Source organism: Linepithema humile, chromosome 5 (genome assembly GCF_040581485.1).
Source record: "Linepithema humile isolate Giens D197 chromosome 5, Lhum_UNIL_v1.0, whole genome shotgun sequence".
NCBI lineage: Eukaryota > Metazoa > Arthropoda > Insecta > Hymenoptera > Formicidae > Linepithema > Linepithema humile.
Window position 1 is genome coordinate 13,241,759 of NC_090132.1, and position 54,601 is coordinate 13,296,359.

Here is a 54,601-nt window from a genome sequence, read left to right on the forward strand (position 1 = left end):
ATTCCTAATATGATATATAATATTTTGCACATTACAAGATATTCTTTTTGCATTCAGAATTTTAATTTCGTTAAATAATTTACTATTTTATTTTTCGCCTTCTATCGTATTTCGTGTCGTATTTTTTAAATTTTGTTTGTAAATTTGTCAGCGTGATCTAATATAAAAATTAATTTTACTTGATAAAAATTCTGTGTTTTAAAGCTTTTTGAGCGCTTTTCAATTCCATATTGTAGTACAAATAAATAAATATACGAGTAAAAATTAAAGATAAATACTCACGTAAAATAAATAAATGTTACAAAATACAAAATATCGTTTTACGTGAACACTGCTGCTCGCGCAATGAATTTTGATCGAAATAAACCTTTCAAAATACGCGATGTAATCGATGTACATTCCCGATGCGTCCCGACTTACATAAGAACAAAGACTATATAGTTTTTGGTATCACACGAATACACTCGGCATTCTGTAGAAAACAACAAAGGGTAGTTGTAAGAAATAATTGTATCTCATCAAGATAGAAGGAGTAATTTCGGAGGTTAACTGTAATGAGAAAGATACAAGGATGACCAGAATTATTACTGTCGTCAGCATTATTGCCCGCCGGAAAACTACTCAATCTAAGAATAATTGTCGAGAGCTTCTTGATATGTGTGGCATAAGATTTAAGAAAAAATGAAATTGCAAACACGCATAAATCAATTTGAAATCATTTACAATTTGTTAAGCGTCAATCCTAGAGCCCGTTGAACAAGCGATGTTACGTTTTATTTTACGTAATAAATTTATTTTTTATTATAAAACACAAATTTATAAAAAAATACGTATCATTATCGACATAAAAAATAAATTCTATCAATTACATTATTATGATGGCAGAAGGAAAACAAATTAATAGTTATAAATTGACATATTTATAAAAAAGAATATAATTTTAAATAAGTGTTCCGAATTAATTCAGCATCTGTATCTATATTCGTCATTAGTACCTGTGTTTTATTCCTCATCAAGTGCGCCGTTACAGCTACGGTTAATGCAACCAAGCGCATTAGAAATTGTGCTACCGAAGTAATAAGTAAGTTCCTCTGTCATAAGAATATCGATTACTTAATGTTCAAACCTCATGAATTTTATAACAAACTATTAAAATATATATATATATATATTACTTATACAAAATATTGGTTTCTCTATATTTATAGATATTGTATTGAATTACGTATCACATGATTGGATATTTCTCAAATAATTTATTGCAAATAAAAATTATTGCTTTTATTGCACTTATGAGTGTGTCACATCGCCTGATTTGCATTACGTTAGAATGATGTTACAAGTGATTGATTTCGATATATTTGGAAACTCAATATTACTACTCAATAAATATTTTTTAACTCTTAATATTTTTTACCAACAAATTTTATTAGACAGAATAAATGTATAAAAATATTCATTTTTAATAATCTCTATCGCAATATATATAATTTTATTTAATTGTTTCGTTTCTTCGTTTAATTTCTGTTAATCCCAAATTTTAACGTCACTTACAAGACATTACGAATATGCATAAACGGCAATTTTATATACCAACAATAATTATCCACATTTTGAAATTAAATTATTGAAAATTAAACTTTTACGTTTCCGATCAATGTTACATATTATACATATTAGTGATAAATTACATTTTATAAACCTAGATCTTATACCGTTATCGTAAATACTACATCTAAACTTTTAAAACATAAATATGGATTTTAAAACATAAATATTTATACATATACATGTAGCAAAGAGAGAATGTGTTATAAATGTCACATGACACAAAGGATATTCCTCATATGCCAGTTCGTGTTTCATACGCGATCATATCAGATATAACGAACTCGACAGTGCAAATACGTGTGTGTAAATTATTTAATTAATTGCTTGAAACTGAAAAACTTATAAAATAACATGTTCTTTATATCGAAATTTGTGATAATAATCTTATTAAATAAAACTTACGCACATCTCACGCGAGATATGGAAACAATATTACTGCCAACATTAAGTCCGACAGGAGTAAAGGAGGTACGTACGTTTTGCAGTTATTATTCCATTTATTACTCGATCGTCGTTATTTAAGAATTTTAAAATTTTTTTCTTAATTGTTATCTATTTTACAGATATCTATAACACTAAAAGTTTTTGGACGATTGATTCAACTGAATCTGCATGGAAGTGATAGAGTTGTACCGCCTGCGTTCGAAGGATGGAAATATAATGTTAAAAACGTTACAGAAAAATTGTTGGAATTAAACGTATCAAGTCATTGCTATTATTATCATGAAGATCATATCAGCTCTGCGGCCATCGACTTTTGTCATGAACATGGATTGGTCAGTAATATTAAAAAAAAAAAAAAACTGTTTTAAAATTTTTATGTTTTTACTTGTATACTGCATTACTTTTCGTTTTAAATACAAATATAACATGTAAAAAAAATATATCTTCTTAAAATTAGGAAGGACTTGTTTTTTTATGGAAAACAACACAATAGAGATTCGGCCCTTGCGGAACGAGTTTACGCCTATGTGCTTAATCGACGATTTTAGAGGACAATCAAATCTTTCATTTGGCAAACCTTATGTTATCAAAAGATCACTGCAATATTTTGCTGATTCAAAACTTTACCACCGGGACATGTTTAAACTGAAGCGACGTCACGTACGCAATGCTTGACAAAATTTAACTATAGAACTGGCCGTTTTTTTCAACGAAGCAGCATATCATATGTACATGCCTATTCTGGACAATGATGAGGATAAGTTACGCAATATGATATTAGCATACGTGAACCAAATTCAAGCCTTGTTGCATCATTCAAGTTTCGGTGCTCCTGTTGATATTTCATTAGTAAAGTTGGTAATAATGGATAAACAGCTGTCAAATTTGTCTGCTTTCGACGGTGACCATAAAAAGATGATCAATTCATTTTGCGATTACGTGAATTTTTTGTATTCTGAATACGGGATTGATTCGCTTCAGTGGGACATTGGCCTTTACCTGACCGGAATAAATCTATATGAGTCAGAAAAGGAACAAAAGCATTATGGTGTTGTAGGAAGTTCTTTCTTTAATTCTTCGTGTACACAGAATTCATCGTGCGCCTTAGTAGAAATCGGTTCTACCGGTCCTTACGCAGTCTCGGGTTTTGCGACGTCTCGTATTGCTGCTCATGAGATCGGTCATCTGTAAGTGTATGTATACTTTTTTTATACAATTAGGTATATGATATTTATTAGAAGAATTTTTATATTTGTGCAATTGAAAAATAAAACTGCTCAGAGTTTTTAAGAGATTTAGTTTTTTAAAGTGTAAAACTTTTGAGTAACAACAAAGTATTAAAAATATTGCAGATAAGGCATATTTTCAAACGTAATAATTTAATTGTTCAAAAGATTAGGAATGGAACACGATAATGGCTCTATCGATTCGACGTGTCCGAATGGCAAATACATAATGTCAGATTGGCAATATCTACGGGGACAAGTAACATCACTGCAAATCCAAGTGTGTAATAAGTACACACATATATGTGTAAAATAACACATTTATGTGTGTAATTTAGTTTGGCGTGTAAAAATAACACACTATACTGTGTAAAAAAATAAATTTATACATTTAAACGTATAGTTTAACACGTTTTGCTGTGTATAATATGATATATAATATTAAATGTGGAAACGTGTACTTCTAAATAATTCAAATGTGTAAAAAGCACACACATAAAATAACTGTACACATTTAGATCTTCTTACACACGAGTTTCATGTGCAATTATGAGAAAATGTTTATTAGGTTAGGAAGAAAATTCTTAGCGTTTTTTAAATAGTTGAGCAAAAACACTACGGATTTTCTACTTAAATCTATAATATCTCGTTTATAATGTTCTCTATAATTAAAGAACACTGAATCTTCTAAATATTAATTACACAAATAACATGAATTTATAATACAATAAGTTTATTATTGCATACATTTATTATTACATTATTTGGATAATTACATTTAGAAAAAGATATTTTATCCATAAAATTCAATACGTTCATGATTTATCAACGGTACATATTTTCTATTTTTTGTTTGAAAAGATGAAAGTGGATAAGGAAACATTAAATCTTTGACATTTTTCACGAAATTTTGTACATTGCAAATTTGCGTAACTTTATATAAATTTATTGTAAAGTCAAAATATTCAGTTTGCAATGTTGAAATAACTAATAAGATTTCTTTGTTAAAAATAAATATTTCATCCACTTCTCCAAATACTGGTAAATCATCTTCATCACATTCAAGCAAAATTATACTTTTACAATGATATGTGCTGCCATGCACTATTACTTTTGGTGATCGCATTATTTGGCAAGTCAGCCATTCAGATTCATTAATAATTCTATGAAATATTTTTGCATAAGGCAAATTACACAGAAGGACAGATACTCCAAGTGCTATATAATCCCCTTCATAGAGAAATTTTTTTGAATCGGTACCAGGATATGAAGCTAACATGGAACATAGGCGTGACTGATGTCTGTATGACATTGTAAGAGCCATATTTTTGAAATTACGCACAATCGGCACAAGTGATTTAAAATATGCATGACATGCTTCAAATCTAAAGCACCACTGTTGTCTTGGTGGTCCAAACAATTTGATGTATCTTGAAACATGAATTAAAAAGTGAAACTTTGGTACAATGGAATCTGGATATAAATTAATAAATCGTGTAATGTATACTTCAATCATTCGACTCAATAATTCAATTGATTCTTCGTGTATCTCATAAGCAAGACAAACATTCATGATTTGCAATAGCATAATATAACAATTTATGTGCTCAATGAGATGTGGATTTTCACATTGTATCCAATTTGCAATTAACAAAGGCAACATGTGTGCTAGAGTGAATATTTGTGCTGCACTTTGTCGTAAGCTACCATCAACAAGATGATCACGAAGAATTAGAGCAGGTTTATTTTTCTTAAAATGACCATAATCAAAATGAATAATACGTTTATTGAATTGTTCAAGTGTAAACAACTGCAGTTCAAAAATGCAATACTTTAATAAACGACGAATGGCAATTTCTACAGGGTCTTCGATGAGAATATGCATACAATCTTGAGGCAGACATAGTGTCACATCTACATTAGGACTTTGCAACAGAGGATTCTTATTCATCACTCCATATGTTTTTTGCCAAAATTTTTTCGCTGCCTTTGTTAATGTACAGTCAGTTACAATTTCGATATGATTGTTGTGAATTGTCTTATTACGAATCATAAAACTATCATCACGAAAATGATTTTTATACTCTTCAGATGTCGTCAAACAGGAACGACAAAACCGATAAGCTGAAACCGATTCTTTAAAGCCACCTAGTAATGCAGCAGCAGGAGTATCTCCTGCGCAAAATAATAATGAGCCTTTAAAATTCTTTGTTTCTGTTCCAACGTTTATAGTAATACCCTCATTTTCTAATTTTACAATGTCTTTTATAAATGGCTCTAAAACCTTCTTCAAAGCTCCTGGTTTTTTCAAATATTCTGTTTTTAAAATCGCATATAATTGAATGGCATTCTTTGACGATCTAAATTCAGGATATATGTTCCCTAATGTCCAGTAAAATACTGACAATTTTTGACTCTTTGAGGCTGCACCCAAAGGATTGGCAATACCGAGATCATCATAATAAAGAATTACAGCTAACGCATTATTATGATTGCAAAAAAAGTCATTCTCTCGATAGTAACTTCCATCCAATACTGTCCGATAGATTCCCGATTTATGTGGCTTTGGATTCTCGATATTTGATCTGATTTCATCGTTTTCCAACAAATTTTTCAAATTTTTGAAAAAAGGCACGATGTAAGCATCACAAGTAGTTTCACAAATCTCTGTTACTTTTCCAATGGAACGTTTCTTCTTTTTCCAAACAAGCTTTGTATCAAGTATATATTTTTCTGCTGATACCATATTAAATTTTTGTATTAATATTTTATCTAGGGCTTTTTTCGCGATTGGACAGATGAAAATAGTGAGGATGGTGGATGTTTCTCAGTATATATCTTCTTAATATCTTGAAAATTCACTAAATTTGTATTAGAATCCATTGTGTTTTGAATTTCTTGCTGAAAAAATGATATAAATATTGAGTTTTATCTAGAAATATATAAAAGAAATAGATCATTCAAGATAATAATTATAACCAACTACTATAATCGCTGAATACATGTCCAATAAATGAGTTATTGTATCCATGATGTGCTCAATAGCCGTATGAGACATTTTACATTTTTCTCGAATGTTTACAAGAAAATGTGCGACGTGCCATTGTAAACGTTCTGTAGCTGTTTCTAATGTTGGTTCTTGACTTTCATCTAAGTGACAAAAATTAAAAACATATAGAATGATACTAAAATATTTAAATCTCTAATAATTCTCAAAGCTAAAGATATAATAATAGTAATCACAATAACAATCATTGAAATAAAAGTAAGCATTTTCAATATCTTGTATATAATTTATTAATTTAATGTGAAGAAGCTATTCTTGATATTATATTAATATAAAAACAATGATAAATAATAATTAATCAAATTATGGAGATTTCAAAGTTACACACATTTCTTACCTTCAAATGATTCATCATGTATTATACTGGCATGACTTCCCGTACGAAAAAAAACTACAGGAAACTATTTAAAAAAACTATTAAAAAACTATTGAGAAAACTATTAAAAAGTATTGAAAAACCATAGGAACACTATTGAAAAACTATTGGATCACTATTAAAAATCTATTGGAAAACTATATGAAAACTGCAGTTTTCAACTCAGCAGTATTTTTGTCTCTAATAGTGCTGAATATTATTAGCAAAACTATTAAGGATAATAATGAATAAACTTTTAGAAAATTCTAGTTTTAATACAAACAAAATGATATTGAGAATAACTAAAAAATAAATTATTGAATTATCAGTAGTTTTGCAGAAGATTCAATAGTTTTTTTACTTCTTTTAATTAACTATGAGTTTATAATAGATATTTAATAATAGGTAACTATATAAGTAAATTTCATAATAAATAATTATTTTTTGTAATAAGTTTATTTACTAAAAGAACAGATGCAATCGCTCATAATTAATATAGATACAACTACATTATTATTTGTGTCAAATGTGTATGTAATACACACATAATATGATTTATAAATATTTGTTAGTTAATAAATATTATTATAAGACATGTGTATTAATGAAATATTATTTATTCTCTATAACTTTATATAATTTACATTTATATATAAAATTTGTATAATATAAAATATTATAAACTTTTATTTTTTAATAATATTTTATTATAATATTTGGCAAAACTTATATAAAATAATTTATCCGCAGAAATTAAATTGGCACATAGTTAAAAGTTAAAATATTATATATTTTATTATAAAAAAAATGTCAAGGTGACACATCCGGAACTGATATACTTCCAGCTTTTATACTGGCAATTCCAAAAAACTAAAATAAAAATGTAGTTCAACGTTACATTAATGATTCTGATGAGTTTTTGATGCCCGAGGTACAGCATTATTGCACTTTTGCCGTATTGCAAGTTTGAACAGCTTTGTACTATCCTTCGTACACTCAAATTTTGAAAATACATGTGCTTTAACAAAATCAAGGCATGTTAGAAGCATGTCAAATCTTATTTTGATAATAATAAATAGTGAAGACTGGTTTTTACAAGAAATTTTTTTATTGAATTTTATGTCAAATTGCATTTATAAAAATCTTTCTGCTGAGAAAAAGTATGCAGTATTCGAAATAAAACACAAATTAACCAGACAGCAGTAAACTTTTAAAGTAAAAGATTATATAAGATGAAATTCAGACAGTACGAAAATGTTCCAGTCTTTATATTATTTAATAAACTGTTATATTTGTATCTTTACCTTCAATTGCTTCGATGCGATTTGGATCGAGACGCGGCTTAGCTTTAGTAGCTGTACCTTTCATAGTATTTGGGATTTTTCCCGTTAAGCTACAAGATGCTAATTCTTCTTTAGTAAACATAACTGATAGCAAATCGCACGTATATTGTGATACGCTACTTTTGTTGCAATTTCTTATTAAAGAGGCATTGAGAAAATATTTGCCTTTTCCGCCGAGATCAATCTATTTTTCGTGCAAATAAATAATACAAATTAAATAATACAAATAGTTTTTATAAACATACTTTTAATTGAAATAAATAATCATTAGATAACTCACATCATTAGATGACTTTTTACTGGGCATATTGAATCTTCTGTCGCTGCATTCATCTATAGTATTCTACAAATATATTAGAAGAAAACATTAGATTATACCAATTAGTAGCGTAAAGAAACATTAAAAATTATAGCTTGAAATATATATTATGATGTTTGGAACAAAATTTGATATTAAGAACGAACCTCATTAGTAAAATAGGGAATAGGCTCTTCATCAACTCGCGATTCAGAACTTCGTTTATCTGTAAACTATAATAATTTCATAATTAGCTTTCAAATGTATTTCATTTTTCTAAACTAAAGTTTCGTTTAAATATATTTAAGGTATTTATTAAATGTGACAATTTCAATTAATAGAGAAGCATATATTATTATTATACTTTGCATTCAGAATAACATTAAATTAAAGCGATACAGATAAATATTAAAAGTACTATTTATACATAATTATTATTTCAATATTTTTACTATTCTGTAATATTACTAAAATCATGTCATATATTCTTGAAACATTTATGAAAAATATGTTACTTTGTGAGAAGGGAAACTAACCTTATAATTAGTAGTAGGATTGAGTTTTGAAGTTGAAGGTGCAGTCTCCAGAAGATTTTTACCCAAAAACTATAATTAAATAAACGTTATTATTAACGTATATATTTAACGTATATATTTAAGTATTAACGTATATTATTAATTGATTAAACAGAAAGTTATTAAAAATTTTAATATACAATTTTATAAGTGTTACCAAATGAACATTTTCATTAATCTTCTCCAAATTGCTCAGAACAGTTTCCGTCATGTCTTTCATCTTTGGCAGATCTAAAAATCAAATATAAAAAAGTTATAAATAAAGAAAAAATGGTACAAATTTACGATATTTAAATACTTAATGACATAGGAAAATACTCTCTTAATGTACAAATGACAAAATACAAAATGTACTAAAATTTCTAAAATTAAAAAATTCAGTTTCTGATGGATTAATATAACAGTGTACGAGTTATAATATATAACGAATAACAAACTTTCTAAGGAATGTAGAGTAACCCGTAGTGCAGCGTTTTCTTTTTTTAACGATTCATTTTCGAACTTCAATAAGTCATTCTTTACACTCAAATCATTTTTTGACATTTTGGAATAATTTTCTTCATCTGAAGATGTTCCATAGTCAATCTATTTACAAAAGAGGAAGAAATCGTATCATTACTTTTGAAAACTTTAGATTATTGTTTTTCCTATTTCAAAACATAAAAATAAATATTTACTTCAATTGGAGCTCTTTTAAATGTTTTTAATTCTTTAAGTAATTGTAATGATTTTGATTCATTAATTTCATTTTTTGTTACACCAACTTTGTTCTATATTCAAAAAAAATTCAAAATTATTATACAATATAAACGTATTTATATTAGTATTTAAAGTTATATGTTATTTATAAAATTAACCATTTTTTTCTTTGAACGTATTTCACTATTTTCATCATCATCACTCCATTCTTTTCTTCGTATTATTTTTCGATTTTCTTTGGTTGGTTGTAATACGCCATATTCTGTTAAATTATCTCTATACTCGCACATTTTTACCCATTCTTAAAAATTAGAATCAGAAAAATTTTAATACAATTATTCAACAAATATTATCTTAAAGATACACATACAATCAGGGCTTAATTTTGACCGGAATGGCGTTTCAATTTTTTTTTAATCTGAAATTTAATATTTATTTAATAAATATCAGAAGAAGAAATATCTTTTTCATGCGTTCCGGTTCTTATTTTTTTAGAAATTAAGCCCTGCGTACAATTCAATTAAAATTATGGTTATAACTTTAACCAAAGTTAATTAAAAAAAAATGGTGATCATATATAATAAAATACAACTATCTATCGAAACTCTCTTTATATATCTATATGTACATATGCCAGTTTATTAATCAAAAGTATAGATATCTACAATAAATAATATTAAATTATTATACTTATTACTTACCTCCAAAAGCAAGTAACTTAACCACAACCACCTGCCATTGACACGTTTTCAATCGTTTTTTCATATTTGATGTCGGTGCAATGTCGCAATTAGGCCATTTTATTTCAACTTCAATATTGTTTTCGATTAATCTGGCAAATTCTTCTTTTTCTGTGACTTTTTGCAGAAGCCAATCTTGATAACCAATTGCTATCTTTTTATCCTCGTTAACAAATTCAAGCAGAATACAGTCGTTATCATTCATTTTTACTATTGTTTTGCAAACAGTTGCTATTATAATATTATAATAACTACTATAATCTGCTAAGATCTGTTGAGACAATTATACACATTTACCGCAATATTATAAATCTGACTTAGAGAATAAGAACACAACACACGAGTGACCAGAAACAATTGCAAGGTATAATCTTACTCAGTAGCGCTCGCGATTCTTGCCGCTGCGCTGATTGGTTGCTAGCGCTCTTTGATGACATAGCGTCCGCGTATTGGCTGTGCATGGTCACATGTCCTAAATAGAAATATAATTTTCAATGAGGACACTTATTCTCATTGGCCGCTCATAACCTGCTGACAACACCGCACATTGCTATCTGTTCTTTTGTCCATGTTGTTTACCGGCAATGGCGACAAATGTTGTAATTGTGAAATCTCGTGTCCACGTGCAGTGAATAAATAATAATATTGTTTGATATATTTTTTCAATTTATTATGTATATTAGTTAAGTTTTGAGATATAAAATAACATAAAAAATGACTAATACATCAAGAGGACCATATAAAAAGTATTTGGTCGACATTGTAGAAGAAATACCTGTGACAACCATTTGTTCTCGTCGAGCTCGCTTTTCAGCAGGAAGAGAAAAACAAAGAATAGTAGAAGTTGAGGTTAGATTATATATTTATATTATCTATTTAAATAAAAAAACATTGTATTGAAAATTTATTTGTATAAACTTGTATTCTCATGTTTTTGACATAAACTTAGTGACAACTTTCATTGAATGCAGTATACATTCAATGACTATTTATATAAATAATCTCTATTTAATTATTTAATTATTTTATAATAAAATAAAGCTTTATTGTTATTTTTTTCAATTATTTATTACAGGTTCCAATTTCTGATAAACTTTCTAACAATGAAAATACGAGGAATCATGATATCCAAGACAATGATGATTCTACTATTGATATTGAAGAATATAGTAATCAATTCCAAGATAATGCAATTAGAATTGACAGTGACAATGAGACAATTGTAAGCAGAAGAAGCTTAGGAGAATCAAACAGCAGTCAAGCTGATTCTGACTTCTCCAGTGAAAATGAAAATAATTTAGAAGAAAATTATCTTAATTATTCTGAAGATGAAAACAGTGATAATTATAATAATGATAATGTAGATATTCACAAAAATAAAAGCGATAGTGAAAGTAATGAAGACAACGAAGAATATGAGAATCAAATACAGGTAATTTCAAGAAATTCACTATTTAGAACTACTATTTTATTGAAATAAATGTTATATTGGCATTGAGAATATAACATTAAAGAAATAGAGAATTATAAAACTAAATAGTAATAAAAAAAATTTATCACAATTAATAAATTCAAGGCAACATACAATGTAAGAAGTATATATATATAATTCCTATTTCAGAAAATAAATAACCTACAATTATTTAAAATAATATAAATGCTTTGCTTTTACAAACTATTTTTTTGTTTTTCCAGAATATGCATTCAGTAAGAATAACGTTCATCATGACATGGATGTATATTTAATGTATATGTATAAAATTTTTTTTGCAGGATATAATACGGGTTCCCATATATGAAGGATGTAATTTGACCAAAGAAGAAAGCCAATTATTAATTATGGGAACAGCTATTCGAAACAAAATGACGGACGTAGGATTGGAAACTTTACTTAAAATTGTAGATTGCCATTTGCCACATACGCAATACAATTCGAAGTATCATTTTCTTAAAACGTTTCCAAAGGTACAAGCTAATATATATTACTTTTGTCCAAAATGTTTAATAATATTGAAGTTTGAAAACTGCAACAGAGTGGAATGCAAAAATTGCGAAAAAATTTACAATCGTCGTCGATTGCAAAGACAATTTAATTATTTTTATCATCTTCCATTGAAGGAACAATTAATAGAACTAGTAAACACAAAGTTATTTACATATTTTAGAAAAATGTCATATGAAAGCGATGTTATAAATGGAAACATATATTATCAGTTGAGAGAAAAAAATATTATTTCTGATCAAGACATTAGTATTCAATGGAATACAGATGGCGTAGAAATATTTAATTCGTCAAAATATTCTATATGGCCTATCCAAGTATCTATTAACGAATTACCTTATAGAATTAGACGTGATAATATTTTACTTTGTGTGTGGATTATGGTTCAATTCTGAGAAACCACCTATGGAACTTTTTCTTAGACCATTTATAGACGAACTTCTTGAGTTACATATTAATGGAATTGAATGTAATACATTCAACCATCAAGAACCTATATTGATTAAAGTTCATACGCTTTTCTCACCAGTTGATTCAGTTGCTCGACCTTTGATTCAAAATATTAAACAATTTAATGGAAAATATGGATGCTCTTATTGTCTTAATAAAGGAGAACACATTGCTATTGGAAGGGGGTACACACGAGTATATCCAGGTGGTAAGGGAGTAATGCGTACGATAACAAAACATAACATATATGTTGAAAGGGCAGTTGAAAAACGGAAAGCAGTAAAAGGTGTTAAGGGGCCTTCTATTACAATGCTTCTGCCTACTTTTGATGTGATTCATTCATTTCCACCAGAATACATGCATTCGTGTTTATTGGGTGTCACAAAATTGTTCAGTACGTCTTAGTTTGATTCCAAAAATAACAATAAAGATTGGTATTTAGGTTCTAAAATCACTGAATTCAACGAAAAATTACTTGCTATTCAACCTCCTTGTGAAATTACGAGAACTCCACAATCAATGAAAGATAGTAAATTTAAAGCAAATGATTGGAAATATTTTTTATTGTATTATTCGCTGATTTGTCTAAAAGATTTAATGCCACAGAAATATATTAAACATTGGTTGTTGTTTGTATACAGTATAAATATTTTTTCAAAAACAAAAATTGAAGAAGACGAGTTATTTAAAGCAAAAACGGCACTTCGCGAATTCGTTTTAAATGTGGAGTCGTTGTACGGAAAGGAGTATATGAAATACAATGTACACCTATTGCTTCACATACCAGAGTATGTAAGAAATTACGGTGCTATTTGGGCTTGGTCAGCGTTTCCTTTTGAACATTTTAATGGCATTATAGCAAGTTTATTTCATGGAACTCAATGTATACCTTTGCAAATCTGTAAATTATATTCCAGATTAAGATGTATTAAACAACAATGTGAAATTTTCAGTAGACCAAACTGTAGTGTTCAGGGAAAAGCTATATTCCGATATATAACGAAGAAAACTAAAATTATGAAATGTATTGAATTTGGAGATGAATTAAGAATATTTGGAAAATCGAGAGAAATGCAGCTATCCTTAAGACAAAAATTATTGATTGAACAGTTTTTAAAAGAAACAATTGAAAACAATGTTCAGTCATTTCAAAGGTTTACATATAATAATACTTTATATCACAGTTTTAAATATTCTCGCCTCATCAAAAGAAATAACAGTACAGTATTATTAGAAAATCGGTCATTGATGATTATTTCAGATTTAATTTTACTTAAGACGTCAGACTTGCAAACTAAGAAGTATATAGTTCTTGGTAAAGAGTTACAAATCATTGATGAAGAAGTTTGTAAATATAAAACTATATCTTCGAAAATGTTTTCATTTATTGCCCGACACACAAATAATGATGTTTGTAATTTTCTTTCTGCTATACGTAAAAAATGCGTTTATATTCCTTACAAAGATGATAAATTATGCATTATTCCTCTGGTCAATACTTTGGAAACGGATTAAGAATAAAATACTTGTAATAATATATATGGATAAGTATACATATATGTATACACACACATTTGACATAAATAATAATGTAGTTGTATCTATATTAATTACGATTGCATCTGTTTTTTTAATTAATAAATTATCACAAAGAAATAATTATTTATTATGAAATTCACTTATATCCGTAAATCTAAAAATATCTATAATAAACTCATTGTTAATTAAATAAAAGAAGTATGTACAAAAATTATTGGATCTTCTGCAAAACTACTGATAATTCAATAATTTATTTTTCAGTTATTCTCAATATCAATTTGTTTGTATTAAAACTAGAATTTTCTAAAAGTTTATTCAATATTATCCTTAATAGTTTTGCTAATAATATTCAGCACTATTAGAGACGAAAATACTGCTGAGTTGAAAACTGTAGTTTTCATATAGTTTTCCAACAGATTTTTAATAGTGATCCTATAGTTTTTTAATAGTGTTCCTATGGTTTTTCAATACTTTTTAATAGTTTTCTCAATAGTTTTTTAATAGTTTTTTTAAATAGTTTTCTGTAGTTTTTTTTCGTACGGGTTAACTGATTTTCATCTTCAATTTGCTGGGTTACCTCATTTAAAGTGGGAGATGCAGTAGGATGTTTTCTAAATAAATGCTGGCGAAAAGATTTCCATTTCTTAAATGTAGCACCGCAACCAGGTTGAACACATGTAATCCTGAAGTATGGGTCTTGTTTATGATTGCGAATGTAATGTTGCATTAATCGATAATACGAAATACATTTGAACAAACACATGTCACACTGAAATGTATTTCCATTCTCATAATTTTCCATCTTTATATAGAATTGGTATTGTATACGAAAATTTTCGCTAAATTTTAATAATTATGTACGATTTCCAAGCGCGTGCGCGAAAAAACCATTCCGTTTAGCAAGAGTTGATTGCGGCATCGGACTTCGATTGTTTCATCAATTGTTTCGACTGGGCGTAAATCGTGTGTGGATCGTACGTTGTACAAAATATCACAGATTTCAATATCACAGAAATATCACAGAGGAAATTCATTATTCGCAAATTTTAAGAAAAAATTGATTAGATTGACAATGGAAAAAAAGTATATTGTTTAATTGAAGGCCGTTGCAAATGCATTAAATTTATGCCTGAAGAAAACACATCAGAAATTGAGATTATCCGACGCAAACTGAAGGAAGCCAGTAAAACTGACAATGTCCTTAATATGATGCTGCAACAAAAAATGATAATTTTACAAAAACCTGATCCAGATCGAGATAACAAGTTGTGTGATTTGGAAGACAACAACGAAGTTGCTGACAAAAGTGAGATTACAGTGCTACTGATACCAGTGCGTGCAAACACTACAACAGAATTAATAGACTCTTTTTCTTCCGTTCATAAAGATAATGAGTCTATCGTAAAAATATTATATACAGAGCCTATTGATGATGGTAATAGTTCGTCTAATCTAGTAGATATTCAACAATCAGCCTGCTACTCGGTAAGTTGTAATAAAATCTTATCATAAAAATCAGATTATATATATTTACTTTTTGCTTATAAATTCAAATTTGGTATAAAATTTAATTAGGATATAAAAGAAGAAAATGAAAAGAAAAAAGTAGATAAGCTTCTAATCGATTGTCCAAGCAGTTCAAAACGATCTAAAACTGAAGACAACATGATACATTCAGTAAAGCCACAAGTGACAGGACCTGGTTCCATTCGTCATCCAATAATTTTACCATCTATTACATCAGATTTGCAAAAAAAATTGAACGATATTGGATTATTAAAGGCTCAGAAGAACTTTATAGCATTCTGGGCTGCACATTTGTCTTATGTGACAAATCAGTGGCCGACAAAGTCGGATTATCAAAATTTTGCTCAAAGTATTGTTGCAGCTTATCCTGCACTTGCAGATATCGGTGGTGGCTGTGTAATATATATACTTATTTTTTCCATCATGACTTTTGCAATCTTCTTTTTGTTATATTTTTAAAATATTTTGTTTCTGTATTTTAAATATATCCATCTTTTCTTTTATATAGACCCTAGTCAAAAGTCAATTAAGTGTTTGGATTAGGAATCATCGGGCGCTAGAAAAACGACAATCTCAAAAGAGAAAGAAAGATGAGGAGGGAGAAATTCCATTTGTAATTGTTCAAGCTAGTATTGCTAAAAATGTTGATCGGTTAGAAAATAATTACATCTTTTACATTAATAAATTTGAGACAAAAAATAATACATAATATAATTAAAAAAATTTTTTTTATAGAGCGACCGATTATGTTACCAACACAGATATACAAAATGCTTTAAAAGAACTAGAGAAAAAATGTGTTGGAAACAAAAACATTTCTCACATGAAGCATCTCCTCAAGATAACAATATCTCATCGAAGGCCATGGATTGATGAAGCGAAACGAATAGTTGACATTGTGCATAAGTATCCTCAATTAAACAATTATGAGCTGGTATGTTTTGTATAACATATATTTATTTATCAAATTCTTAATTGAATATTATTTATTTATATACTTTTTTCTATTATTGTGTACAGATACTTTCGGAATTTTTAGAGTTAAAAAATATTACAGAAAAAGCGCTGTTTGACGAAATTGAAAAAATGATTGAGAAATTGACGAAATATTACTTAATAAAAAAACCAAACCAAACTAATAATAATAAAGTCTTTATCATGCAAAATTTATGTGCTGATCTCACAAAGAGAAACAAAAACTTTCCTGCTTTATTTACTGTAAAAGACGTTAGTATTGATTATATATAGTATTGATTACTGTTATGCTTTTTTTATGAAAAATAATTATTTAATAAAATATTTAACTTTAAACAAATTTGTTCTCAGGTATTGGGAGATATAAATAATTTAACTACAAATGAAGGCGATGCACCTCGTGTAGTTATGTACACAGATGGTCAAGATATTATAATTGCCTACTTGATAGCAGATGCTGAAATAAAAACACAAATTCCTCAACCTACAATAGAAAAAATCATCGCTGGATTGTTTGCTTCTTACTATGTGTGGAACAGGAAATTTCCGGCAGCTTATGTAAATGTTTTAAATTTTATAAGTTATGAGCTTTTGAAGTCTCCGCTGCCAACTACTACTACTACTATTCAAAAGTTTATTCGTTCTCGCGATAATATTTTAAAAGATTTAGGCATTATAGATAACTCACAGAATACCTCTTAACTTATGAGTTACCATATTATATATATTATTACTTATTCTTCATTTACCATTAATTTTTTTACCAAAGACTACAATAAAAAATCTAAGTCATTCTTGTGTGTACGATAAGATCATAACAAACAGTATTGTTTTTTTTTGTTTTCTTTTTTTCTATATTATGTGAAAGAATTTGTTTTCAGATGTTCTTTATATATTGTAATTTCACATACATATAACATATAAAGGACATTATATATATATATAATCCAAAGATATTAAATAAATAATTTATAAAAATTAATAACTGTTATTAAAAAATTTACAAAATTAATAATAAATAATTAATCAATTAACACATTAAGTTATATATTTAAAATGTGTAATTTTTTGATATTAGGAATACACTTATTGTCGTTATAATTTATAAAAAATTATTATGTTTTTATAAATTATAACGACAATAAGTGACCTATTTCTAATATCAAAAAATTACACATTTTAAATATATAATTTAATGTGTAAGCGTGTGAAAAATACGCATTTAACTGTGTAAAATTACACAGATAAAACGTGTAAAAAAATAACACGCGTACAAATGCGTAATAAGTGACTACATGATTTTACACACTTTAAGTGTGTATTTTTTACACACTTGGATTTGCAGTGATGGTCCGCATGTAGTCGTAACATTACGAAAAATCTGTGGAAAGAAAAACCGTGTCTTTTTGATCACACGAGACGAGAAGAGACCGATGATCCATATGTACTGGGCCATTCACGTTATCACGATTTACCTGGAAGGGAATGGACTGCCAAAGCACAATGTGAATTATTTTTACGCGACAAAGATGCAAACGTAGTCACGTTGCATGATGTATGTCAAGTCTTACAATGCGAAACGCCTGACAGAAATAGGAATTTCTTCGCGGGACCTGCGTTGGATGGTATGTCTTTTTTGTAATTAGAAACTTTAATTAAAATTTTGAACTAAATTTTTTTCAGGAACTAATTGTGCACTCGGAAAGGAATGTCGCGGCGGAGAATGCATGGCCGTTATCACACCACCATACATTTTTTCGTATTGTGAAGACGATAATTGGAGTGAATGGAAAGAAGACTCTTGTAAAAGCAATTGCTTGACGAAATCCAAAGGCGTGGTAATCAAACGACGTTTTTGCAAACATGGTATTTACAAAACGGCTAGTTGTGATGGGCCATATTACGACGTGGTTCTGTGTAATGACTCCAGCCTTTGCACTGAAGAACGCTTTACGATTGCCGAATATACTGCTCTAAAATGTACTGAACTTAGCCTAAAAATAAAAAGACAGGGCAAAGAATATTTCAAGTACGAACCGTTAAATGAGCCAGGAAAGCAGGCCTCCCATGTCGTCGAGGAACCGTGGAGCAGTGCTCCCAGACTTGCCCGGATGGGCGCGCATGCGCGGCCTAACGAGCGTAAAAACAGTGACGTACGATGGATGCGCACTGGTGTACTTTTGGCGGGATCCACACAGGTAGAACCAGAGCTGTCAGATTGAAGATCCGGACAACGAGCTACTACACAGGACAGGACGAGACGGATATGAGTAAGTAAAAATTATATAACACCAAAATAGTAGTGCAATAGTAGTGCAATATTAGTATAGATAATAAAATGGATAGTAGTAGTATGGATAGTAGTATGCATGATATCAATAATAAAAAAAAAGGAGCTGTTAAAAAACGAACAATTAGAAATTTTAATTTATCGTGGTTAGATGAAGATTGTTTTAAAGGATGGTTGGCTCCTCATCCCGAGAAAAATAAAGCTCTTTGTGTCGTGTGTAACAAGACTATCAGATGTTGTAAAACGAATTTAACGCAACATTCACAAACGGAAACACATTTAACTAACATAAAGCCTCAAAATCAAAGCCTCAATCATAATTATAACGAGCGTGTATTACACAAAAATAAAGTAAAACGCGCGGAAATAAAGTTAGCTGCTTTTTTTGCTGAGCATAATATTGCTTTTTGCACCGCGGATCATTTAATTCCATTGTTAAAAGATATTTGTATAGAGCCTGAAGTTACACAAAATCTTTCACTGAAATATACTAAATGTACTAAAATTGTAGAAAATGTTATTGCAAAACGCGAAGTAGAAAAGTTAGTAGAAATTTTGCAAATACGGAAATTTTCGATTTTAATAGACGAAAGCACAGATATAACTGATACAAAGTTTATGTGCTTACTTGTTAAATTTATTTCACCAACAGATAAAAAAATTAAAACACAATTATTAGAATTATTAGCATTAGATGCTACAAATTGTACCGCTAGTAACATTTTTAAAACTTTTAAAATATTTTTAAATAAAAAAAATATTCCTATTAAAAATATTGTTGGGATGGCAAGCGATAATGCATCGGTAATGACGGGATGTAATAATTCTTTTTTTTCTCATTTAAAAACTGAAGTACCCGGTGTAGTGCTATTAAATTGTATTTGCCATTCATCCGCTATTGTAGCAAGTAAAGCGTGTGAAAAATTGCCTAAAAGATGTGAAAATTTAATTAGAAATGTTAGTACTTATATTTCAGGCAGTGCAAAAAGATGTGCAATTTTAGGCGAATTTCAGAAATTTTTTAATGTTGAGAAAAAGAAACTTCTTAAATTATCAAATACAAGATGGCTTGTATTACATAATTGCGTAATTAGACTCCTTGAGAACTGGGAAGTTTTGAAAAATTATTTTCTTGTTGCTGTTGTAGAAGATAAATCCCAGTCTGCAGAAGCCATCTTAGCTCAATTAAATGATGAATCTATAAAAGCTTATTTACTATTTTTAAAATATTCGTTACATTTTTTTAATAATTTTAATATTCTTTTCCAATGTAAAATTTTAATTCATAAATTATATAACAGTAGTCAACAAATTATTCATCAAAAGCTCAAAATTTTATGGTTCCGGAGGCTTTGAAAGATATTGTTACTTTAAATGTAGACGATGAGAGGAATATTAAACATCTGTTAGATATATATGTGGGACCAGATTGTGAAAGTTTTTTGGTAAATCAACCATTAGTATTCGTGCAAGATATTAAATTAACATGTTTAAATTTTTATATAACAGCACTTAAAGAAATGTTAAAACGTTTGCCTTATAAAAATTCATTTTTTAAACAATTAACTTTTTTAGATGCCAAAATTGCACTTTATGATGAAGGCAGAAATGAAATTAAAGACTTGTCAATTATTGCTTCACATTTTGAAAATATTGACATAACAAAATTAGGATTTGAATGGAGAATTTTGCCAACAGTTATTAATGATACAGAGAAAATAGAATTAGCTTTATTAGAAGTAGACGAAATGTGGCAAAAAATATTTCATTATAAAGATTTTAATGAGGAAAAAATGTTTCCAAATTTAGAATTATTAGTTGAGTCAGTGCTTACTTTTCCTCATTCAAATGCGGAAGCAGAAAGAATATTTTCCATTGTTACAGATGTCAAAAATAAAAAAAGAAATTCTTTATCCGATAGCATAACTTCCGCAATTTGTACAATTTGTTCGAGTTTTCAGGCCGATAATATTAATTGTATTAATTTTAAAGTTGATGATAGACATTTAGAGTTGCATAATGCACAAAATTTATATTCAAAACACAAATCTGATAGTGCTTGATATTTTTTTAAATTTTATTTTTATTTTTTATTTTTTTACACACGCACATTTAATAATTACTTTTCTTTTTTTATTAATTAGGATAAAGACCTATTAATTTGGGAATATTAATGTTTTATTTATTTTCAGAGTTTATATTAGTTATTTTTTTTTAATTTGTAATATTAATAAATAAATTTTTTATTTGTGATATTAATTCAATAAGATTTTATTTGTGATATTTATTAAACAATAATATAGTAATATATATATTCAATATAATTATAATATATATGTTATTTTATGTGTTCATTAGTATTATAATTAAACAGATTTTATTTAATTAAATGTTTATTTTTAATGTTTATTTTTATGATAAAATGTAAGTTTTGTTTTATGAATACTGGTGAGGTTTTTGGTAGTTTTCCTTACCCTTGCAACAAATGTTGGTATTTTTTACAAATTCTGCCAAATAAACTTTTATTTTAAATGATTTAAAAATGTGTTTTTTAACTATTATTTTATAACTTTTAATCACCTTCTCTCCTTAATTTATTATATGTATACATATATATACATATATATATATAAAGAAGTACTATATAATTGTCTGTAAAAGCATATTTACGACTTATATAAAAATTTTTGAAAAATTAATAAATACTTTTATTTACATAATATATATTTACGCTAATTATTTATGCTAAAAGTAATTTCACATTTTATATAATTATTTTTAGCATGTAGATGTTTGTTATGTAAATAGAAAACACCTATTCATTCTTTAAAACTTTTACATTTATTTTTGCAAGCAGCTTTTGAAGGGAGTCATATAGCACCTTCTTTTACTCGATACAATACTTCAGTGAGAGAGCATTAGGCCGCGCATGCGCGCCCATCCGGGCAAGTCTGGGAGCACTGCCGTGGAGAGCCTGTATCATACACTGCCTACGTGAAGAAGAAATATCTGCTAATTACAGTCTGTTTTTTTCCTATGCACCACGCCAGGAAATGCTCGACTTAAAAATCGAACCATACTTTCCAGATGGAACGTGGTGTCACGAGAAAGATGGGCAAAATTATTATTGCCGCCAGCATTATTGTCTGCCGGAAAACAATTCAATCGAAGAATAATTACCGAAAGCTTCTCGACATGTGTGGGCAAGGATCTAAGAAAAAATAAAATTGCAAAACAAAAGTAATTCAATTTAGAAATGTTTAGTATTTGTTCAGTATAAAATCTAGGATCCATTAAATTATCGTCGTTACTTTTTATTTTAAGCAATAAATCCATTTTTTGTTAGCATATAGTAAATTTATACGAGAAGAAATACGTCGAATTATCGACATGAAAAATTCCATCCAAAATCCAAATAACTTAATAGTTAGTAATTGCATAAAGAAAAAAATAAATATTTGTTAGTTGACAGGGATTTGAAAAAAATATAATGATAAATCAATGCTCAGAATTAATTAAGCATCTGAATCGATTTTCGTCATTGGTACCTGCTTTCCTTCTTCGTCGGACGCGCCGTTACAGCTACAGCCAATGCATTACATGTTGCTATCGAATTAATTAGTAGATTCTTCTTCCATAAGAAGATCGACTACGTAAACTTTAAATCTCGTGAAATTTAGAATATACTACTTAAATATATATGTATATTACTTAAACAAAGTGTTGCTTTCTCTATAGTTATACTTGTATATATATTTATAATTGTATTGTACAACGTATCACATGATTGGATATTTCTCAAATTATTTATTGCCAATAAAGAATCCCTTATTGCACTTATGAGCGTGTCACATTGTTAAATTTACATTACGTTAGAATGATGTTACAAATAATTGATTTCGATATATTTATTAACTGAATATTACTACTCAATATATATTTTTAACTTTTAATATTTTTTACCAACAAATTTTATTCGACAGAATAATTGTATAAAAATATTAATTCTTAACAATGTCTGTTGCAATATGTATATATTTATTTAATTGTTTCTTTTCTTTGATTTCTATTGATCCTGAATTTTAACGTAACTTACAAGATATTACGAATACGCATAAACGACAATTTTATATACCAACAATAATTATCAACATTTTGAAATCAAATTATTAAAAATTAAACTTTTACGTTTCCGATCAATGTTACATATTATACATATTAGTGATAAATTACATTTTATAAACCTACATTTTATACCGTCATCGTAAATACTACATTTAAACGTTTGGATTTAAAAACATAAATATTTATACATATACATGTAGCAAAGAGAGAATATACAATAGGTGTCACACTACACGAAAGATATTCCTCATACGCCAGTTCGGGTTTCATTTGTGATCATATCAGGTATAACGAACGCGACAGTGCTAGTGCGAGTATATAAATTATTTGATTAATAGTTTAATAGTTTGAAATTGAACGAGAACTTAAGAAAATAAAATGTTTTTTTTATTGAAATATATGATAATAATTTTACTAAATGAAACGTACGCGCAAATTACGCATGATATTGAAACAATATTACTGCCGGCATCGAATCCGACAGGCGCAATAAAGGTACGTGCGTTTTACAGTATAATTCTATTTGTTGCTCGTTATTCGAGAATTATCAAATTTCTTTTTTAATTGTCATTCAAATTACAGATTCCAATAACACTGAAAGTTTTCGGACGATTGATTCAACTGAATCTGCGTAGAAGTGATCGAATTGTATCGCCTGCGTTCAAAGAATGGAAATATAATGCGAAAGGCGTGACAGAGAAATTGTTTAAATTAAACGTATCAAGTCATTGCTTTTATTATCATGAAGATCATATCAGCTCTGCGGTTATTAACTTTTGTCATGAACATGGATTGGTCAGTAATATCACATGAAAAACAAACAGTTTTTAAATTTTTATGTAATTACTTGTAAGCTTTATTATTTTTCGTTTTATATACAATGACACATAAAGAATAAATATATCTTTTTAAAAGCAGGAAGGATTTGTTTTTGTGGAGAACAACACGTTAGAGATACAGCCTTTGCGGAACGATTTCATGCCTATGTGTTTAATCTACGATTTTAGAGGACAATCTAATCTTTCACTTGGCAAACCTTATGTTATTAAAAAATCAATGGAATATTTTGCTGATTCAAGTCTTTACCACTGGGACATGTTTAAACTAAAGCGACGTCACGTGCGCAATGCGCAACAAAATTTAACTGTGGAACTTGCCGTTCTCTATGACGAAGCAGCATATAATACGTCCATGTCAATTTTGAACAATGATAAGGATAAGTTACACAATATAATATTAGACTATGTAAATCGTATCCAAAATGCTTTCAGTCGTCCGAGTTTGGATACCTTTTTCAATATTACGTTAATAAGTTTAAAATATCTGAAAGAACAGCAGTTAAATTTGCCAATTTCTGATGGCGACGCTAAAGAATTGCTCAATTCTTTTTGCACATACGTGAATTTTCTTAATCCTTCGGACGATAATGATCCGCGTCACTGGGACATTGGCCTTTACTTAACCGGAATAAATCTTTATGAATATATTCACGTATTGCAACCGTATTACAGAACCGAAAAGAATTATGATATTAAGGGAAGAACCTACCAAGATGGCGCATGCAATCCGCTTTTATCTTGCGCAATAGTAGAATTCCGTGATTCATCTGAAATCACATCATCTCTTGAAGCTATTTATAAGATCGGAAATCTGTAAGTTTTTGTATATTAGTTTTACGTATAGAGAATAAATTACATTTTATAATAAAATTTATTTAATTGTACAATTGCACAATAAAATCAACAAGTAAACAGTCATTATTAAAAAAATTTATTCTTTAATTGTTTACCATGTTAACTATTACTAAATCATAAGATAAATACGAATATTTCAATCAAATAATGCAAAGTGAAACATATATTTAAAATTAATAATTTATCTGATCAACAGTTTAGGATTAACACAAGAGCAAAGTTCTAGCGATTCGCAAAAGTACGTAACATGGTCTAAGAATAGTAACAAAATTGAAAAACTCTGGGAAACAAAAACGTGTCTTAGAGATCAAGCAAAAACAATGATTTCCAAACCGGAAAACATCAATAATGACAATGCGGGACAGAACTTAACCATAGAAATAAATTATTAACAACAAGCTACAGAGTCCAAGCTGGATTTTCGTGCTTAATTTATTGATATATTATAACAAATGTTTAGGTCAATCTAGACGTTTCGACCATCTGGTTGTGGTCATCTTCAGTTAGTTAGTTTCAGGTAGTTAGTTATTATAAAATTTGGAACATATTAATAAACAATCGTTACTTATAAAACTAATTCGGATATTACAATCTTCTTATATTCGTTACATTTAAAAATTGTTTAGAAGGACAACACATCTTGAAAGTCATGCCTCTTCTAATAACACCAATCTTAAGATCATCAGGAAGGAAATCATGTTTTACATTAAACATACACGATGTCCTTTTTAAGACTTGAATTGTGGTTGATTGCAATTATTCTAAAACCAGCATGAACCAATGTCTACTTTTATCTTTATATTACTTGTTATTTATTAAAATTACTAAAAATATTCTTACCTCAATGCATAGCAGTACCGTCATGTTGTGTTTTCGTGTAAACTTTCTTATTTTAAAAAAACTAAGAACCAAAACTAAATTCGGTGTAACGAGTCAGTTTGCTAAAAATGATATTGGAGGTCCGTGTCGTTTGAGTGGACATGGCAAACTAGTTGAATATAATAGAGGATATATTAGAGAACTTGTATGTGAAGGAGATTCGTGGTGGGAGAGTGAGTGATCTTTAAGCAGTAAACAAATTGAGAACTGGCAAATACAAGTTTGGCAGTAACTCAGTATCGTTCTGCTTATTGAGACTCGTTTTTTGCCGTTTTATGTGCAACATCTCGGAAATAAGCCTTTTGCTATAAGACATTTCCTTGTCTAATATTTCTACATTCTCCCAATCCATTTCATGGTTTTTTTCTAATCTATGACAAGAAATGACAGAAGGGGATCCCGTTCTTTTATTTATATCCGACTTGTGTTCTTTAATTCTAGTTTTCAATTTTCTCTTTGTTTGTCCCACATAACTAGCCTCGCAATCATGACACGTTACCTTATATACTACATCACATTGGCTCATGGATTCAATGATGTCTTTCCCTGTTTTTATAAACCTATTAAGTTTATTGTTACACGAAAAGGCTAAATGATGATTGTATTTTTTCATGTTCCGTGTGAATTTATCAAAAGTTTCTTTTATATATGGTATCGTAAAATAACCCGTTCTATCATTGCTATTTTTGTTTTTATTACAACAATTATTGCTAAATTTTTTAAGTCTTTCGTTAATACTATTAAAAATTAATTCCAATGGATAGCCGTTAATTAAAAGTAGGGAAATCATTTCCTCGATGTTCTTGTGCCAATATTGTGGGTGTGTTAACTTTACAACTCTGTCAAATAAGCCAATGATAACACCTTTTTTGTGTGCCATGGGATGATGCGAATAAAAACTTAAATATCTGCCCGAAAAAGTAGGTTTGTGGAACAAATCAAATTTAATAAAATTGTTTTCCGATATTAGTTTAACGTTTAGGAAATTGATATGATTATTTATTCCCTTTTCCAATGTGAATTGTAATCTGCTATGCATTGAGTTGAATGTCTCCAAAACTTCGTCTAAATGATTTTCTGGAGCTGTAAATAGTATGTCGTCAACATACCTAAAATAAAACGGTAATTTGTAAGGTAGACGTTCGATTGCTGAATTTTCCAAATCTTGTAACACAAATTCTGCTATTATTGGAGAGAGAGGAGAACCCATTGAAGTGCCAAAAATTTGCTTGTAAATTACTTTATTAAAACTAAAATACGTTGAATTTAAAACTAAATTGATACCAATTAAAAATTCTTCTATTGGTATGGAATTGTACCTTCTAATCCATTCTCATCTGTTTTTTATGCTTTCTATTGCCTTTTCAACAGGAATGTTCGTAAAAAAAGAAACAACATCTAAAGAAGCAAGGCAATGATCCGATTCTAAAAAAACACCATTCAACTTTTCAACTAGATCAAAACTATTTTTTATGTTTCTTTTCGAATTAGGTACATTGTTTGCAAGGATTCCATGTAAAAAGTTAGCTATCTTATATAACGGGCTATTAATCGAAGATACTATTACTCTGAGAGGATATCCTTCTTTATGGATTTTTGGCAAACCGTAGGCTCTATTTGTGTTTCCGTTCGTTTCCAAAAGACACCTGTATTTTATGTCATCTATGTAACCTCTCTCTCTCCATCTGGCAAGTAGAGACCTCAGTTTATCAGTTAATATTTTAGTTGGGTCTTTTTTAACAATTTGGTAGGTGTTGGTGTCAGAAAGTATGTCGACCATTTTTTCCATATATTCTGATTTTTTCATGACTACTGTACTATTGCTTTTATCAGCCCTGGTGAATAATAGATCAGGGTTTTCATTTATAAATTTTTTTGTTTTGTACAACCAATTGAGTAACTTTCTGTCATCAACACTATTGCGGGAGTTTCCCTTACAGAACCCATTTATAATTGATATAGTATTATTTCTAACAGAACATTTGTAATCTTCACTCTTTCTTTCAATGTTTCTTTCAATGTTTTTTATGACTTCAATTGACATCGACATTTTTTCCGTGATAGGCATGTTAAAACGTTCTCCCAATTGTAACAAAAGCTCGACCTCTTTGGGAATTACAACATCTGATAAATTAACGAACCATTTTTTATGTTTGTCGTCTAAGGTCGACTGAGAGTTGAAATTGTCAGGCATTATTATTATATTCGAATTAATATCAGATCCAAAATTATTATGTGTTTTCACATTGTTAGTATTGAAAGCAATTGGTTTGATACTTGCTCTTCTATCAATGTTCTGTTTAGAAACTAACCATTCAATTTTTTTGTTTATCTTAACTAAGTTCTTAAACCACAATTTTTGGGAGCGTCTCTCTTGCCCATTAAAAAACGTATTGTATAAATTGAGTGGTAATCTTCTAGTTACAACCTCATATATTTTATGGCATTCTTTTCTGACGCATTGTAAAGTCGCGTAGGCATCATCTAATTCTAATCTTATTATTTTTCGAATAAGCTCTTTCCTGATATTATCAAAGATTGCTACTGATCTATGGTGGTATAGTTGTAGGCAATTTTTAAAAACAAATTTCAAATGTGAAGGAGTTAGATCTCTTTGTAGACAATTTTTAAGAAACCTGATTCGAATGCGTAATTTAATGCTTAAATTAACATTATTCATAAAATTCTTCAGTTGCAAAGTTACAAATTTGCCAAAATGAAATTGGACAAAATTAAAAAAGGATTCACGCATTTTGAAGCTTGCGTTTATAAAATAAATTAAAACTATAATATTGGCTCAAATTATTCAAATAAATTATTAACAACAAGCTACAGAGCCCAAGCTGGATTTTCGTGCTTAATTTATTGATATATTATAACAAATGTTTAGGTCAATCTAGACGTTTCGACCATCTGGTTGTGGTCATCTTCAGTAGTTAGTTATTATAAAATTCGGAACATATTAATAAACAATCGTTACTTGTAAAACATGATTTACTTCCTGATGATCTTAAGATTGGTGTTATTAGAAGAGGCATGACTTTCAAGATGTGTTGTCCTTTTAAACAATTTTTAAATGTAACGAATATAAGAAGATTGTAATATCCGAATTAGTTTTATAAGTAACGATTGTTTATTAATATGTTCCGAATTTTATAATAACTAACTACTGAAGATGACCACAACCAGATGGTCGAAACGTCTAGATTGACCTAAACATTTGTTATAATATATCAATAAATTAAGCACGAAAATCCAGCTTGGGCTCTGTAGCTTGTTGTTAATAGTTTATTTGAATAATTTGAGCCAATATTATAGTTTTAATTTAACCATAGAACTTGCCGTTTTTATCGACGAAGCAGCATATAATAAGTCCATGTCTATTTTGGACAATGATGAGGATAAGTTACACAATATTATATTAGCGTACGTGAATCGCATCCAGGCTGCCTTTAATCGTCCGAGTTTGGATGTTTTTATAAATATTACGTTAATACGTTTAATTATGCTGAGAGAACAGCCGTCAAATTTGCCAATTTCTGACGGCAATGCTGGCGAATTGCTCTTTTCGTTCTGCACATACGCGGATTCTCTAAATTTTCCGAACGATAATAATCCGCATCACTGGGATATTGCCCTTTACTTAACCGGAATAAAACTTTATGAAAATGTTATGGTAAAATTTAAAACGCATGACAGAGATGAGAAGAATTTTCAGATTACGGGATATACTTACTTCGATAGCGTATGTAAGCCGCTTCTCTCATGCGCGATAGCAGAATTCCGTGACAAATCTCAAGTCGAATACCCTCTTACTGCTATTAAGATGATCGGAGAGCTGTAAGTTTTTAAGAACTAGTTTTACGTATAAATTGAAAATAAATAACATTATATAATGGAATTTATTTAATTGTAGAATTGTATAATAAAATCAACAAGTAAACAATCATTTTAAAAAAATTTTATTCTTTAATTGTTTGTTATATAAACTATTAATAAACTAAAAGATATTTAAGAATATTTTAATTAAACAATGCAAAGTAAGGCATATACTTAAAATTAATGATTTATCTGTTTTACAGTTTAGGATTAATACCAGAGCAAAGTTCTAGCAATTTGGAAAGGAATATAACATGGCCCGAGTATAATCGTAATGAAATGGAAACACTATGGGAAAGAAAAACATGTCTTAGGGATCAAGCAAAAAGGATGAACTTTAAAAAGGAAAACATTGATAATACGCAAAAGAAATTGATCATAGAACTTGCCGTTTTTTTCGACGAAGCAGCATATCATATGTACATGCCTATTCTGGACAATGATGAGGATAAGTTACGCGATATGATACTAGCATACGTGAACCAAATTCAAGCTTTGTTGCATCATTCAAGTTTTGGTGTTCTTGTTGATATTTCATTGGTAAAGTTGGTAATAATGGATAAACAGCTATCAAATTTGTCTACTTTCAACGGTAACCATACAAAGATGATCAATTCATTCTGCGATTACTTGAATTTTTTGTATCCTAAAGACGGGATTGATTCGCTTCAGTGGGACATTGGTCTTTACCTGACCGGAATAAATCTATATGAGTCAGAAAAGGAACGAAAGCATTATAGTGTTGTAGGAAGTTCTTTCGTCAATTACTCGTGTACCGAGATTTTATCGTGCGCTTTAGTAGAAATCAGTTCTACCGGTCCTAACGCAGTCTCGGATTTTGCGACGTCTCGTGCTGCTGCTCATGAAATCGGCCATCTGTAAGTTTATGTATACTTTTTTATACAAATTAAGTATATAATATTTATTAGAAGAATTTTCATATTTGTTCAATTGTAAGATAAAACTACTCAGAGTTTTAAAGAGATATAGTTTTTTAAGGTGTAAAACTTCTTAGTAACTACAAAGTATTTAAAAATATTGCAGATAAGGCATATTTTCGAAAGTAATAATTTAATTGTTCAAAAGATTAGGAATGAAACACGATAATGACTTCATCAATTCGACGTGTGCGAAAAGCAGATACATAATGACAGATTTTCAATATTTGCAGGGACAAGTAACATGGTCCGAGTGTAGTCGTAACATTACAAAAAATCTCAGGAAAAGAAAACCGTGTCTTCTCGATCATACAAGACGAGAAGAGACCGAAAATCCATATGCACTGGGCCATTCGCGTTATCACGATTTGCCAGGAAGAGAATGGACCGCCAAAGAGCAATGTGAATTATTTTTACGCGACAAAGATGCAAACGTAGTCACGTTGCATGATATATGTCAAGTCTTACAATGCGAAACGCCTCGCAAAAATGAGTATTTCTTTGCCGGACCTGCGTTGGATGGTATGTCTTTTTTGTAATTAAGGAGTTCAATCTAAAGTTTTGAACTAAATTTTTTTAGGAACACGTTGTGCACTCGAGAAAGAATGTCGCGGCGGAGAATGCGTGGCCGTTATCGAACCACCATACATTTTTCCGTATTGTGAAGACAATAATTGGAGTGAATGGAAAGAAGACTCCTGTAAAAGCAGTTGCTTGACGCAATCCAAAGGCGTGGTAATCAAACGACGTTTTTGCACACATGGTACTTACAAAACGGCTAGTTGTAATGGGCCATATTACGACGTGGTTCTTTGCAATGACTCAAGACTTTGCACTGGAAAACGCAAAAGAATTACCGAATATGCTACCATAAAATGCACCGAATACAATTTAAAGGTGAAAAAGGGAGGCGGAAAATATTTCAACTATGATCCAGAAAATGGGCCGGGATGGAAGGTCATTCATGATAAGACGAAACCGTGGATAGCCTGTACCGCATATTGCCGACGAATTGTATCTGCTGCAAAAAAGCAATATGAATATGTGGCACGCCTGGAAATGCTCGACTTAGATATCGACCCATACTTTCCAGATGGGACACGGTGTCACTACGAAGATGGCCAGAATTATTACTGCCTCCAGCATTACTGTCTACCGGAAAACTACTCAATCTAAGAATAATTGTCGAGAGCTTCTTGATATGTGTAGAGTAGGATTTAAGAAAAAATAAAATTGCAAATACGCATAAATCAATTTGAAATCATTTACAATTTGTTAAGCATCAATTCTAGAGCCCGTTGAACAAGCGATGTTACTTTTTATTTTACGTAAGAAATCTATTTTTTGTTACAAAAATCAAATTTATAAAAAATACGTAACATTATCAACATAAAAAATAAATTCTATCAATTACATTGTTATGATTGCAGAAGGAAAACAAATTAATAGTTATAAATTGACATATTTATGAAAAAAGAATATAATTTTAAATAAGTGTTCCGAATTAATTTAGCATCTGTATCTATATTCGTCATTAGTACCTGTGTTTTATTCCTCATCAAGTGCGCCGTTACAGCTACGGCTAATGCAACCAAGCGCATTAGAAGTAGCGTTATCGAATTATAAGTTGGTTGTTCTTTCATAAAAACATCGATTACTTAATGTTCAAACTTCATGAATTTTATAACGAACTATTAAAATATATACAGGGTGTCTGGCAATAATCGCCCCACCGGTCATATACAGGTAGAGGAGGTCAAATCGAGTAGAAAAGTCCTTTACCATTTTTTAATTTTCATAATAAGTACTGAGTAATTAACGAAAAAAGATCGGCGAATCCGCGCGAGTAAAGCGCGCGCGGTGAGAAAAACGTCCCACTGCTACGCGATCACTAGGACACAAGGATCTAGCGTTACGCGCCGCTCGTATGTTGCCATTGTCATTTGTAGAGCGCTCCTCCCAACGCTTCATCGCGCGCCTAGTTATCGCATAGCAGTGGGATGTCCTTCTCACCGCGCGCGCTTTACTCGCGCGGATTCGCCGATCTTTTTTCGTTAATTACTCAGTACTTATTATGAAAATTAAAAAATGGTAAAGGACTTTTCTACTCGATTTGACCTCCTCTACCTGTATATGACCGGTGGGGCGATTATTGCCAGACACCCTGTATAATCCCAATCCACTCTGTCCTCGAACTCTCGGATGAAATCCTCAGATAGTTTTTGGTATTCTGATATTAATTCCCAATCAACTTCGTCCTCGAATTCTCTGATGAAATCCTCAGATAGTTTTTGGTATACAGATATATAATCAAGATTAATCTTGTTCTTAAAATTTACAACAAAATCTTCTGATAGTTTTTGATATCTAGATATTGATTTCCAGTCAACTTTGTCACAAAATTCTCTAATGAAATTCTCCGATAGTTTTTGATGTCTAGATGTACGTTCCCAATCGACTCTGTCGTTAAATTCTCTAATGAGATTCTCCGATAGTTTTTGATGCATAGATACGAGGTTCCAATCGACTCTGTTCTCGAACTCTCTGATGAAATCCTCCGATAATTCTTGGTATTCTGATATACATTTCCAATCTACAGTATCATTAAATTCTCTGATAAAATTTTCTGATAAATTTTGGTATTTAGATGTTAGTTCCCAATCGACTCTGTCGTTAAATTCTCTGATAAAATCTTCCGATAATTTTTGGCGTTTAGATATAAACGTTCAATATACTTTATGATTAAATATATTTTCAAATTCTCTGATAAAATTTTCTGATAATGTCTGATGTTTTACTATATATGTCCAATTTACTTTATTATTAAATTTTCTAATCATATTTTCTGTAAGATTTTGATATATAGATATAAGATCCCAATCTAACTGATCTTGAAATCCTTTGATAAATTGTTCTTGTAGTTTTATATATTTAGATATATATTTCCAGTCTATTATTGTAGATATAATGTATTTTTCTATATATTTTCTTAAGTAAGGTATATTGTAAAATTCAACTATTTCTTGCATTTTTAGTTTTTCGCACATTACAATAATATGTCAAGTTTACTATCAAAAAAGTTGATTATTAAATTTAATAATTTAATATTAAAGATTATGTTGTTTTATTTTAATATCATTAACATATATTTAAAAGAATTCTCAATATACAATGGAAAATTATAACTCGATATCACTCGATGTATGTATGTTGTCTGAATTTATGATTTTATCTATTTGTTTAATAAACTCGTCGTTTGTGTTTAGAGATCTAAATTTGAAATAAAATACTAACAATCCCAAAGTAAAACATATTAAAACTAAAACAAATAATATAATAGTCATTTAAATGGATAACGTTTATTATTATTTGTCAGGAAGTTTTATAAATTATAATCATATATTTTTAAACCAAGTTACAAATACTTTATCAGATAATTATTTGAAAATAACATCTATAGACGAGAATGTAGATATATTTAAGAATTTAATTTTTGAAAGTGTTATATATCCTAAAAGATTATATATATATAATTGTTTTGATGAAATATTTTATGAAATAAAGTTTAAGTTGGATATATGTAATTATATAATGATACAAAATAACTTACTTTTAAGTTTAAACAATGGTAAGAATATAATTAAGATTATATTAAAATTGAATAATGAAATTGTACAAATACTTGATGAAAAACTTAGTGATATTCCATATCTACTAGATATGGAAAATACTATATTACTATTGTACAATTCTACAAATATTAAAGAGTTGAAACATTTAGACGATATAGATTATGTAGTTAAAGATGATATATTTAAAGAAGATAATATCGTCATTAAAAAATTACTTAAATTCAAGAGTGAAAAATATTCAGGTATTATGTATGTAACTGATTTTAAAAATAAGTACTTGTTTGAAGTTTCTAAAAACGAGATAAAGGATGTATCGTTTGGAAATGTTTACATATTTAATAGCGACATAATTGATTGTTTTAATTTAAATGATACAAGTTTATTAATAATGTTATATAGAAGAAGCAAGAAAGGCTTAAAGTATTACCCGAGTCGAAATTTTTAGCCTAGATTAAACCTACAAGTTTTGTCGAATTTGGAGAACCAATGTAAGCTTTAATTCATATATATAGATATAACATTACATTGGCTATTGCCCTCCTTTGATACTAAAAATTGTTACTTATTGCCGTTTTTTCCATGTAGAAGCTCAAAAGAGTACCTACTGAGAACCTCTAAAAAGGCTCCATATTCTATAAATATGTATTTCTAGAAAATAAATATTCAAAATCACTTAATAATCTATTATCTCATATACTCTACTTGCATTTAATGTATGGATCTTGATTTCAATAAACAATATATTAATTATTATAATTTGCTTAACTGTAAATAGGCTACTATAAGCAAATATTATATAAATAATATTCACTTATCTTTTACATATCTATCTGCAGTTAAGTAAATTACATAATTAATGTATTGCGCTTATTGAAATTAAGATATGCATTAAATACAAATAAAGTAAATGTGGTAATAGAATATTAAATAATTTCAAATTATAGGTCAAATATGTACACTCAAAAAAATGATCTTGCAATAATAGCTAAAATTTTCTAGGTGTAAAAAATTAACTAAAACAGATAAATGATTAGCAACTGTTGTGATATTGCATATGTAATTACTTAATCAGTTTAGATGACAGAAACAGAATATATATCTGTATTGTTTGTGAACTTTAAAAAGAAAGTTTCTCTAAAGCGCCTATCTGTATAAGATCAATCACGTGTTAGATCATGCAATGAATAACATTTAGCAATGGTACCTAAATTTTTCAGAAGCTATTGCTAGAACATTACTGCTATAAATTCTATATGTGACAAACAATGTTTTCACAGATACGAAAAATAGCGATACATTCTTGTTGCGATATCTAGAAATCTAACTACATCAGCGAAATATTTTTTTGAGTGTAATAAAATATTAAATAAAATTTTGAATTTTAATTGTTTTTTGTTTATTCAAATAAATTTTTAGTTATTTATAATACTAAATATAATACTGAGTTGCACTTAATTTTTAAAAATATTTTTTGCCATTTATTTGTTATTATTTATTTTATATTATAACATTTATTATATTAATCTGAAATAATAAAAATTGAACTCAATTATAGATTAAATATTAATATTTTTATTGCTAGAAATTTTGATAAGATTTGGAGATTCAAAAGAGATAGGAGTTGTAAGAACGAAAGTAGGAATTGTATATTTAACATCAATAAAAATAAGGGTTTTCTAGGACAACAAGATTAAAGAAAGGCCAAAAGAAGACATAACACTTTCAAGATAGAACTTGTAGGTCAAGGAACATTATTAGAGGCACAAATAACCATGTATGAGGTTTATAGTACACTCAAAAAAATGATCTTGCAATAATAGCTAAAATTTTCTAGGTGTAAAAAATTAAGTAAAACAGATAAATGATTAGCAACTGTTGTGATATTGCATATGTAATTACTTAATTAGTTTAGATGACAGAAACAGAATATATATCTGTATTGTTTGTGAACTATAAAAAAAAAGTTTCTCTAAAGCACCTATCTATATAAGATCAATCACGTGTTAGATTATATATCAATCACGTGTTAGAAAGTTTGATTGAAATAAACAGAAAAAATCAACAGTGCAAACAAATGAATTTATGATCTGCACATATAACAGATTATATGACGCGCCCAATTTGTCTAGCTCTTTTAAAATAGATATTAGCTGCGATATCTAGAAATCTAACTACATCAGCGAAACATTTTTCTTAGTGTATCACGATCACGCCGCGTGTGGCGCATGCAACACGTACTGCGTAAAATTTCGTGCCAGCGCCCATCGTGTAGTACATGTTAATACTAGTTCAGACAAAGGGACAACGCATATTAAACACATAGGCGAATCGTGCTTCGAGTTTGTGTCTCATTTGGGTGTTTGTGAAAGTTTTACTGTGGAAGAAGTTTGACCGTGACGGTTGTGTGTGTAATAATGTCAGATGATAACATTTTCATCGAATTGACGACTAGAGATTTATTAAAAACATGGAATCTCGAGCAATATGCATCGGCGTTTGAAAGTAAGAATATAATTATTTACTTGATTAAATATTATAATTAGATTAGATATCAATTGCATTAATTTTTTGCACTATCGTTAAAATAAATTAGTTTCTTTCACATGCCATTATTTATTTTTTAAGCAAGTATGTTAATAAAAAAACCGTCAAAATTTTTCCTGCTTTATAATATATCAACAAATAGTTATAAATTTTTGTCATAAAGCCCTTTCTCGGATATAAATTTCAAGAATATTGCGTGCACGCGCGCAAACATACAATTATATACATATACCGTTCGCAGAATATTCTCGAATATTTTAGAATATTCTACGAATATTTTGTGCTACCTGAGTATATATGTATGTGTTTTTATTATTGATAAAACATTACATATATAGTAATTTAACTATATATGTATTTTATTCAAATTACATAGTTATGTGTGACTTCAAATAAGTATTTTATCACATATCTAATAAATATTCATAAATATTTATATTTATTTTGTATTAGGTAATTGTATAGAAACCGCAGAATTTGAAAGTCTATTAGAACCTGAGCGGAAGGAAACTTTAGAATCTTTGATCCCACTTTCTGGCCACAGAATGAGATTCGTGAAAAATTTGAAAACTTTTATCAAAGACAACACAAATGAAATGAAGGTACGATATAATTAGTTAATACATAGATATTAATATATGGATGCTTTACATTTAGCAAAAATATATGTCTTTAAATAGAAATACATATAATTGAATTTTTACATGTCTTGTTACATTTTCAAAGAAAATATTTCTTGTGACATTTGAGAAAGAGAGAAATTCAAGTATTTTATTAATATATAAATTAAATAAAAAATTTGCAGCATATTTAGTAATGTGACATATCAAATGTGTGAGTAAAAATGAATATAGCATGCAAAAAAGTTAATTAATTTTAATGCAAAGAAAAAAGATTTTAAAATATTTGAAAGAAATAATTTTAAATACATAATTTATAGTGTCTAAAATATATTTGTAAAAAGAGGTAGAAAAAGAGAGAGATAATAGAAAAATAAATTGTAATTTAGTATATTTTTAATAAACTTTATATTATAATATAACTTTATATCTTTAATCGAATTTTGAGAACTTTATCTCTAAAATATCATTACGTTTTCAATTCTGAATTTCTTTATTCCACTCTGTTGTAGATTGATGAAAATAATTTTACAAAGATACGTGAGAAAGATAAAAGTGAAAAGACTGTTATTCCTCTTTCACTTCAACTAGTAAGTATGCTTTAATATTGTATTTAATTTAAAAGCTTATTTCAAAAAACTTAAAAATGTTTATTTTTAAATATTAAATTATCAATTCCATACATAGAGTATTTCAAACGAATCAGAAGATATTCAAGAAATTGAAGAAATTCCAAAAAACAACAATCAAGAGAAAAACTTGGAGGAATCTATTCATCAAGAAGCTTCAAAAAATATTTTCAAAAAAAGAAAGAGAGAGAGTGACGAATGCAATGTCACACGAGGTGAAGTAAGTTATGAATAATCGATTTTGTAAAAATATATTACAAAGTATCTATTCAAATTTTGTAAAAAAATTCCTTGAAAATTCCCTGATTTTCCATTTTTGTTCAAAATTTAATAAAGAAAATATTTTTATGATTTTTTAATGCAATTTTCTAAAATGTTGTTTTTGCATGCGTTTTCTAATATTTTTTAAATAATTTTTTTAATAATTTTGTCCAGCAACTTCGTTTCCTTCTAAACAAGTCAGCTACAGGTAGATGTTTCTTACAACTAGCGAAGCAAGGCTCTTATTTGAAGGATAAAGATAGAAATAAGTTAACAGATATTATTATTGAGAATCAATTGAGCAAATGTGACAAGTAAGCTTATTTGTTATTTTATAATTTTAAATTGTGATCCTCATTATCATAATCATTTTTTCTCGTTTTTTATAAATTGTCTCTTTTTTTTTAAAATGTTATTTTTTCTGCTTAGAATTTCACCTACAGAGTTCACTGAACTGGTTGGTGCTATTCAATATTTATTTCCCCAAGAAGATAGCGTAAGATAATATAAATTTTAATAACGAGTTATTGAATATAAAATACTGCACATTTTTATGTAGATTTGCATTTATGCTAAATTTATTTTTGCAGGAGCTTTATTACATTCCATATAAATATATAAATGGAAATAAACTGTTGGTAAAAGGAAAATTAATCACAAAATACTATTCTATACGAAAAGAATTTAAAGCTCTTGGTATTATTGCATCTAAAAATAAGGATCAATCAGATTCTCAAGATGATTTAGTAGCAGGTTTGTTGTTTATTTATATTTGCAGTTTTTTCTGTAATTAGATAATAAATTTTAAATATTTTTTGTTATTTTTATTTTATTAAATAGATGATGATCTGCAAGGAAAACTTGCTTTTCTTAAGGAAAATGTAGAACCATGGCCTACAATAATAGATTATTGGACAGATACGTCAAAACAAAGAATTGCACAATTGCATGCTAAATCTCGACTTACAAATAAAGAAAATGACAAAAGAAATATTAATAAAAGTAAGACTAACAGAGTAATTCTACAAACTACTACACTAATTCAAGAAAAGAAAGAGCTGGAAAATATTTCAACTTATTTAAAAAAATACCCAGTTCTTCAAGAAAAACTTGGATACACTTTGGTTAATATTATTTTAATATTATGTACTGCTTTGCATTTTATCATGTACTATACTATAAATTGATTTTGTATTTTAACTTTCTATTTTTTATATTTTAGTTTGAAATAGATTTTGATTTTCTATATCCCGAACAAAAACTAAAGGCCTATAATTCTTATTCGGAGTTTTGCAATCGTATTATACAAGCGCTAAACAATGAAGACAATAAATGTGAGACCGTTAAAGATAATTGTCTACTTTTTGCAAATGATGAGATTTCAGAAGGTAAAAAAATGTTGGACACAATTTTATTTTTATTGCAAAGTATTCTTTTTTTACAATTTTAAATTGGCTTTTATATTGTCAATTTTTCCTTTTGTTAATAGATAGCAAAAATTTAGTGGCATTATTGTCACTTTGTTATTTAGATACTGTCGTAACAGTTGCGCGTAAATCCGGTCGTACATGGAGGCCACCATGATGTAAGAAGATAGGTGTACTATTGCCGTGAATGCGCAGTCGTCCAAAGTAATGATCGCTCTTCGACCAATCAGGAATTGGTCCAAAATGCTAAAAAGTAATATGGCTGCCAAAATATGTTGACACGGTTGACACCGAAGGTTATTAAATATAATAATATTAAAAGATATTTAAAAACTATGCCAACGTGTTGTGTAAAGAATTGTATAAGTCGTACTGATCATACGAGATATCATAAGAGATATTAAATATATGTATTCACACATTTGTGTTGGAAACACTTAATTTTCTATATAATATTTATTAATTGATATTATTTATTATTGTGGGTAATTGTCATTTATTGCTACTGTATTTTATATTGCAAATTTATTATTTTCATAAGATATTTTTATAAATTTTAATTACATTTTAATAATATGATAATTCTATATTAGAATTTCGCGGATGCATTTTGGACCACGTTTGATTGGCTGTCCTATCATGCTGACGTCATACGGCTGCCATTATGCGCAATGGTACACCTATCTTCTTACATCATGGAGGCCACCTCATAGAAAAATTCAAGAGGGCGTAATTTCCCAAATTGAAGTAAGTGTTTATCCTACAGAAATGTTACATACATATCTTTTGTCTTTAAGATTTAAATATTTTTGGAAAAGTATTTTAATTTAATTTTAATTTTATTTAAATATTTTAATTTTTAGAGTGTTCAAAAACTTCAAACGTTTATTCAAGAAAGAGAAAAAAAATTAATTCACTGGAATCTTACTATGCAGCCATATGTTCTCGTCTGTGGATCATCCATAGAAGACATAGATGCTTGTTACGTTATTCTCGACAGAGAGACACAATTTCTCGCTCAATCCCCAATAAGAGCTTTAGATCTATGTTTTAAGATTATTCACTCAGCTCATTTAAACTACTCTCCCGAAAGTTATCGCTTATGGAGACTAATTCAGAAGGAGTTGTACAACTTAACAACTGAATTTGATGAATGGAAGTCTGATGCTCAACTACCAAAATTATTTAAAAAATTTTCTTGTAAGTAAAAATACGAGATCTGTTTTTATTTTTCAGCTTTTAAATGTTATTTTATTTTTTGTCTGATATATGCAATGCGTATTAAATATGCAAGCATATGTTTAAGTTTATATATTTTTTTGACTATATATTTGGTTGTTATTTGTACGCTCAAAAAACTAATTGCTATAATTTAAGGTACTATCTTATTATAATCTAAAGTAGATAATATTTGTTTAAATTTAATATTTAGAATTAATATTTAATATTTTGAGGTATTTTGAGATTGAGTTTTACAGCAATGAAATTCTTATAAATTTTACTTTATATATAGGTAAATAATAATAATAATATCTGTTTCGTATGCAATGTCCTTTTTTGTACAATGTACAATGAACATTTTCATTGTTATAGTGTTTGTAATACTGCTAAAATAATTAAGCAATTTTAATTACTGATCTTTTACATTATTTACCTTTGTTATATTGTAAAGGCAGTGATGGAAAACAATATGTCACACTGCATCATTTACTGTAGCAATAAAAATATGTATTTGATAATGTTTATACATATATATATATATATATATATATATATATGTATAAACATTAACAACAAATGTATATATATATAGAACAATATATATATAGAAAAAGATGTGTTAACCAATGCATTATAATAAATTTATTAAAATGCATTGCTTAACACATCTTTTTCTAATAAATTCAATTATAAAATATTGTATAGGTACACTAAAAGTTTATAAAATTAATTTAGCTGTAGTTAAAAAAAAGTTAGCTATGACATCTAGAATATATTGTCACATTATCTCGATGCTGCAGTTATAATCGATAGCTACTCATAAAGATTGTTCTAGCTGTATTATCAAAACTCATTTATACTATACAGTAAGTAATATTTAGCTACAGTATTAATACTCATTTATACTATGCAGTGAGCAATATTTAGTTGTACTGCTAAAACTCATTTATATCATGCAATGAATAACATTTAGCAATGGTACCTAAATTTTTCAGAAGCTATTGCTAGAACATTACTGCTATAAATTCTATATGTGACAAACAATGTTTTCACAGATACGAAAAATAGCGATACATTCTTGTTGCAATATCTAGAAATCTAACTACATCAGCGAAATATTTTTTTGAGTGTAGGTTTTAAATTTTGACTCGGGTATATATTTACAAAACAAGACGGGAGTTACATAAAATTTAAGACTATAAATGATGTTATTTCCTATTTGGATGATTATTACACTATAATAAGGGAGTCTGTATATGTAAAATAGTAAAGTTTTTGAAATTTTATAGATTTATGTATAAAAATGAACTTAATTAAGAGAAATAAGTCTGTTGAAGAATATTGTAAGATAAAATTATTTAATTCTTTAAGAAAAATATCTAATGATTTAGATATAACTAATGATAACCTAACTTCTTTTATAGATAAGTTAAATATAACTAATAATATAACAACAGAAGAATTAGTTGATTATGTATCTGGTTATTTATACGAAAAAGTACTTAATAATTACGATTATGCAGTTTTAGCATCTAGAGTTGTTTTGTTTAATATTAATAAATCTGGTTTTAAAACATTTGATGAATATGTTAACTTTTCTGTTGATATATTTAATAATGATTTTATTGATACATATAATAGATATAAGGACGATATTAACGAAATAGTTTCGCATGATAAATATGTTTCTAATTATATAGGACTTAAAACATTGACATCTTATTTGTTGAAGTACAACAATAAGATAGAAAATCCTTGTTATATATGGATGAGAGTATCTATTTCTATAAATAGTAAGTATGACTCAGATATTGAAAGTATAAAGAAGACGTATAAGTCACTATTGAATGGATTTTATATACACGGATCTCCTACATTATTTAATTCTGGACTTAAAAGCCAACAGTTATCTAGTTGTTATTTATTACAGATGGATGATAGTATAGATAGTATTTATGATTCTTTGAAGGACATTGCAAAGATATCTCAAGGAGCCGGTGGTGTAGGACTTGGTATAACCGGTATAAGAAACGAAGGTTCTAAGATAAGAAAGGTTGATATATCTAATGGTATAGTAGGAGTTTTAAAAAATATTAATTCAACGGTCAATTATGTAAACCAATCTGGTAAAAGACCAGGATCTGCTGCTGTATATTTAGAACCATGGCATCCTGATATATTAAAATTTGTAGGCGCTAAAAGATTTTTACAAAACGAGGAATTTTCAGCAAAAGATTTATTTTATGGATTATGGATTCCTGATATATTTATGAGAAGAGTTAAATCAGGAGGTAAGTGGTCGCTGTTTGATCCTAGCGTATGTAAGAACTTACACAATACACACGGAAAAGAGTTCGAGGAACTGTATGAATATTATGAAAACAAAGGTATGTATACAGATCAGATAGATCCTAGAGATTTGTGGGATAAAATTATAGATACTCAGATAGAAACTGGAGGTCCTTATATTTTATTTAAAGATACGTCTAACATACAATCTAATCAAAATAATCTTGGTACAATTAGATGTAGTAATCTTTGTGCTGAAATAATACAATATTCATCATCCAAAAGTATATCAGTTTGTAATTTAGCATCTATAAATTTGGTAAAGATGTTAAGAAATAATAAATTTGATTTTAACTTACTTAAAGAAACTGTTGAGTTGATAGTAGAAAATCTTAATAAGATTATAGATGTAAATCATTATCCGTCCGATAGTGCATCATTATCAAATCTAGAAAATAGACCTATAGGTATAGGAGTTCAAGGTTTAGCTGACTTATTTCATGAAATGAAATATTCATACGAAGACGAAGAGGCTAAATTGTTAAACAAGAATATATTCGAATCTATATATTATTATGCATTAAATAAAAGTTGTAATTTGGCTGGAAAATATAATAAAACATATAAAAATTATAGTACATCTCTTGTTTCAAAAGGATTACTTCATTTCGATTTCTATGATCTAAACGATTATAAGTTTATTAATGATTTCGATTCTCTTAGATTAAAGATTAGAAAATTTGGACTATATAATAGTTTGTTAATTGCTCAAATGCCAACAGCAACAACATCTCAGATATTAGGGAATTACGATTGTGTTGAACCTTGGATATGTAATATATACTATAAAAAAGTGCTAAATGGGAATTTTAAAATTGTTAATAGAAGAATGTATGATGATATTAAAAAAATTGGATTGTGGGATGATAACATGAAGAATAAAATATTAAATAATAACGGATCTATAAGAAATATTTTATCAATACCTGAAAATATAAGAAGAATATATAAGACAATATATGAATTGGACAGTGATGTATTAATTGATTATTATATAGACAGGGCTCCGTTTATAGATCAAAGCCAATCTATGAATATTTATATAAATAGTAATGAGGAAGATATATATAACAAAATAAATAGGTTGATATATTCAAAGCATGGAAATGTAAGTTAAAGACAGGATTATATTACTTAAGAATAGAGACAAAATATATCAAACCTAAGGAATTATGTGAATCTTGTTCATCTTAAATATAATTTTTTATTTTGTTTATTATATATTTAATATTTGATTATAATTTGAAATTTTATTGCTGTATGTAAAATGGATAAGGCAAATTGTAGACATCTTCTGTTTTACAAGACTTCAGATAATGCCTATGCTCCAGTTAAGGCATCGATGTGTTCTGCTGGATATGACTTAAGAGCGTCCTCAGATCATATTATCTATCCAATTCCAAATAAAAATGATCCTATATCGACTAATTTGAAAGTTATAATACCAAACGGATGTTATGGAAGAATTGCTTCCAGATCTGGACTGGCTTTAAAATTGTTAGATGTAGGAGGAGGCGTTGTAGACAGTGATTATAGAGGAGAGATATTTGTATAATAATGTATAACTATGGAGATGCTCCGTTTGTAATAAATAAAGGAGATAAAATTGCTCAAATTATATGTGAGAAGATAGAAAATGTTGAATTATTAGAGATTACAAAAAAATGAATTAGATATCAATAATACAGAAAGAGGATCAAAAGGATTTGGATCTAGTGGAATAAAATAGTAAGTTACATTCCTTTTATAAAATTTTTAATCTTAATTTTAGTATTTTTATCTTTAGAACTTAAATGTTTCGATTTTAACGATAGAATTTTTTTTTCTGGATGGTATGCGAATCCGTACATATTATGTTTATAGCTTTTAATTTCGTTTAAGAATGTCATGTTATTGTATCTTTTATATTTTATATATATGTTTTTATCATTAAATTTATATAAATTTTTATGTAATAATGACTTTCTTATACACCATTTATGATTGTGATATTCGTTATCTAACATCGTTCTGTATATATAACATCTTGAAAAAGTAACGTTTGTAAAATATTTTACGACATGTTCCATTCCGAGGCATATACATATTTTTGGTTTATTTGTTTCCATTACTAAATTTGTATATTCCCAATACTTGGATTTGTAATCAGAAAAGTTTGACTTTCCTCCTGGTAGTATATATCCGTTATGTTGTATATATCGTCATACGATCTGAATGTGTTTTTATCGAAGCTATTATTAAGAGTTATGATTTTATCTATTTCGTTGAAGTAATTATATATATGACTTAAATCAGTATGTTCTGATTCTTTGAATACAATAAGTTCTGATTTACAAGAAAAAATTATAACTAATAAAATTAATAATTTCATTTATTATATTATAATTATAAATAGTTTTAAGATTGGAATAAATTAATATTATTAATGTTTATACAAATATTTAAAGATTAACGACTAGAAAAATGTACAATATTAATTATTTTAGAACACACATGCTCCTCCTGGTCTTCTGTGATCAAATGTTGCAGAAATTTTACCATTATCAATACTTATTCCTGTAACTGCACTATAATCTCCCCTCATATATGGTATTGATTCGTGGTAGTTATATCTTCTGTATAATTCACGATTATTTTTACTAAATTCTCTTTCGGAGAATAATAAATTTGGCTCGAGTTGATGATGAAATCTCGGAGCTTTGATAGCATCAACTATATTCATATCTTTGTTTATAATATTATTTAACACTTGAACTATTGATGATATTATTTTAGGACCTCCAGCTGCTCCTAATACGTATTTGGCATTATATTTATTAGTCTTTTTGTCTAACTCACTTAAAATACTAGTTGCAATAGACGAGATAGGATATTTTCCTGGCTCTGGAAAATTATATTTAGCAGGAGGGAGATGACCGGCGTCTATCCTATTTGGAAGTGAAAAATCGCTCATTTGGTTGTTAAATATTATACCAGATTTTGAAATGATCCACGATCCAAATCTTAAATTTATTGTACTCGTTAGGGAAATAATAGCATCATTTGTTTTAATTACAATATTTGCTGTTCCAGAGTCTGGTAATAATGAAAATCTCTGATAGTAATGTTTATCATCGTTAGATGTTTTATTATTCAATAATATTTTATTTAACGTTATTTCTTGGAATTTTTTATTTTTCATCAATCCGATTAATCCATTCATATTATTGAATCTCGGATCTCCGAAATTTGTCCTAATTGAAAATGAATACTTCAATGCTTCTATTATTACATAGTTCAATCTTTGTTTATCGGAGTTATTATTCTTTTCCATATATGATTCTAGGATACCTAAAACAAAAATAACACATATACCTCCCCCTGGAAGATTTGTTGTTTCTAACTTGTATCTTTTTCCGTTGAAAGTATAATACTGAACCAAGGGTTTTGTAATTAATGGTTTGACTTTAAGAAAGTCGTTGTTTGTTAATATTCCGTTTTGCGAATTAACTTCATTTAATAGCATTGTTGTGTATGTTTTATTTCTGTAAAATAGTTCTCCTCCATACTTTGAAATATCTTTTAGAGTTTTTGATAAATCTTTTCTTATCCATATATCGTTATTTTGGTATACCATTCCAGTTTTATTATTTATAAAAACATCTCTATATTTTTCTTCAATATATATATATATATATACACACACACACATGTATTGATATTTCTCTAGTATATCTCCTATTACACATTCAAATCCGTTATCTGCAAGTTTTGCTATTGGATTCACTATATTTTCCCACTTTAACTTTCCATAATTATTATGCAAATGGTAATATCCCTTTAAGGCGGAAGGAACTCCAACTACTTTACCAAATATTTTATTAGAAGTTTTAAAATCAAAAGAAGATGTATTTAATTTTATAGGCGCGACTTCTCTGAAATTTATTATAAAAGTTTTATCTGTTTTTAAAAATTTTATTATTCCAAAGAATCCTCCTCCGAGTCCCATATCTTGAGGTTTTCCAACACCTTCACATAACATAGTCGAAATAGCTGCATCAATCGCGTTACCTCCCTTTTCAATTATTTCTTTTGCGTTCTCTGCGCATACTCTAAAGTTACTAACTATTGCATTGTTCCCAATCTTATCATATATAAAACTATCATATTTTTTACAGCTACAAACTAATAATTCTACTAAATATAAAAAGTATAACAGTTTCATTTATTTAAAATGAAAATTTAAAAAATATTGAAAATATAATGACTAGAAAATATTGCTGGAAGATGAAAACAAAATTTGTTAATTATATATACTCGAACCTACTAAATCTTAATCCATAACCTCCTCTTCTCAAATCAAATACTGGTTCTCTCTTATAAATTCCAGTAACAGTATTGTATGAGCTATAATCATAAATTACCACGTTATTATTTTTCATTCCATTGACTCTTTCATAATATTTATCACATAATCTATTAGTAAGATAGCATTTTTCGGCTTGTATTTCTTTATATTTATTCGAAAACAATCTAGGATTATCAATTGCGTCTTTAAATGTCATATTATTTCTAAAGATATTATACATAACGTTTAATACTCCACTTGGAATTCTATATCCACCAGTTCCTCCCATCATTAATATAGGTTTTTTGTTCTTTAACATTATTATTACTGATGAATATGATGGGGGCGAAATTCTAGATATTGATTTATTATAATAATCTGGAAAATCTTTTAGTTGATTATTTAAAATAACACCAGTTGAATTAGATATAAAATTAGATCCAAAATATCTATTTATTGTACTCGTGAAACACAAGCAGTTATATTTATCGTCTTGAATACAAATATTTGTAGTTCCATGTTTTTTTTCTTTTTCTGAAACTTTCCATTTTGATATTTTTTTACTATATTCGTAGTATCTGTACTTTGGAACAGATTTATAAAATTCTCTCTGGATTTCGATTATATCATATTTACTATTAAATATTTTTTTTACATCTTCTAATAGAACCTTTCCGACTCCTGGATAACTAGTACTGTAAAAGTCTATAGAACTGTTCAATCTTTTGTATGAAGGTTTTGTTATTTTAGCTCTGTATCTTACAAAGTCATTTTTTTCTATTTTATTGTTATAGTTATGTAAATCTTTAATAATATCTTCTGATATTGTATTATAAAAATGATTTATTCCTTTGTTCTTAATTTTAGATAATGTATTACACAATTCTATATTTCTCATTTTACCATTTGTTCCTATTAAATGTTTAAAATTTTGGTAGTGATTTATTATTCTCAATAAATTTCTATCTGCAGGAACTCCGTTTTTACACACAGTACTTCTAAATATTCTATTATTTTACGTAAGTTCATCTTTCCCCATCTTCTATGTATAGCTTGATATCCTCTTACACTGCACCTGGTACACCAATTTCATAAAAGTTATTTTTTATATCAGAAAGTTTAGTTAATTTTTTTGGAGATACTTCTCTTGCGTCTACCATAAAAACTTCTCTATTCATTTTTACAATACCTGTAAATCCACCGCCTATTCCAGAATCTTGTGGGGAAACTAGTCCCTCGCACAACATTACTCCTATAGATGCATCTATGATATTCCCTCCAAGAAGTATCAGATTTCTACCTACTGATGTGCAATAAATACTGTTTGTGACTATTGAATATTGTGGAAGTCCACATGTTAAACTCAGTAAGTATAGAAAATTGAAAATAAAAAATTTTCTCATTTATAAATGTATAAATTGTGCATTAAAATGTTAGCTATTTTATTTGTTGCAATAAATGTTTATTGTAATAGTACTATAGACGAATTAGATAAAGAAATGAAGCAATATTTGGAAGAAGCTTATAAACAAATAAAACCTTTAAATTATACTTATTAAGTATAATAATATTATCTTAAAGATTTAAATTATACTTATTAAGTATGATAATATTATCTTAGATTTAAATATGTATATTTTAAAGGATCTCTTTTTTTTTTATAGTTTATCTCTCCATATTAGATCTGGAACAGACTTAAACTAATATAATGGTTATAAATTGAGTCCCTCTTATACAATAGATTGATTATAAATATATATCCATATAAAATTATAGTAAACTTATCACAAACATATAAAGTTAACAAAATAGAATAAAATGATTACAAATATAAGAAACCATTAAAATTATAATTAACCGATCACAAACACTGAATAAAATTACAGTGACAAAACACCTTAATTGCACAAAATCACAAAAGTAAAAAAGTAATAACAAATGTAAATTTTATGTCTTTTTAGGTAACTTCTTAATTTATTATATATAATTTTCAATTTTAATAGAGAACTCTAATGAATAACTTTGATGATTCTTTATAATTACCCAATTTACGTAATCTTTAAATTCTCTTATAAAATTCTCGGACAATACCTGATATCTTGAGATAAAGTCCCAATTAACTTTATCTGAAAATTCTCTTATTGTATCTTCTGACATACGTTGATATTTTGACGTAATCTCCCAATTTATAAAATCTTTATACTCTAATAGAAAATTTTTTGATAAATTTTGGTATTTTAGTATAACGTTTAAATTTAAATTTAATAAATGTTTCCTTATAAAATTTTCAGATATTTGGTTAATTTGTATACATTGCCAACATGTAAGATTCGAGAATTTATCTATTATTTCTTCAGATAAACTTTGATAAATTTTTAAGATAAAAATTATTTTATCAGATAAAATTTAAATTTAATTTATCAAGTCTTTTCCAATTATAAAATTTTTTATTACCTAGCTTACATAATTTTGTCGCATTAATATAATTATTTTCTTTCATCATTATCAATTCAAATTCATCATACCTGATGTAACAAAATCTATCATTAATCTCCTTAGAAATTAAAGATTTGAAGTCCATTTTCTTACTTTTATAAAGAAATAATAAAATTTCATATTATTTCAAAGAATTATAACCGTTATTTAGAAACATTATCATTAAATTATTTTTAATCTAATTTAATTGACGAAGTCTTATTTATTCCATTACTATACCCCGAAGGACCCTGTTCTCCTTGAGATCCATTCTCTCCTTTATCTCCTTTAGGGCCTGTTTTACCTTTATCTCCTTTGGAACCTATATCTCCTTTCGAACCTTTATCCCCTTTAGGACCTTTATCGCCTTTAGGACCTATATCTCCTTTCGAACCTTTATCTCCTTTGGAACCTTTATCCCCCTTGGGACCTATATCTCCTTTGGGACCTACATCTCCTTCGGAACCTCTATCTCCTTTAGAACCTATATCTCCCTTGGGACCTATATCTCCTTTAGGGCCTATATCTCCTTTAGGACCTATATCTCCTTCTGAACCTTTATCTCCCTTAGAACCTATATCTCCCTTGGGACCTATATCTCCTTCCGAACCTTTATCTCCTTTAGAACCTGTATCACCTTTGGAACCTTTATCTCTTTTAGGGCCTATATCTCCTTCTGGTCCTGTATCGCCTTTCTTACCAGTATCTCCCTTAGGTCCTGTATCTCCTTCATGACCTGTGTCACCTTTAGGACCTGAATTACCTTTCTGACCAGTATCGCCTTTAGGACTATCCCCTTTAGGACCCGTATCACCTTTAGGACCCGTATCACCTTTAGGACTCGTATCACCCTTAGGACCCGTATCGCCTTTAGGACCGGTATCACCTTTAGGACCCGTATCGCCTTTAGGACCGGTATCGCCCTTAGGACCCGTATCGCCTTTAGGACCGGTATCGCCTTTAGGATCAGTGTTACCTTTAGGACCTTTGTCTCCCGAAAGACCTGTATCCCCTACAGGACCTTTATCTCCATCAGGACCTTTCGCAGGATTATCTATCTTTATTTCATCCTGCTTATTCAATTTATCATTATTTATGTAAATAACAACAATCCATACTATTAGTGTCGTTATTATTACAACAATAAAAAATATAGAAATATATACAACGTTGTTGTTAACGTACATTTTATATATTGTAAAATAATTAAATTTTAAAACTGTAAAATATTGAATATATTACAACTATATTTGTTATAACTGAAATTTTATATCAAATAGTAATTGTTATTAGTTTATATATCCTAATAAGTTATATTGGAGATGTTTATGTACAATAAATATTATAGTAAAATAATAAAATAAATAGTATATTTTGATTTATCTTTTATAACTAACCATAAACTTTATAACAATACAATATTGACTCTAAAAACAGTAACTCAGCCTTAAATAAAATTCAAGATGGTCCCAAGCCCGTTAATGAGGAGGGTATATATTTTAGATAATTTTTTTAATAAAGTACATATATTAAAAATTTTTTTATTTAATTAATAAATAATATGTAACTAAAGTAAAAAATTTTATATTATAACTGAAAATATATAAGCGTACTAAAAAATGGATACCATTAGAATTTTTTCAAATCACATAATATATTTCAATATATTTAATTCTCTCGATTTTGAAGATCTTAATAACTTATATAAAACAGGATGTAGTGTTATAACAAAATCAATACTACATTATATAAAATATAAGCCAGTTGTACTTAATTATATTGATGGTATTCACGAGGATATTTTGAAAATATTTGTCGAAAATGACAGAGGATTAATCTTACTTAAATATAATCTATCAGAAAATTTTCTAAATTTCTATGTCGACAAACAAAAAGATAAAATCAGACATGTACAATGGTTGTGTATATCTCAAAAACAAAAACTATATCATGAATTTATTTCAAACAATATATCTAATGTAATTTGGGAAGATATTTCAAAAAGGAATTTAGATATTAATTTCTTAAGAAAATTCAAGAACTACATAAAATGGGATGTATATTTTAACAATAATAAAATGCCAATACAACATATCATGGAATTTATGGACTTGGAAAACTTTCCATATAGAACTATATCCACAACTCAAACATTACCAGATCATTTTATAAAAAAAAATTTTACAAAACTAGATTTAAGATCAATAATAGAAAATTAAAAACTATCAAAAAGTTTTATTGAAGAAATAATTGATAAAATTCCTTAAGATTTGATAATTTATATAGTTAAGAGTCAAGTTTTAAACAACGATATTTCTTTTATAAGAAAAATACTAAACAAATTTGATTCTAATTGTTGGAAGTATATTTCTCTTCATTACAGATTACCAGAATCATTTATAAGCGCGTACAAAGACAAAGTTATTTGGAAATTTATCTCTTCCAACCAAGATCTGTCACTTGATTTTATAAAAAAGTTTGAAGACTATATTGATTTTGATTTTCTATTGAATGGTGATTTAAATAATGAAGTTTTTGCTTATTGCGTAAGTAAATTTAACTGTCAATACATTATACATGTTAGTTCTAACTTAAAACAAGAACATATAAGATATTTAATTGGAAAATGTGACGAGGAATCTTTAGATCAGTTGTGTACCGACTTTAAAATTCCAGACGATATAATAATAGAATACAAAGATAAAGTTGATTGGCATCTTATTTGTAAATTCCAAAGTTTATCTGAAGAAATAATAGATAAATTCTCGAATCTTATATGTTGGCAATGTATACAAATTAACCAAATATTATCTGAAAATTTTATAAGGAAACATTTATTAAATTTAAATTTAAACGTTGTACTAAAATACCAAAATTTATCAAAAAATTTTCTATTAGAGTATAAAGATTTTATAAATTGGGAGATTACGTCAAAATATCAACGTATGTCAGAAGATACAATAAGAGAATTTTCAGATAAAGTTAATTGGGACTTTATCTCAAGATATCAGGTATTGTCCGAGAATTTTATAAGAGAATTTAAAGATTACGTAAATTGGGTAATTATAAAGAATCATCAAAGTTATTCATTAGAGTTCTCTATTGAAATTGAAAATTATATATAATAAATTAAGAAGTTATCTAAAAAGACATAAAATTTACATTTGTTATTACTTTTTTACTTTTGTGATTTTGTGCAATTAAGGTGTTTTGTCACTGTAATTTTATTCAGTGTTTGTGATCGGTTAATTATAATTTTAATGGTTTCTTATATTTGTAATCATTTTATTCTATTTTGTTAACTTTATATGTTTGTGATAAGTTTACTATAATTTTATATGGATATATATTTATAATCAATCTATTGTATAAGAGGGACTCAATTTATAACCATTATATTAGTTTAAGTCTGTTCCAGATCTAATATGGAGAGATAAACTATAAAAAAAAAGAGATCCTTTAAAATATACATATTTAAATCTAAGATAATATTATCATACTTAATAAGTATAATTTAAATCTTTAAGATAATATTATTATACTTAATAAGTATAATTTAAAGGTTTTATTTGTTTATAAGCTTCTTCCAAATATTGCTTCATTTCTTTATCTAATTCGTCTATAGTACTATTACAATAAACATTTATTGCAACAAATAAAATAGCTAACATTTTAATGCACAATTTATACATTTATAAATGAGAAAATTTTTTATTTTCAATTTTCTATACTTACTGAGTTTAACATGTGGACTTCCACAATATTCAATAGTCACAAACAGTATTTATTGCACATCAGTAGGTAGAAATCTGATACTTCTTGGAGGGAATATCATAGATGCATCTATAGGAGTAATGTTGTGCGAGGGACTAGTTTCCCCACAAGATTCTGGAATAGGCGGTGGATTTACAGGTATTGTAAAAATGAATAGAGAAGTTTTTATGGTAGACGCAAGAGAAGTATCTCCAAAAAAATTAACTAAACTTTCTGATATAAAAAATAACTTTTATGAAATTGGTGTACCAGGTGCAGTGTAAGAGGATATCAAGCTATACATAGAAGATGGGGAAAGATGAACTTACGTAAAATAATAGAATATTTAGAAGTACTGTGTAAAAACGGAGTTCCTGCAGATAGAAATTTATTGAGAATAATAAATCACTACCAAAATTTTAAACATTTAATAGGAACAAATGGTAAAATGAGAAATATAGAATTGTGTAATACATTATCTAAAATTAAGAACAAAGGAATAAATCATTTTTATAATACAATATCAGAAGATATTATTAAAGATTTACATAACTATAACAATAAAATAGAAAAAAATGACTTTGTAAGATACAGAGCTAAAATAACAAAACCTTCATACAAAAGATTGAACAGTTCTATAAACTTTTACAGTACTAGTTATCCAGGAGTCGGAAAGGTTCTATTAGAAGATGTAAAAAAAATATTTA

The 54,601-nt window shown here is 28.0% G+C and overlaps 7 protein-coding genes across 9 annotated transcripts; 6 read left to right on the forward strand and 1 right to left on the reverse strand.

Annotated features, from left to right (window-relative positions):
• Positions 1 to 6,975: 6,975 nt before the first annotated feature.
• On the reverse strand, positions 6,976 to 10,812 carry LOC137000217 (BEN domain-containing protein 6-like). Its single transcript, XM_067356242.1, has 10 exons — positions 10,320 to 10,812; positions 9,777 to 9,919; positions 9,597 to 9,689; positions 9,357 to 9,504; positions 9,077 to 9,150; positions 8,881 to 8,949; positions 8,512 to 8,577; positions 8,327 to 8,389; positions 8,008 to 8,230; positions 6,976 to 7,721 (listed from the first exon to the last, which is right to left on the reverse strand). The coding sequence occupies exons 1-10, from the start codon at positions 10,561 to 10,563 to the stop codon at positions 7,603 to 7,605; spliced, it is 1,242 nt and encodes a 413-aa protein (XP_067212343.1). The 5' UTR covers positions 10,564 to 10,812; the 3' UTR covers positions 6,976 to 7,602.
• A 34-nt stretch (positions 10,813 to 10,846) lies between these two features.
• LOC137000218 (ABC transporter H family member 2-like) lies at positions 10,847 to 14,541 on the forward strand. Of its 2 annotated transcripts, XM_067356244.1 has the most exons (4): positions 10,847 to 11,207; positions 11,434 to 11,790; positions 12,132 to 12,323; positions 12,524 to 14,541. In XM_067356244.1, exons 1-4 carry the CDS (start codon positions 11,073 to 11,075, stop codon positions 12,536 to 12,538), a joined length of 699 nt encoding a protein of 232 aa, XP_067212345.1. In that variant the 5' UTR covers positions 10,847 to 11,072; the 3' UTR covers positions 12,539 to 14,541. The 2 variants fall into 2 exon arrangements, with proteins under 2 accessions (XP_067212345.1, XP_067212344.1); XM_067356243.1 differs by having other exon boundaries at positions 10,862 to 11,207; positions 12,132 to 14,541.
• Positions 14,542 to 16,014: 1,473 nt separating this feature from the next.
• LOC137000220 (uncharacterized) lies at positions 16,015 to 18,858 on the forward strand. Its single transcript, XM_067356248.1, has 3 exons — positions 16,015 to 16,272; positions 16,385 to 16,527; positions 16,612 to 18,858. The coding sequence occupies exons 1-3, from the start codon at positions 16,015 to 16,017 to the stop codon at positions 16,823 to 16,825; spliced, it is 615 nt and encodes a 204-aa protein (XP_067212349.1). The 3' UTR covers positions 16,826 to 18,858.
• Positions 18,859 to 19,009: 151 nt separating this feature from the next.
• Positions 19,010 to 20,497, forward strand: LOC137000172 (SCAN domain-containing protein 3-like). Its single transcript, XM_067356125.1, has one exon. It carries the CDS (start codon positions 19,190 to 19,192, stop codon positions 20,495 to 20,497), a length of 1,308 nt encoding a protein of 435 aa, XP_067212226.1. The 5' UTR covers positions 19,010 to 19,189.
• A 69-nt stretch (positions 20,498 to 20,566) lies between these two features.
• LOC136999919 (zinc metalloproteinase/disintegrin-like) lies at positions 20,567 to 25,486 on the forward strand. Of its 2 annotated transcripts, XM_067354958.1 has the most exons (4): positions 20,567 to 23,761; positions 23,849 to 24,061; positions 24,185 to 24,918; positions 25,157 to 25,486. In XM_067354958.1, exons 1-4 carry the CDS (start codon positions 23,645 to 23,647, stop codon positions 25,350 to 25,352), a joined length of 1,260 nt encoding a protein of 419 aa, XP_067211059.1. In that variant the 5' UTR covers positions 20,567 to 23,644; the 3' UTR covers positions 25,353 to 25,486. The 2 variants fall into 2 exon arrangements, with proteins under 2 accessions (XP_067211059.1, XP_067211060.1); XM_067354959.1 differs by lacking the exon at positions 25,157 to 25,486 and having other exon boundaries at positions 20,568 to 23,761; positions 24,185 to 25,023.
• Positions 25,487 to 29,150: 3,664 nt separating this feature from the next.
• LOC136999918 (A disintegrin and metalloproteinase with thrombospondin motifs adt-2-like) lies at positions 29,151 to 32,164 on the forward strand. Its single transcript, XM_067354957.1, has 4 exons — positions 29,151 to 29,679; positions 29,922 to 30,596; positions 30,805 to 31,178; positions 31,237 to 32,164. The coding sequence occupies exons 1-4, from the start codon at positions 29,216 to 29,218 to the stop codon at positions 31,830 to 31,832; spliced, it is 2,109 nt and encodes a 702-aa protein (XP_067211058.1). The 5' UTR covers positions 29,151 to 29,215; the 3' UTR covers positions 31,833 to 32,164.
• A 4,239-nt stretch (positions 32,165 to 36,403) lies between these two features.
• Positions 36,404 to 40,210, forward strand: LOC136999875 (uncharacterized). Its single transcript, XM_067354669.1, has 9 exons — positions 36,404 to 36,790; positions 37,965 to 38,042; positions 38,140 to 38,301; positions 38,517 to 38,656; positions 38,772 to 38,838; positions 38,933 to 39,095; positions 39,183 to 39,466; positions 39,565 to 39,730; positions 39,832 to 40,210. Exons 1-9 carry the CDS (start codon positions 36,773 to 36,775, stop codon positions 39,924 to 39,926), a joined length of 1,173 nt encoding a protein of 390 aa, XP_067210770.1. The 5' UTR covers positions 36,404 to 36,772; the 3' UTR covers positions 39,927 to 40,210.
• The last annotated feature ends 14,391 nt before the right edge of the window (positions 40,211 to 54,601 follow it).

Coding starts and splice junctions, on each gene's coding strand:
- LOC137000217 (XM_067356242.1), bottom strand. CDS start 10,563: ATGAATGATAACGACTGTATTCTGCTTGAATTTGTTAACGAGGATAAA. Junction 9,920..10,319: donor TAAGTTACTTGCTTTTGGAG/GTAAGTAATAAG, acceptor CTAATTTTTAAG/AATGGGTAAAAATGTGCGAG. Junction 8,231..8,326: donor GTAAAAAGTCATCTAATGAT/GTGAGTTATCTA, acceptor CACGAAAAATAG/ATTGATCTCGGCGGAAAAGG.
- LOC136999875 (XM_067354669.1), top strand. Junction 38,657..38,771: donor CAATTGAGCAAATGTGACAA/GTAAGCTTATTT, acceptor TTTTCTGCTTAG/AATTTCACCTACAGAGTTCA. Junction 38,839..38,932: donor TATTTCCCCAAGAAGATAGC/GTAAGATAATAT, acceptor TTATTTTTGCAG/GAGCTTTATTACATTCCATA.
- LOC136999919 (XM_067354958.1), top strand. CDS start 23,645: ATGTTTTTTTTATTGAAATATATGATAATAATTTTACTAAATGAAACG. Junction 23,762..23,848: donor ATCCGACAGGCGCAATAAAG/GTACGTGCGTTT, acceptor TTCAAATTACAG/ATTCCAATAACACTGAAAGT. Junction 24,919..25,156: donor ATTTATAAGATCGGAAATCT/GTAAGTTTTTGT, acceptor TCTGATCAACAG/TTTAGGATTAACACAAGAGC.
- LOC137000172 (XM_067356125.1), top strand. CDS start 19,190: ATGGATAGTAGTAGTATGGATAGTAGTATGCATGATATCAATAATAAA.
- LOC137000218 (XM_067356243.1), top strand. CDS start 11,073: ATGACTAATACATCAAGAGGACCATATAAAAAGTATTTGGTCGACATT. Junction 11,208..11,433: donor AAAGAATAGTAGAAGTTGAG/GTTAGATTATAT, acceptor TATTTATTACAG/GTTCCAATTTCTGATAAACT. Junction 11,791..12,131: donor AATATGAGAATCAAATACAG/GTAATTTCAAGA, acceptor TTTTTTTTGCAG/GATATAATACGGGTTCCCAT.
- LOC136999918 (XM_067354957.1), top strand. CDS start 29,216: ATGTCTATTTTGGACAATGATGAGGATAAGTTACACAATATTATATTA. Junction 29,680..29,921: donor ATTAAGATGATCGGAGAGCT/GTAAGTTTTTAA, acceptor TCTGTTTTACAG/TTTAGGATTAATACCAGAGC. Junction 31,179..31,236: donor TGCCGGACCTGCGTTGGATG/GTATGTCTTTTT, acceptor AAATTTTTTTAG/GAACACGTTGTGCACTCGAG.
- LOC137000220 (XM_067356248.1), top strand. CDS start 16,015: ATGATACATTCAGTAAAGCCACAAGTGACAGGACCTGGTTCCATTCGT. Junction 16,273..16,384: donor CAGATATCGGTGGTGGCTGT/GTAATATATATA, acceptor TCTTTTATATAG/ACCCTAGTCAAAAGTCAATT. Junction 16,528..16,611: donor ATTGCTAAAAATGTTGATCG/GTTAGAAAATAA, acceptor TTTTTTTTATAG/AGCGACCGATTATGTTACCA.